We start from the raw sequence: 72,089 nt of genomic DNA, 5'->3' as shown, positions 1-72,089 counted from the left end.
TTTTTTTTTTTTTTTTTTTTTTTTTTTTAATAATCCAACATAAGAATTTTCATCGGAGTACTAAATCACTGCAAGTCCCGAATCTGGATCACTGCAGTATCTTGAAATGCTTTCTTCACGGGAATCAGAACACTCACGGGCTCGTGTATGACTGGGTAGTCGCTTTTCTGCCTATCCTTCGAAAAGATATGTATGAAGACATACAAAACTCTTAAGGAGTTTCCACGTAAATTCGAGTAAATTTAAGTTAGTATCACATCTACTTTTACGCACCATTAAAATTACCATGACATACAATGACTGTTCTAAAGCCTTTTAAGCTTAATAACTTCACTAGTTAGGCACACATAGTCAGTATATATATCATTTTCCAAGATTGGATCAATTTTCTTTTAAACACAGCAAAGAACTTCTTACGAAGTAATAGACTTGAAAAGTAATTTCATTTCCCTAAAAAAATTTTGAATTCAATCACCCCAATCATGTCAAAGTCATCAGGTAAACGGCTATCCTGAAGATCCATTGGATCAGCTGGACCGACCACATACAAGTATGTGTCCTTCTTACTAAGAATGACCGACTAATTTTCAGCAACTGAAAGAAAAAACATGTCAACACTGCCCCAGTTACTTTCAGTCTTCCGGTTAATGGCTATCCTCATTTCCTAAGTCGAAAACAAGGACCAAAACATATCCGAGGAGATGTCCATCAAACTGAGGTAACCGACTAATTTTAAGCAATAAAGACACCTTTTTTTTTTTTTTTTTTTTGAATCAAAAACAAAGACATGGTTACTCGGGATTGATCATCCCATTTAGCTCAATTAGGTTTTGAAATCTGGATTTATCAAACGCTTTTGTAAACAAGTCAGCAAAATTTTCAAGTGTATCAACTTTTTCGATCTTGATCAGTTTCTTCTCAGCACAATCCCGTATGAAGTGATGACGAATGTCAATATGCTTAGTTTTACTGTGCTTCACGGGATTGTTAATTACTGAGATGGCGGCAGTGTTATCAATTAAAATAGGAGTGAGTAAGAAATTCAGACCATAGTCGCGCAATTGTTGCTGAATCCATAAAACCTGAGAGCAGCAGTTGGATGCTGCCATGTATTCAGCTTCGCAAGTTGAAATTGCAACTGATGTCTGTTTCTTGCACTGCCAGGAAACTAATCTTCCTCCAAGAAACTGACAGCCTCCTGTTGTTGACTTCCGACTCTGATTACAACCTCCATAATCAGAATCAGTATATGCCACCAGTTCAACGTCTCCTCCCTTTGGGTACCACAATCCTAGTTTTGGCTTGCCCTTGAGATACCGCAAAATCCTCTTCACACCTTTCATGTGAGATTCCTTTGGGTTTGCCTGAAAGCGAGCACAAAGACAAACAGAAAACATTATATCAGGCCTAGAAGCAGTTAAATACATTAAAGAACCTATTATCGCCCGATACAGAGTAGGGTCCACATCTGCGTCACCATCTGATTCAGTTCCCAATTTGTGATTGACGCAGATTGGAGTGTCATATGGAGAACTGTCCTCCATCTTGAATCTTTTCAGCACATCATGAACATACTTTGTTTGATGAATGAACATCCCATCTTTCTTCTGATCAACCTGCAATCCTAGAAAGAAAGTTAGTTCACCCATAGCACTCATCTCGAATCGTTTCTTCATGACAGCCTCAAAATCTTGACACATGGATACTCTTGATGCAGCAAAAATGATGTCATCCACGTAGACTTGAACCAGTAAGAAGTCACATCCTTCTCTCTTCACAAACAGCGTACTGTCGATCAAACCCCTTTCAAAACCATTTTCCAGCAAGTAGTCCGATAACGTTGAATACCAGGCACGAGGTGCCTGATGTAAACCATATAACGCCTTGCTCAACCTGTATACATGATCAGGAAAGTCTGGGTCAGGAAAACCCGGTGGTTGCTCAACATACACAACCTCGTCAACTTTCCCGTTAAGAAACGCACTCTTTACATCCAACTGAAACACCTTCATCTTTTTGAAAGCAGCAAACGCCAAAAACAATCGAATCGCTTCTAACCGGGCAACAGGAGCGAAAACCTCATTGTAGTCAATACCCTCTTGCTGATTAAAACCTTTAACAACCAGCCTCGCCTTATTTCTCACAATAATTCCCTTATCATCTCTCTTGCACTTGAACACCCATTTCGTGCCTATAGCATGCACATTCTTTGGTTTTTCAACCAAAGACCAAACTTCCATTTTCTCGAACTGAGCCAACTCTTCTTGCATAGCTTCGACCCACGAGCTGTCCTTCAAAGCCATTTGATAATTCTTCGGTTCAATTTGGCTTATGAAGCAAGAGTACAAACATTCATTCATAATACCTGTATCTTTAATGCTTGAATAAACACAGGTGTGCTCATTCAGGCTACTTCTGGTTTGTACACCCGAGGACACGTCACCTATAACATTCTCCAAAGGGTGATCTTTGTGAATTCTCGTGGTCGGAACAGCACCGACATGTAAATTTTCTTCCAAGTTTGAAGAGATCTCATCTATGGTAGTTTCAGGCTGAGAGTGAAAAGGATTAATAAACTCATCTTCAGTTGAGGCCGCAGGGGTATCAATAGAGTTTGATGTGGAAGGCTGAGATTTTTCTGTCATCTGATGTTGCACTAGCTCCTCTTCCTCATCAAATATCATCTTCGTCACAACTCTTTCGTCTTCTTCAGCAATTTCCAAATTAGGTACGTTAAACGACTTAAACAGTTTAACATAGTCAAAAAGCTCAGCAGGTCCATTGCTTGGTTTTGGCGGTTGATAACTAGTAATGTCGGTGTTACAAACCACCTCCACCTTGCAAGTTGTCGTATTGAAGACCCGTCTGTTGGGAGTCCCAACAACATAACCGACTAGGATTCCCTCATCGGCTACTTCACCGAATTTCGAGTTAGTCTTCAAAATCGAACAAGGAGAACCAAATGGTTCAAGACCGCACAAGTTGGGCTTCCTACCGTGCATAAGCTCGTAACAAGTTTTTCCAAGTCTCTTAACTGTTAACACCCGATTCAGAACATAGCAGGCTGTAGCCACTGCTTCAGCCCAGAACATCACAGGAAGCTTTGAGTCTGCCAGCATAGTTCTGGCTCCTTCAATCAACGTTCGGTTCTTCCTTTCAGCTACTCCGTTCTGTTGTGGCGTATACGGAGCGCTGTATTGATGCTCAATACCCTTCTGTAGACAAAAGATTTCCATCTCAAAGTTATTGAACTCTGTCCCATTGTCGCTTCTGATGAATTTAACTGATTTACTCATGACATTCTCGACTTTTGTAATGAGATTCTTTACCATCTGAGTCGTCTCGTCTTTCGTTTTCAGAAAATATACCCACGAGTATCGCGAGTAATCATCAGTTATCACCAAGCAGTAAGAAGTACCGCCTAGACTTTGTACATTCACCGGACCGAATAGATCCATATGAAGTAGTTCTAGAGTACCAGCAATTGAGTTGATCGTCTTGGTGAGATGGCTTTTCTTGTGTTGTTTTCCCTTCTTGCACGCTACGCATTTATCTTCAAAGTTAAAACTCTTTAAGGGAACACCCATCACAAGCCCATTTTTGACAATGAAGTTCATCTTACGAAGATGAATATGTCCCATTCTCCTGTGCCATAAATCTGATTCTGATTCGCTTGCCTTTGTCATTAAACAGGATTCTCTGGTGGCCATTTCAGTAGACCTCATATCCATCACGTATGTATTCGTTTCACGTGGAGCTTTCATTACTATCCATTCTTCTGGTATATGAAAACCAGGCTTCAATACAATCGCTTCATTCTTAGTGAAATGGACAGTGTATTCTTTATCACAGATCTGCGACACACTCAGCAGATTGTGCTTTAATTCCTCCACAAAGTTTACATTTTCAAGTGTCATTCTCCCATTCGACACAGTTCCTCTTCCGGTAATCCTTCCACCGCTTTCACCAGCAAAACTAACTCTAGCTCCCTGAACAGGTTTTAAGTCTTGCAACAAGTGTTTGTTGCCTGTCATGTGCCTGGAACAGCCGCTATCTACAATCCAAAGATTGTTTGCAGCCCTGTTCAACTGTTCCTGCACCATAAAACAAAGAGTTAGAATCTTGGGACCCAAGACCAATTGGTCTTGGATCGATACATCCCGTATCCTGGCTTTCTCAAGTTAGCATCAGGATAATTTCTGTACGTCCTGTTAGGGAATCTCCCTGCAGATTGAGTGTAATGCCTTCCAAACCTATGAGAATTGAAAGAGTTATATCTTGTGGTTTGGTTGAAAAACTGAGGTTTGTATTTATGAAAACTTGAATTAGGTACATTTTTGACATTTGAAAAGTTTCCAATTTTAACATTTACAAAATTACGCTTATTCTCAGTTTTGTTAGGCCTCACACCTCTGAATCTCGGCTTCAGAGGGCAGTCTGCAACTAAATGCCCTAATTTGTTACATCTAAAGCAACATCGTCTCTCCACTTTCTTGTCAAATGTTGATTTGGATGTAGAGGCAGTTTTACTATCCGTTTGTCTCACATAAGGTGGGACGTACGGATTGAGTGGAGTATTCTTTTTAGCTACTTCATTTTTATCTCCATCGGTGGGTAAACCTACCTTCTCTTTTGTCTGACCAGATTCGGACAACATATCCGAATCTGATGAGACTGGACTTGATACAGAAATATTCACACTAGAAACATTCGAGCTTGTTTCTCCACAGCTAACACTTGGTTTTGTAATCTTGATTGGAGTTGTCTGAGGAACTTCGAAATCGACAGATTTCTGAACACTTGGATTATAAGTATAATTTTGGTTAAAGGGTGGTGGAACTTCGTGATATCCGATTCCTCCCCTCTTTGCAGAGGTACCTGGATCACTCACGAGGTGATCAAGGATGGCCGAGGAATTCCTGAACTGCTCAAGTTTGCGGTTCAGTTCCACCACCTTTACCTGGTGGTCAGCAATCTGTTTATCCCGATCAGCAATCACTTTAGTTTTTTCTTCCAAAACTTCATAACTAAGATCAATAATTTCTACTTTCTCAGCAAGTTTGGTTTTTAAACTTTGAATGTCTTTTTCACAAGCCTTAATTTTAATTTTATAACTGTTTTCTCTGGCTTTAGTAAAATGGTGATCTTCTTTAATCGTTTTAAATTCAGCATCCAATTTGACATACTGATCAGTTATCGTTGTGAGTTGCTCAGACAAATTCTCACAACTAGTACAAACAGTCTTAAGACTTACCTCGGAGCGATTATCCTTGTCATTTGCCATGAAAGCGGTTTCTTCTTCATTCGCTTTCTCTGTTTCTTCAACCTTCTCACATTCTTCAGCTTCAGTCTCAGCCATGTTAGCCTGTTCACCAGAACCACTTGGGCGTTGATTCCAGTTGTACTCTCCTGCCTCTCTGGTCAACATGGCATTTATCTCTCTGTTAACTCCTGAGTGTTGTGTAGGTCGACCTTGTCCACGTTCAACCCTCTCATTTCTGCATTCCTTGGCAAAGTGCCCGTACTGTTGACAATTGTAGCACCTTACCTTGGACTTGTCGAACCCGGGCCGACCACCAACGAACTTTCTCCCCGTTTTATTCATGAAACGCTTGACTCGCCTCACTATCATGGCCATTTGCCATTGCAAGTCCATCTCCTCCAGATCATCAGCATCGATCTGGTCATAATCCTCATCCAGAACAGCAGGGTCCACAATCTTCCCCTGGATGTAGTTTTCGTAGGAAGCAATAAATGAAGCATAGACTGCAAACTGCTCTTCAGCAGATTTTACACTCATAGGCATCTTGGTATAATTATTGCTTGATGCATTTACAGAAAAACTACTTGTGGATGCTTGAGGCTTTGAAGTACTAGATCCTCCAGCAACGAAACATACATCACCATTCGTGTTTACAGAAACGTTTCCATCATGAGGAGAGTCGGGACCTGACTCCCCTTTTGAGTAAAAAGCTGCAGATTCAGGTCTCGAGCTTGAGCCTGAGTTAATCTTTGCACCATACATACCAGGGTCTTGTATCTGGTCTGTTGGTGTTTCTTTTCGAACCATATTGAGCTCATAAGTTCTGAGCTTGTTTACTGCAGTTTCCAAATCACAGTTAGGAAAGTCTCTGTCTTCCCTCATAAGGACGGTGTACATTTCCCACTTCGGTGGGAGAGCATCGAGAAGCTTTTCGACGATCTCTTCTTCTCGGTAGGCAATCGAATAATTGCTAAGCTCTGTCATTAGATGATAGTATCTGGTGATAATATCATCCAAAGATTCATTCTTCAAATATTTGAAGACGGAGAACTGGGTCTTCAAGAGTTTAATCTTTGAGGCACGGATACCTACGTTCCCCTCGAATCTGTTTTCCAGAGCATCCCAAAGCTATCTTGCAGAAGTGTACTTTCGAAACGTATGGAGAACTTCTTGAGGAAGTGCCATTGTTATCGCTGCATGGGCCTTGCTCTCGGCCTCATACATTTTCTTTTCTTCGTCCTCCATTTTACTGTACTTCTTCACCACGTCACGTCCTTCGTATTGCATGGTTGGAGGAACGTATCCATCTTGAATGCACACCCACATTTTGGCATCCTGATATTTAATGTACTGGATGAATCTATCCTTCCATGCCACGAAGTCTGTTCCCTTCATCAACCTCGGGGCCTTAGTGGCTGACCCTGCCTCAACTTCCATCTTGACCAAATCGGAGATGTTGATAGACGACATCCTTGTAAAACCTGAAAAACCTGAGAAAAAAAAGAAAATATTAAAACAGCTCAGTAAGCGAAGTTAAGGATAACTTCGCTTGAAGGTCAACTTCGCTGAACAGAGAACTTCGCTGAGGTCTTTAATTCGCTTGAATTGGCGAAGTTAAAGTTAACTTCGCTTTGCTCAGGCGAACTTATGAGTTGAGCGAACTTGGGTAGTAAGCGAAGTTGTGGATAACTTCGCTAAGGCGAACTTATGAAATCTGCGAACTTAAGTGTGAAGCGAAGTTGCGGATAACTTCGCTAAGGCGAACTTATGAGTTGAGCGAAGTTGTGGTTAACTTCGCCAAACCTTATATCTTCGCCAAAAACCCTAATTCTAGTGACGGCAACTTCGCCTGAATTAGACAAGTTCGCCCGATGAACCTGGAAGTTTTTCCAGATCTGTTTTCTTCAAACCAGAAGCTCCCGATCAATGCTAAGGCTTGAAAATGACTGTCAAGCACTAGTAGAACACAATCCCAACAAAAATACGTCTCGCGAATAGGTCAAACGAGACGAAACTACACCCGCGTGAAATCCCGAACCTCACAATCGAGCCGATTAGCTCTGATACCAATTGTAGGTTCCTAGAACGGATCGTACACGGGATGTTCTCTAACAACGCAGGTGCGGAATCCCTGCGTAGGTAGGTTACGAGTGTAGATATAGAATAACACAAGCAATGAATCAAACACGTAATATTATTAACCAAACACGTGACTCGTAGTCACTATTACAGACACTGGAACTAGCAAACACGTCTGCTTAAACTCGAACACTTGACTGAAACCCTAAACTGCTTAACCTCTTCACGTTTCGGCTGAAACAGTGAATATATACACGACAACTTCGCCACAGGCGAAGTTGTCTGTAACTTCGCATATTCAACAAGTTCGCCTGAGCGAACTTGTTGACAACTTCGCTTGTTCAACAAGTTCGCCTGAGCAAACTTGTTGACAACTTTGCTAGTTACACAATCTAAAACATAATCAAATACACAATTACAATACAGACTCGATTACAATTACAAGACTATGAACTACTGACAAACATGTACCAACAACACAAGAAATGTTCTAAGTCATAAAACATACTTATATGGAGGTACGCGCAGCGGAGCAACAAATTAAAACATACCTGCGGGGATGAAGCAGAAAAGGCAGCGCCAGCCCCACCAGAAGTATGCGCTGCGAAGACTTGTGGCATCGCAGGGCTGGCGCGTTCTCCCAAGGAGCCCTCAGCTTGAGCCCCCTCATCCTCCTCATCTTCTTGAATAGGCCTCTTCTCCTGCGACCTGGGGGGCTCCAAACCAGCATCGCGGAGAGGGCTGCGCGTAGGAGGAGGCGAGGGAGGCCTCGACGCCGCCAGTTCGGCGCGCAATACGGCTTCCTGCTCTTTTGTAACCCCAATAAGGGGAGAATCAGCACTATCAGGAGCAGCACCAGAACCAGCGGCGCCGCCAACGGCGCCAGGAGTGTCGCCAGCAACGTGTACGCCAACTACAACTCCTATGAACAAATCAACAAGGAAAAATGGTTTATGACTGAATCCAAAAGAAAAATAAAGAAGACAAGTGTGCAAAACATACCTTGGCGCAATTCTGTTCGCGCGGCGAACATCGCCATAAAATTCATTCTACCCTTTTCAGAGGGTAGAACAGGGGACTCCGAAGCAGCCCCTGGCGCAGACTCAGCACCTTGTGGCGCCTGTGGCTCATCTCCTACCGTCGCCGGTTCTGCAAACATTCAAAGGAGAAAAGGTTTAATAACAATTCAGCCGGATGAAGATAAATAAAGTATACCTGTTGCAGGCGCGGCACTGCTTCTCTCTTCAGCCGCGCGAACGGAGGAGGCGACGCCCCCATACCTCAAGTGGACAGGAGGCCTGCCCACTCTCACAGGCAAGGAAGCTAAAGAAACCTTGGTGGTAAACACCTGGGTTTCCTTTGGTCCCTTCGTTTGAGCATGGGGATGAGCGACAGGGGTGTCATCTTTCCTCTGTTTCTTACTGGCCCCTGCGCCAGATTTCCCCTTAGCTCTGCGCTTTAGTAGGGGCGCCTCCTCTTCCTCCTCCTCCTCCTCTTCCGCGAGCTCTAGCTCGTAGTTTTCAAGCGCATCTACAAAAACAAACGACAAAACCCCCTTTAAAAGGACAATTCAGTGAGTCTAATATCTATCTTACCGCGGTCGCGCAAGATAAGACACACATTAGACTGGGGGGGCTTGAAGAGGTATGTACCCGCCTCAACACCAAGCAAGGCGGGTCAACCCACAAGATAAAGACATTATGAAGGCACAAAGCCAAAACCCAGGCGCATGGCGCATACAAAACATCCTCAGGCATCATATGCTCGCGCATCACATATGCGCGCGGTGCATCAACGCGCGGCGCATATCACATGCTCTTGCACATCACATATGCTCGCGCGTCACATATGCGCGTGGCGCACCAGCGCGCGGCGCATATCACACGCTCGTGCATATCACACCTGCGCATGAAATATCTGCGCGTGAGAATAAAAAGAAGACTTCGCGCATCCTCAGGATGGGCGCATATCACACGTGCACATAATCAACCTCGTCCTTATCCAAATCAGGATCAGGGCAACCTTGATTGTGCACGTCAGACAATCTTCCAGAAGGCATCTTTTTAAGGAGTAAGAATATGCTGATGTTGACAGCTGCCAAATGAAAGGTCGACAACTCAGCATGACACATGTGCTACCACATGATTACAACCAACGAGAAAGCGCCAGGTGTCCCAGAGGACACGTGGCGCAGTGCGATTGGAGGAGGCCAACGAGGCTGAGCCCAACCAGTGGAAACCCTAGCACTATAAATACAGCATCAACTCCACTTTGATGACACATTCACACTCAATCATTGACAGTTACAAGCAGTGATATCACATTCAATCATATTGAATTATATTCACTCACAGTCAGTTACAGAAAACACACAGTCACACAATCAAGAGTATTCAGCGATTCAGCAATACTCTTGAGATTCACTGACTCACACATTATTATCTTCTCCACAAAGATACTGATTCTCACGCCGGAGGGTTACCCCAAAGAGGACCCCTCTGTCCCTTTCTGAGGGGTAAGTAACGGCGTTGTTCATTTTGTAGGTGGAAGAACACGGATTCAGAAGGACCATCGGTGAAACAGTTTAATCATACCCGAGGAAAGTAGATCTGCTACCAGTGAGTAGATCCACGTTTCTTCAGAACCATTAAACATCCATAGTCGACGTATCCGAGATTTTTTCACCTTCACCTTAAATTAATTATGTGTGTAAAGTAAGTTTCTTGTATATAGCATTAACACGGTAAATCATATTAATATGTTTAATATACATTCATATGGCATAAAAACGTGTAGCATACGATCCCAAAAGTTGGAAGCTAGACTTTTGGTCCAATTTAGACAAATAACAATAGGGGTCAACTTGAAAGCTCGTGTACCTTTCTTCTACAATGTAGGCAGATATCAAAATATCACAATTAAAGCGTGTGGGTCCAAAAAGTTGATAATTAGTAATTTTTGGGTCTGATTTGGACAAAATTTAAACTATAAGGTTCAAATTTTGAGCAATGACAAAGATTGAAAATTTTATTTATATATTTTTTGTTATTTAGCAGCAACTTGTTTTGTTTGGTGACGTGTGGTGGAAAGACGCCAATTAAAATGGTCATTTTTTCTTTAATTGATGAAATTGTACACGCATTTTTTTTTCAAGCTAATATTATACTTTTATATCCATCTGACCCGTTTACTACTGGAATTTGAAGCTTGAACTCTCACTTATCAAAAAAAATATATATATAAAAAATGAAACACCTATTATATTATAAGATATCACTAGACCGAATGTCTTTTGATGATGAACGTATAAGTTTTTTTTAAAGGAACTCATGTAACACTAGTTTTTTTTTAATATTCTTTGTATTGTATCATTATAATTTATGGAATTCTGAATTGTGTAGAGTTGTCAAGAAATAATATAATGAGTTTTGCCTAACAAGAAGAATAAAAACACCCACGCAAATGAACAAGTCAACAAACATTCAAAAGGTTCGTATGTACATAAATAACTAGAAAACATAATACAAACTGTATATACAAGAATACAAAATAAATATACATAACTAATCAGCTTCTATTTCAAAAATTTATCCCCAAAAATTTGTTATCTGATAGAGATATCATATCATCACTAGGATGATAATAACAGTAACAATACATATTTAACACCCCCCTCCACCCCCACCCCCACGTGCGCGCGCATGCATGATGAGCGCATATAGGGCCTTTCCAAGATTTCGGGTGCGCTGAGGAACTACTAAAAGTGGGTGCAAACTATTTTTTTTCTTCTAAATATAAAATTGGGCCTTTTAATGGTTATAAAAAAAATTGTGGGTTCAATTGTAACTTGTTTAAAAATAATTGCTTTATAAAAAAAATCTATATAATAAGTTAATAACTACTAGTGTGGGACTGTGGGAGCATTGTTTGAAATGTAAAAGAGCTATGTATATAAATTTGATAACAAAACATGTACATATTGGTTTATAAACCCAAACCAATTCGGCTTATAAACCGATCCAGTTTGTGAACTTACTTTGGAGGGGCGAATGTTCAACCCTATCCGGACCGGTTTGGATCGAGTTGTAACCTATTTGGGACAAGAAAAATAAAACCAATTTTTTTGCCATGTTTTTCAAATCTGGTCAGATCCAACCCAATTTCAGGGAACGAGACTACGAACTGGGCATATGAACCGACGAGTTTGGTTGGGTTCAACTGTTTTTTTTTTTGTGAAGTGGGTCGGGTTTAGGGGTGCAAATGAGCCGAGCCCAAGCTCTTCTCGTTCAACTTATACAAAGTTTAAGCTCAGCTCGTTTGTTATTTATCTATTATTTTTATATAACTATAATTATTTTTATATATTTTTCCTATTATAATATATTATGTATGAAATAATAAAAAGTATTTTTATTTATTTTATCATAACATTATATATATATTAATTAATAATAATTTTAAATATATATTTTAAAAAATTATATAAATGACAGGCTCATTTAGGCTCGCGAGCCGGCTCGAGCTCGATAAGTGAAGTTTGGGCTCGGGCTCGTTTATTAAACGAGCTTACTTTTAGGCTCGAGCTCAGGCTCGGGCTCGATTAATCTCGGCTCGATCATGATTTTTAACGAGCCGATCTCGAGTAGCTCATAAGCAGCTCGGCTCGTTTGCACCCCTAGTCAGGTTATAACCCAGGTTGACGGGCCCAAACCCATGTGAAAAGTGATCTTTTATTCAACTCATCCTGGGCGTCTACAAATAACCAATGGGCTTTTTAACAAAGCCCACAACCACAGCCCAAGACACAATGTCTCGGTCGGTCATATTACCAATTACCATACGTGTGCGCTGTTACATTATCCCGTAAGAAACGAAAACACACCAAATCCAATACATATAATAAAATCACGATAAACTTATTATTATTATTTTATTATTAGTAAAACTTGGAGGAAAAGAATCAATCAATATCCAATATGAAGGGATCGACGACAGAGACGAAGTTCTTGCAAGAGCTTGTATTATACGCCGCCAGTGCAGCCCTCAGCTGCCTGGTACTCTTCGCCGGACTCAAACATCTTGACCCTAATCGAGAAGCTTCCAAGAAAGCCCTTGAACAGAAGAAGGAGATCTCTAAGCGGCTAGGTCGTCCTTTGGTTCAAACCAATCCTTATGAGGTATTATTATTATTATTATTTTGATTTTATGATTATTGAATTGAGTGTTTAGGATTTATGAATGAACATGCAAAGGTAAGGCTTTTGGTTGCAAACTTACAAACTTACAAACCATTAATTCTGTAATTTATAGAAGCTTGTCTGTGTTTGTTAAATGTAGCATTTGTATAAGTAAGTATTAGTAGTTTGTGTAAGTTTTTAAGATATTGGGCATTTCAAGGGCTGTATACGATAATCGTTAACAATTGCGGGGACGAAGGCGAGAAAAAAGTTTGAGCCTTTAGTAAAATGGGTTTTTTTATTGGGCTTAAACAGTTAAATTTTTAAATGAGCTTATCGGTTATGATTTGGGTTGTGTATTTTTTTTTTTGATAAAAATAGGTTTGAATAAATTGGGTTTAAGCACTAAAAAATATATATAATCCTTTTTTTTTAAATTTCGGGCCTACTTGGGTGATCGGGCCGGGGACAAGCCGACCTTGTTGGGCACGGAGATAAAGATTTAGGACATGGTAATAATGTGATGATGAGAGAGAGAGAATAAAGTGAGGAATATGAAGTACATGTGATACTCTAGAAAAATACAATCAGACGTGTTCTTTGATCCATATGTATGTGAATTTGTACATAAAACTGCATAAACACTTGTACCTGTTGCTTTAGCCGTTAAAGATGAGGCCGGTTTGGCCCAAGTCAAAGCATATTCGCCAGTTTGGCCGTTTTGGTATCCAAATGGTTTGGTTTGACGGTTTACAGTTCACTTTGAAAATTTGAACTGGACATGTAAACTTTTATTGAATATATATTTGTTTACATTCTTTAGTATGTGATTATGTATTATAATTGTGATTTGTGAACCATATCTATCAGTTTAAAGTTTTTAATACAAATTAATGATTTTGAAAAAAAAATGATTCTTACTACCAAACTGCCAAAAACAAGCCATCAAATCGCCAAACTGGTCGGTTTGACCCATTCCAATGTGGCTGGTTTGGCTTGTCATTTTTCGAAACCATAGCTAGCAGTTTTGATTTAAATTTTTTCTGTAATTGGCTGAATCGGATCTGAACATCCCTAAATTCTGAAGTGCAGTACATTCCTCTTCTAGTATTGTGGCACGTTTTTATCATTCAAGTGATACGATTAAAAAAGTTTGTTCACTCTCTAGATTAGTGACTACTGACTAGTTATCGACGCCTCTTAACCAACAAGTATTATCAGTTTTAACCTTTCAAGTTACACAGGCAATATATATACGTTGAAATAACACACAAAATGTAATTTGAATACTAAAATCAGTAATAAAATGTATGTTACTTTCCATTTTACACCTAATTGAAAGTTAGTTTGCTAAAAATGCAAAAACAAAAAAAATTGTTTCTGTTTCTTGCACTTTGCAGTTTGTTTTATTGTAGTTTGTTTATGTTTATATGCATAACAGGATGTGATTGCATGCAACGTGATAAACCCTGATCATATTGATGTGGAATTCAATTCCATTGGAGGCCTGGAATCTATCAAGCAATCACTTTATGAACTGGTCATATTACCTCTACGTAGGCCCGAGCTTTTTTCTTATGGAAAACTACTTGGGCCCCAAAAAGGCGTGTTGTTGTATGGCCCACCTGGTACAGGGAAAACTATGCTTGCAAAGGCTATTGCAAAAGAATCCGGGGCTGTTTTTATTAATGTGAGAATATCAGATTTGATGAGCAAATGGTTTGGAGATGCACAAAAACTCGGTTAGTGATTCATGTTTATAGTTTTCTTAATAAAATGTTTTGATCGTTTCTGCTTTAGTGAGCATAAATACCAATTATGTCTGGGCAACTTAGATTTCAAATGTGATGCTTTGCTATGTATGTATCTTGATTTGTCAGGCAGAGGTGGTAATTTTAATTAATTTGCTTATGGGTAGGTTGGTTTGTGTTATGTTTATATTAATGGTTTCTTTAAAAAAATAATTTAAAAAGGGGACAGGTCAATTTAGTCCAACAAGGTAAACATGGTCAAATTTATGTCTTTTAAGTTTTAATGCATCTTCTAAACCACTTTATTGAATAATTCAGATCATTTAACGCACCAATTATTCAAAGGAAAAGACATGAAAAATGGACGAATTTTGGTCAACCTAATGACCCTTACATTTTTGACCCAACTACAAAGCTACCTTGAATATGCAGCTTTTTGGCCAACCAATATGTTTAATACTGGTTTTGTGTTTTAACTCTGAGAAACATGGATAAGAGTTAACTTATTTGTAGTGCACAACTTATTTTTTTCATTATTTTAAGCTTTTAAAACTGTTCACTCGTGGTATTGATTTACTTTTGCAGTTGCTGCTGTATTTAGTTTGGCATACAAGCTCCAGCCTGCAATAATATTTATTGACGAAGTCGATAGTTTTCTCGGTCAAAGGCGGACTACAGACCATGAAGCATTGACCAATATGAAGACCGAGTTCATGCAGTTGTGGGATGGTTTTACCACAGATCGTAAGTTTTTATTTATTTTTAAATAGCAACTCAATGTCTGTATTTCTTAACTTTAATATTTTAGGCGTATGTATTTTGGTTAAAAGTGTGAATATGTGGTTTATGTAGAGAATGCTAGAGTGATGGTGCTTGCTGCAACTAACCGCCCTTCCGAGCTTGATGAAGCCATACTGAGACGACTTCCACAGGCATTTGAAATCGGGATACCTGATCGCAAAGAACGGGCCGAGATTTTGAAGGTGATTTTGAAAGGTGAGAGAGTAGAGGAAAACATTGATCTGGACACCATAGCTGCATTATGTGAAGGTTATACGGGCTCGGATCTTCTAGAACTTTGCAAGCAGGCTGCCTATTTTCCCATTAGGGATTTGTTAGATGATGAAAAGAAGGGGAATTCATCACTTGTAAGTTTCTCTACTTTGTTCATCTTAACTCGGTTATAACAGAAAACTGATAGTGATATGTTTGTTTTTGTTTAATCAGTTACCAAGGCCGTTATCGCAAGCAGATTTGGAGAGAGTGGTGTTGAAGTCCAAAAAGACAAGGGTTGCAGCAAGAGAGTATAGTGGTTTGAGCTCACAGTCAGAGGTGTGGTCGGTGCCAAGGGAAACACCATCGGATGATTATCAAGTTCAAGCTACTATTAACGAGCTTTCCAAGATTGTTCTTTCGCAGATTATGAACATTAGATCGGATAATCAAGAACGTGAAGATTAGGTCAGGTATCTAAGTTTTCGTCTACCGTTTTTGGATAATTTTTTTTGGTATGATGTACACAATAGTTTTATGTGAAACTGAAGGGTGTTTTGGTCATTTATTCCCAGTCTCTTTCGCTGTGGCATCCATTAGATTTTGTTACACTAAGTGGGTTTAATTATGTGATTCAATATGTTACAGGGGAATGTAATGTTATCTAATTATGTGATACCCAATAATCAGTACATGACAACTATTGGTTGTTAAAGTTATATGTTTTACTATTCAAATTAGTTTGATAATAGTCACACATAATCACATAATAATCTGTACATGAAGAGGCCCATTTGATAAATAATCAATTTTAAGTAAAGAACCGAGAAACTAAATAATCAATACCTAAACAATTGTGGTTGTAAAATTTAGTTATACCTTTTTTAAAAATAGGTAGGAGAAAACTCATTTGATACATAATCAGTTTAAAGTAAAGAACAACTGAAAACCAAATAAACAATTATTGTTAAGTGTGCATGAGAGAAATCTTTGACATGAGAGCATTAAACTAAGTATTATACCCAACACTGCTTATTTTACCATGATTATGTTGTCGTTTAAGAATTTTAGTTTTATTATTCTTTAATTTGTGCCCTCAAGGGCTTGTTTTAATGTAACATGCTATGTGGCCGAAGGTGCACTCAAAGGTGCAAAGAAGGCAAAAATAATTTAGTATGCAAAAGGTAGAAAATTTAATGGTATTTTTCTTTGAAAAGATTTAAGACAAATAGATGATAGATAAAGAGTATGAGGTAAACGTGTATTGTAGGCTGAGAGGGACTGTTCAAAGTGATAACATTCTTATTTCTTAAAACAATATAATAAGTTTAAAATATTAAGAAAATAAAAGTGTAAAAAAAGTTTACTATACAAATAAATAATCTGATTATAAACAATTTTAGAATTCTAGCTAATTTGAAGTGTCAAAGGCGATTTGTTTGCATACACCTGTTATTATAATGATCCCATACTGAGTTGGAGTACATACTTCAAGGCTTAAAACGTATTTCTTGGATATGGATTTATTTTAATTAAGTTTATACAAGTACGTACTTGTATTTGCAAGACCATAGTCAACTAGTTTATTATACTACAATCACCAACAATAGCCATTTTTAATGTCAAAAGACCTGGCATTGAGATCCATGGAGTTGATGTAAAAGTATATGGATCATTTATATGAATAGAAAGTTGATCCTGATTAACATGAGAAATGTTCTCACGCGAGTTAATATAGCTTAGGTTAAAAGGTAATACAACCCAAGAAATTCAGTCATACTATGTTCCTTGATTAACATGAGAAGTGTTCTCACGCGAGTTAATATATCTTAGGTTAAAAGGTAATAGAACCCAAAAAATTCAGTCATACTATGTTCCAGGGAGAGTGAGTAGTCGGCGTTACATAACACGATTTTACAACTAAATATGAATATCCAAAAAGTCTTGTTAAAATGTTAATTTATTTACTAATACTAGTTCATAAATTAAAATTTTTATCTTTTAAAATTGTGGCAAACTGTTTTTTCGTTTTAGCTATAATGTTGAAGACTTAAAAGTATATTATATGGTATAAGTGACATTTATAAACCTAATCAATTTCAAGCAAGTTGTCACGCGCTATTTATACAGCCGTAACTATAGTTGGCTATATAATTCAAAAATTTGACATCACATTACTATTCTAAAAAAGATGGATCCACACATCCCAATTGCCATGTCAAGGCCTCTCAAAAGGACTATATCCATTTTATCAAAAGATTTGTTAACAAATCATTCACTAGCTTTAATCATGAATTCACGTTTTTCATAATATAAAAGGAAAAAAAAAAATATTGAAAGAATACACAGTCAACACTAGACGTGCACAAAAAAACCGGTTCCGGAACCTAACCGGTGGAACCGAACCGGAACCGGTTCCAGTTCCAACCCGGTTGGAACAATACCCGGTTTGGGTATTTTTGTACCCGAAAATCGGGACCGGTTCTACTATATATATTTCAGTACCGGTTCCAACCCGGTTCCTACCCGGTTATTATTTGGAACCGGTTCGGGTCGTACCCGGAAAAACCGGTTCCGACGGGTTTTTTTTCAAGGGTCAAACAAAAAGTCAAACTAGCCGTTGGAACCGGTTCCAACGGTAATATAGCCGTTGGAACCGGTTTTTTAGACACCAAATAGCCGTTGGAACCGGTTCCAACGGTAATATAGCCGTTGGAACCGGTTTTTGAGGCAATATATCCGTTGGAACCGGTTCCAACGGTAATATAGCCGTTGGAACCGGTTTTTGGGCCAAACCTATATATAACTTGTTTCCATTACTTGTTTCACCATTACTTGTTTCCATTACTTGTAATTATTTGTTTTGGTAAAATTATTTGTAACTTGTTCGACTAATTATTTGTTTTGGTAAAATTATTTGTTTCGACGAAGAAGAATTGTACTATATGTTTTATTATAATTTGTTCGATTAATTTTTGTTACTTTTTTAATAACGACGAACATTTTATTTATTTAAAAACTAACTATTACAAACATTATTAACACATAAACGATACTAAACATAACAACTAAAACATAAAAAACAAAGTCCGTCGTTTTAATCCGGGAATACTTATTTTTGGGTTGTAGAGCCGGACGTCTCTCCCACTTCCTTTTTTTTATCTTCCAATCTTTTTTTCTCTCGACAATACTTATTCGTATGTTTTCGTAATGTCGAGTTGGACCCTGCTTTAAGAAACTTCGAGCAATATTTGCAACGTGCCAACTCATGTGAGTCGGTCATGAGACACAAATCGTAATGGACCCAAACATCGGGGCATCTTGTTGTTTCGATCACCATAACAACGTCATCATTGGATGCCATTTGTGGTCGGTTTAAGGTTAATTTTGGTTTGTAGTGTGTTTTATGGTTTTGGAATTGGAGTGTGTTTGATAGTTTTGAAACTTGCTATTATTAGTAAGAAAATACCCTATTTATAGTTAAAAAACCGGTTCCAACGGTCAAAAACGGCTATATAGCCGTTGGAACCGGTTCCTAACGGCTCTAATTTTTAAATTTCAAAAAAAACCGGTGGAACCGGTTTTTACGTAAAAACCGGTTCCGGTTCATACCCTACCGGTTCTTAAAAGTTCGCATATCTGGGCACCGGTTCGGGTCGGGAACCGAACCGGTTCCTGACTGGAACTGGTGTCATTCTCTACCCGGGTTGAAAAAAACCGGTTCCAAACCGGTTCGGGTTTTCAAGGTGTACCCGATTTGTGCAGCTCTAGTCAACACTGCTAGTGTATAGCAAGTCAAGCCACACGGAGCTCGCCTATATTTTAATTGAACTCAAATTTGAGAGCTCGTCTTAAATATTTTGAACCTCGAGTTGGTATAGTTATTAACTATCAACTCTTCTGTAGCAAGACAGGCCCCGTTTGTTTTTTTAGAGATTTAAGTCTGAATCTGAATACCACATATGAATGTTAAGAGGTGGTTCAAATGTCTGAAATCTGAATCATTAAGAGGTGGAGGCTAGAGACGAACCTCTAGTCGTCAGAGATGGAGCCTAGTCTCCGGGTTAGAAGTTAATGGAGGTCGGAGACAAACGTATGTTTTTTTTTGGGTTAAGAGGTTTTCAGACCACTAAAAGCTCTTACTGGTTCAGATGCTATTAAGACGCTGAACCTCTTAATGCCAGAAAAAAAAAAAAACAGCCCCATGTCTGATTACGTCTGATCGAATCAGACGTTTTCCTCTATTCAGAGAAAAGAGGCAAAAAGAAACAGGGCCTTAATGATATTACTACTTTGTTATGTTTGAGGAAATTAAATAAAAATTATTGGACCAATTTAGTGGTTTCAAATTATTAATCAGAATAAGTTGGTATTCGATGATTTTATTTAAATTGTGTTTGTTTGATTAGGACAATTTATCTTTTATTCAATTTGACATTTTTACAAGCTACATAATCCTTTAATTTATATGGACAATTTCATTATACAACTAATTTTATGGAAACGTCAGAACTGTATAGAAAATTTCAATATACCACTAGTCAAATTATTTTTAAAAGCCATATAGTGTTGTAATAAATCTAACCCGACTGGTTAGGCTTAGCTATCTCCTATTTGATATGTTATGCACTTATGCATAAATATTATATATGATTACCTACTTATTTGTTTGTATTTGGTTTAATAATACTTAACTGCTCCCTTATTTTATATAATTCACTTTTCACATGAAAGATGGCCACTTGTGCATCCCAATAGCTCCCAAGGCTAAGGACAACATCCTAGAAGTCCTCACATTATATATTTTTAACTATCAGGGTTTTTGACCCTTGTTTCCCTCGACTGGTTATAATTATACCTTTCCCATTGCTAAACTATAATAATAATATCATTATCATTATCATAAAATATTAATGTTAGACACGTATAGGCTAGTTATATTGAGTACAAACAAACTATTAATTAGTACAAACGTGACACAAGCACAACGTTTATAGACCAATCAAATATTCCACCAGATCTTCATTCTCTTCCTCACACCCTCCATTTTTGACTCCTCTAGCTCCTTCACATGTTTAACTAATTTTATAATCATGTCTTTTTCTTGACTCACTCAAACCTTCAAACCTACATCATAGAATTCATAATCCTATAAATTCAATCCTAAAAGCATCTCTCTCTTTCCATACTCAACCCTTCAAATCAATATTATTGTGTTCTTAAATCTTAATCATCACCGTGTTATTAATTAGAGCACCAACAACCTTGATCTTACTCAATCTTTCAAATCAATATCATCGTGTTCTTAATCATCACCGTGTTATCGATTATAGCACCAGCAACATAAGACGAGCCAGCTCAACACAACCCTCACCTCTCTCGTCATTTCCCACATTTTCTCTCTCCTTCCTCCACTCATAGCAGAACTCCACCTACATCCGCTCTACCATACCTCCCTCTCTCTCTCTTCCACCTGTGCTCCAGCTACTCAGCTAGGTTCTACACGAGTGGAAAAGTGCGCCATAGCGGTGCTATCTTATCGATATCATCGTGTTCTAAAATCTTAATCATCACTGTCTTATAGTTTTCTTGCGGGAAAGCAACAATACTCCTAATACTCAGAACAATCCAAACTATCACTGTGTTATCTATTGCTAACATGATTCTTACAACTTTAGTTGTGTTTGTGATGGTAATCATCAGTTTCTGGTTAATCTCTAGACTACTATCAACAACAGCAGTAGGACACATATTACAAAACAAGTGGAGAGAATTAGAAGAATGTTTTCACCGGCACCAGACTTACAAAATCCCTAAATTCAACCAGCGAATGCAGGAAAATCAAGTCTACCGGAAAGTTATAACCTATCTTAACTCAATACCGTCAGCTGAAGACTCCGATTTCGTTAATCTATTAGCCGGTAACAACAAACCTAACGAAATTAACCTAATAATCGACTCAGCTACAACCGCAAAGTTTACCGATACGTACCTCGGTTCACGAATCTTCTGGAAGTTCGATAATAACTGCTTAGTGTTGAAGATTCGACGTAAGGAGAAGCGTAGAATCATCTCTTCATATCTTCAACATATTCATAACGTTACGGACGAAATTGAACAGAAAACGAAGGAGATTAGGTTATATATCAACGCGGTGAGTGAACCGGTCAACGGCCGGTGGATATCCGTTCCGTTTAGTCATCCGGCAACGATTGACACGTCCGTACTGGATTCGGATCTGAAAAGTAAAATGAAATCGGATTTAGAATCGTTTTTGAAGTCCGAACAGTATTATCACCGGCTCGGACGTGTCTGGAAACGGAGTTACTTACTGTACGGTCCGTCCGGTACCGGTAAATCAAGCTTCATCGCCGGCATGGCGAAGTTTTTACGGTACGATATCTACGATATCGATTTATCAAAAGTCGTTAACGATTCAGATCTAAAGCTGTTTCTGTTGCAAACGACGAGAAGATCGGTTATCGTTATTGAGGATTTGGACCGGTATTTGACGGATGAGAAGTCAACCGCCGTGAGTTTGACCGGAATATTGAACTTTATGGACGGAATTGTAACTGCCTCCGGTGAAGAACGCGTGATGGTGTTTACGGTTAGTAATAAAGATCTAGTTGATCCGACGGTTCTAAGGCCTGGTAGAATTGACGTCCACGTGCAGTTTCCGTTATGTGATTTTCCCGCCTTCAAAACATTAGCGAATAGTCATTTAGGGGTAAAAGAACACAAGCTTTTCCCGCAAGTTGAAGAGGTTTTCCAATCGGGCGCGAGTTTGAGCCCCGCGGAAATTGGCGAGATCATGATGTTTAACCGCGGGTCCCCCACCCGAGCGATTAAAACGGTTATTACCGCTTTAAAGTCGAATACTGATGTAAAAACAGTGACAGTGGCTAATAATAGTAATAGTAATAATAATAGAAAGGAAAAGGAAGAGCCGTTTAGACTGACGCACAGTGTTTCGGTTGGTGGGGCGCTGGGAGTGCCGTCGGGGTTGTTGCTTGACCATGGTGGTCCGGTTGCCTTACCACCGCCGAGGTTGATGTATAGTGGTTCGGCTAGGACGGTTGACGAAACGAGTGGCTCGCGGTCGTTTCGTGGGGACAGTATTCCAACGGTTAAAGAATTTAAGAAGCTTTATGGGTTCCTGAAGCCAAAACATAATAAGAAGGAATTTCTAGATAAGGAGGAGTCTCGACAAGAGGTGTCAATGTTTTAGTTTGTGTGTTGCTTTATTTTTGTTTATTGGATGTAAATTTCACAGAGAAATTTAAATGTACACGATCTCATTTGTTACTTTTTACCAAAATGCTCATAGTTTGTGTAAATTTAATGCCATATTAGCATATAATATTTCAATTTTGATTTTGATCCTTAAAGATGCAGTAACAAACTTTGTGTATCTAAACTTCTCTTAATTTGAATACAATTATTTATTTGTTAAAATTTTGTATTAATAACGGAAAATTGTTTTATTATTTTGACCAATTATAAAACGAGTAAAAATTATCCCTCTTAACGACTATCGCTAACGCCTAGTTGCACGCTATCTCATATTTATAGCTTTATATCATCCAATGTCTTAAAAACCAAACTGATGGGTAATTTTGACGATGAAAGGTATAATATGGTGTTTTGATATTAGATTATAGTTGAACCACGGCTCCAACAGTTCAGTTCAATATCAAAAGTCAGTTCGTAGACAAAAAATGAAACGCATGATCATGGTTTTTTTACTAATTTACCGGGTTCACTCAAAACTGACTGATTTATTTGTACTTGATCCATTACCGTTAATGAAGAGGTAGGTCCCAGCAGAGACCAGTTGGTCCCGCAAGACTCACCTTGAACAGGGTTGTCTGCGCAAAGGCCATCTGCTCCCGCAGGACCCACCATGCTCATAGAATCTTACGCGCAGTACGCAAGCTGTACACGCAGGGAAAGCCTCCCAATGGTGAAGTACCCCGCCTGTTCCCGCAGTTGCGGATACAAGCCATCAGGGAAGGCTACCCGCAGACAGCAAGGCTACACGTACAAGACTAGCTACTTCAGCAGTCACGTGAAGGCATGAGCAAGGCGGGAACAATCCCGCCCAAATGAGCCAGTCTGATTCTGAAAGATCTTTTGTACCATACCTACCAAGGTATGGATAGGACAGACGATCTGACCAGAACAGCCCATGAGCCAATCACAGGGTGACAGCTCACCGACAACAGTGCGAGGAGGAGCACCCTCTAGTACTGTTTGTCACTATTAGCCGCTGCCTACTCACCAACTCTCACTGTGGAGCAGGCGCAGCCTACAGTTGGTGGAATAGTATTACTGTTGGCCGTAACCTATTCACCAACCAGCATGGCCTGCGTACAATCCACAGTCAGTGGGACGTGCATGGTCTACAGTTGGTGGAATAGTGCAGCCGACTTTATTACTGTTGGCTGTAACCTACCCACCAACCAGTATGGCCTGTGCGTAATCCACTGTTGGTTGAACAGGAATACTATTCAGCCGGCTGTACCTTCTAGAAAACCTACCTTCGGCTATAAATACTCCAATATCTTGGAATGGTAAGATCATCTACTATCTCGTATAACTTACTTGATAACTGCTCTAATAGTATTCACATACTTTTATATTCAAAGAGCAATATAGACTGATTCTCACGCCGGAGGGTGGTCACAAGGAGGAACCCCCCCCTTCTCAGTGACGAGCTTACGGTGTCTGTTTTGCAGGTTCCCGGAAGTACAACTTACTCTGCTGGACCTAACCTTCGTGGGAAACATTATCTATTTAACCCCCAGATTATCCGTAATCTGCCCGGGGTCGATTAGTGTTTCTTCAGTTAAGTGTATAACTAAATTGTTGATAACATATATTTCATGTTTTCTCAGTTGGACCGACCAGTACATAGCTCACTAGTAGAGGAAAATGGTGCAGGGTTAGTCCAACTAGTAAAGGTCTCCCTATGAATCAAGTTCTCCCTAGTTTTATGTTTTTAATCTCTTAGGAATCACTTATCTAACAAGCTGCATTTACCTAATTTCGCCGGTTAATAATATGATAAGTCTTGTGAGTTTTCTAACAAAAAAATATATTTTTTAACGGAAAAGAAACAAAAAAAAAGTACTAGTAAAAGGTTAAAAGGTTGAACAAAGAAAACATAGTTTTTGAATGCCAATGAGATTGTGATGTGGGTCAAAAGTATGGACTTTAAAAACTAGCCTAAATTTGAAATTTTTGGTTAAAGTTCAACATTAAACCAGTCAACAAAATATGCGAGTCGTTTAATTTCATTTTCATGCCTAGTAACTTTCAATAAACTACAAGCTTACCAGACAATTTTTTTATTAATTGTATTGACTGATTGACTCTTCCTAATCTTTCTTGGATGTTTCATTTGATTTATTTTAGTTAAAAGGTACAAATTAAACATATACCAACAAAAATTTGTATGTTTATCTTGTGAATTTGTTACAGGAAATTATTAAATCAGTCCTTGGATTATATGTGAATAGTCAATATTGCCGGTTACATAAGATTAATAGATTATTCAGAAAATGTTTCGAGACACCAACCCTTTTTTTTAACAACCAACTAAGTAACGTCGGGTACTCCGTACGCAGCTCCTATTGGCTAAAGGTAGCCCGAGCCGGCCACTAGTCCGGACGGACGGAGCCCCTAGAGGTCCACCTATTGAGGGATTCACCGGATAAAACCCGACCCCCACGCCCGCCAAATGGCACGACAGCGAGGAGCCGGTAAAACCGGGTGAGATCAGGACTCGAACCCAGGCAAGCCAGGGTCATCCCTCATATCTCCCATATTAGATTTTACTAAATATGTTTATTTATTATTTTTTTTCATATGTTAATTTGACAATTATTTTATGTGTTTAGTTTCGAAACAATAACAAATCTAGCCGCTGGATCGAGTTTCATTGACGGAATTCATGTTGACTTACCACCGTTTTTTTTCTAAATAAGTTTTCCTTTTTTGTTTTGAATGTGTTAACTAAACGGATTTTTTTGGTTTAGTTCCGAAACAGTAACTAACCTAACTGATACTAACCGATTTTATGTTGAATCATTGCTGCAACGTCCGTGTTTTACCGACCAAATAAACGTCGTTTTAAATCTGTTATATTTTTGTATTATAGTTTATGCAAGTGTGTTACTATTCTGGTGTTTACAAATTTGTTTTTTTTTGTTTTAACACATGTATGGTAACGGACCCATAAGTTGTACATATGTACTATTTCGGCGCTTACTAATTTCTTTTAATGTTACCATATTTTCAAAAATAATAAATTCTCATGTATGAATGGCATAAGGTAAAAGATTAAATCATGGTCTTACGCTTTTTTATGTGCGGTTTGTTGTCTCATGATATTCGTGAGGTCGGTTAGTAATAAAAAAAAATAACAAACGGAACTAGTGATAACAATATCAGGTTCATGTCGAGGGGCAAAGCTTTGAACAGACCCAGAGTTCCCCTTCCCCTGTTTTTTTGCACATGTAATGTCAATTTATGCGTTTCGTCCAAAAGAATTTAACATATTAAGTTCGACCTACCGATATAAGGTTCGTGACTTTCGGCCCTCTATGTTTATCATTGTATTCGTTTATGTATATCTACTTTCTAATTCTTTAATAGTAGTTAATACGTTACTGCTATAGTTCTATTATTTTTTATATATTGTTATTTGAAATAATATAGATAGAAAAATGACAAATATATGACTATATTCATCCATAAAAGAAAACTTTATTTTATATGACACCCTAGTATGTGACAGATTTTAGATTTAGTATATACGTATTTAGTCAAAACCGTGACTTATTTATTATACATATTAAAAACGGTCGTCATTAGACATGAACTATTTGTCTAGTCAAAATCGTTTTCTATATACAAATGAATTTGTAATATAAAAAGTTTAATACTCGTATAGTCTACACATATATTATTAATTTATATTTATATTAATGCTTTTTAATCAACAATTTCCACCAAGTCAAAGTCTAACTTGTAATAGTTATGAGTAGAAGTTGAGGCATTTACATGTAACGACCTTTATTTGATACTCTATAATATATTAAAGCTACTCTTTCAGATTAAGATTTAGTCGTTCTTACTTTATAAAAGCCACCTTTTCAAAGTAATAATTTAGCTTTTTACCAAGTCTCACGTTGGGGCAACTTTTCTACTAATAGCGTTTCCAAATGTGTTTGTTTGTTGCTTACTAATTCTCACGTGACGAACATGAAAAAAAAACATCAGATCCACAGTTAAATTAATTTTGATATTACGTGATATCTGAATAAGAACCAAGTTAAACTAAATAACAATGAAAATATATGAATGTGACGTGTAACATGACTGTATAACCATCCACTTTTCTTTTTTACAAATGCTATGTATAATGATTTTATACTAAAAACACCTAGAGGGCTAGAGGTGTAAAAGAGCTAAGCGCTTATAAGTTACTCGAGATCATCTAGCTAAAAGTTCAAATTGAGCCAATCAACGAACTCGAACCTCCACTAGAGCTCATACTATAAACAAAACCGAGTCCGAGCTTTATTTATTGAGTCTTATTTATATAGTTTGTTTAATATATTAATTATATAATTACATAATCGCAATTATTATACATAAATTTATGACAAAAATAACTAAATAAAACACACAACCATGTTATATATATATGATAAGAAGAAGTGTGTTGTGGCAAAGGGGGTCGTGCCCCCTTTGGCTCCCCTTCAGCCATCACTCTGACGGCGCAAAGAGGAATTCCCCTTGGTACCAACTACCAAAAGATTAGTGACACGGTGGTATAAGTGTCTCCTCCCAAATCAACCACAACTCGTAGTCTAATAATGAATTTATACATTTAGAAATATAAAAAAATAAAATAACTATAAGACCATCTTATGAAGCGTTTTCCATCTCAAAACTCTCCCAAAACTCTATGAACGCCGCTCCACAAAGTTTTGAACCAAGTTTTGGCCTAAAGCGTTTTGTAGGAAATGCTACCCACTAAATCCTCAACCAATTAGGATTCTTCTCACAAATTCCAACCAATCAAATATTTAAGTTATTTATATTTTATTTAAATTATAACAATTGAGTAATTATTTTAGGAGAGTTTCTCAACACACCACTTTTTACAAAGATCTCAATTATTGGTTGAGACGTCATATGTCACAAAACGCCCATATATAAAGAGTTTTAAATACACGTAGCCTAAAAGTGTGTGCAGTGGACGGCAAATTGAAAGATTTTTTGGTGATAATGGGCTACAACACCGCCCCTGGCTTACAAAATGGGCGATGACGTCACATGTCACCAACACTGGGTTAAAACAATCTTATTTTATAAATGGATTAACGGAAAGCCCTAAGAAAAGTATTTTTGAACTACAACCTTACTAAACCATTAAAATAAAAATAATTCATATGCTGATGTGACACCACGTGTTGAAAATTTCCCTTATTTCAACAACTAATAAAAGTTAATAAACTAACAGAATCCGAGATCTAATCACAAGCCAATCTCAAATTCAAAAACCAAATACAAAATAATAATAATCCATAAAACTGATTCCACATATTATTGGGCCTCCAAATAAAACCAGTCCAATAGCACCATTATTATTATTATTATTATTATAAACCACACCGGACTCAAGTTACGTTGCGAGTGCGTGACCAACTGACCACAGTGCATCTGTCACAATCAACTCTCGTAGATCAATTCATCGGAACACAGATCCGGCCACCGGTTTCTCCGGCGAACGTTCCGGTGAGCTTAATCTACATATTCCTGTTACATGATTCAGCTCAATTGCATCGTAGACTAATTAATTTAGGTTTTCGATAGGAAATTAGAAGTCATTTTGTAATAATATTAGTTAGGTTTTTGATTTGTGTTACTGGCGTGTAATGTGTTAATCAACGGCCTGTTAGTAGTTAATGATCTTGTATCTTAGGTTTTTGAACGGAAATTAGAGGAGATTTTGTAGTATTATACGTGTTTAGGTTTTTGATTTGTTCTACTGGCATGTAGTGTGTTAATCTAACAGCTGTTAGTAGTTAATGACTTTTTATTTATCGATTTACTACTCGAATTTGTTATGATATACCGATTCTATTGAGGTTTTCGAATGGAAATTGGAGGACATTTTGTAATATAGTTTGTTAGGTTTTTGATTTATTCTACTTGCATGTGATGTTTTAACTGACGGCTTGTTAGTAGTTAATGATCTTGTATTTTTAGGTTTTCGAACGGAATTTGGAGGAAGTTTTGTTGTATAATTGGTTAGGTTTTTGATTCATTCTACTGGCATGTGATGTGTTGATCGATGGCATGTTAGTAGTTAATGATCTTTAATTTTTAGGTTTTTAAGCGGCAAGTGGAGGAATTTTTTGTAATAATGTATGTTAGGTTTTTATTTTTATTTTTATTCTAATTTAATGTGTTAATTGAAGGCCTGTTAGTAGTTAATGATCTTGTATTTTTAGGTTTTTGAACGGAATTTGGAGGAAGTTTTGTTGTATAGCATAACTAGTTAGGTTTTTGATTTATTTTTACTTGCATGTGATGTGTTAATCGACAGCCTGTTAGTATTAATGATCTTGTAATTTTAGGTTTGTGAACGGAAATCGGAGGAAATTTTTGTAGTGTATTTGGTTAGGTTTTTGATCTATTCAACTTGCATGTAATGTGTTAATCAACGGCCTTTTTAGGTTTTTGAACGGAAATTCGGGGAAATTGGAGGAAGTTTTGTAGTATAATTGGTTAGGTTATTGATTTGTTGTACTGACATGTAATGTGTTACTTGACAGCCTGTTAGTAGTTAATGACCTTTAAACTTTTAGGTTTTCGAACAGAAATTGGAGGAAATTTTGTAATATAGTCAGGTTTTTGATTTATTCTACTGGCATGTACATGTAATGTGTTAATCGACTGCGTTTAGTTGTTGATGATCTTGTGTTTTTCAATTTGCAACTGGAATTTTTTATGACACACTCTGATTCTACTTAGGTTTTGAAATAAAGTTTAAGAGAAAGAACCGGTCGTATTCGGAATGGTAAGATCTGACCTAAAACCTTGGTTGTTTTCTTTCTGCAAAACTAAATTTGTTGTTTCAATGGAATGTGACTTGCTCTCCTTGATTTTTTGTTAATCAGAATTATATATTAGGGGCTTTCAAGCCAACTTGTAACATCTCAATCACACTTAATGATGGAAAAACTCGCAAGCAGGTACACACTTCTTGTAATTTATATTCAAGATTAGATGATCTGCATACAATCTTAAATTGTTATATGTATTGGTTCTTCTGTTTGAGACTTTGATCACTATGTTTTGCACTGAATATTATAATGCAACAGACAGATTTCTGTATCTTATTGAACGCTGGATCGAATTGCAAATAATGAAGCTTTGGATGTATATTTAATAAGACAAACGAGAATAGCCAGTAAATCCCACAAATAGCCAAAGCTATCATGAGGGTCTGGGGAGGGTGGGATGTATGCAAACCTTACCTCTATTCCTAAGGATAGAGAGGTGGCTTTCAGCGAGACCCCCAACTCCAGAAAAAACAACTTAAGGGTAAAACAAATAAAAATAAAATAATATATTAGATTAGTGTATTATGAATTACAAACAAAAGAATTTGAATGAAAATAAAAATAAATAATAATTAAATATTAATACTAATATTAATAAAAATAGTAGAGAATACTGAGCAAGTAAAGTTATGAACATAAGACATATTTTAACCAAAACTATATCTTTCCCCTAGAAGTCCTTAACTTTAATTTTACGTCTCCAAGAAGTCCTATCATCAACCATATCCTCATAGAGGTGCAGGTCTATCAAATCATGCCTCATTCTCTCATCGCAAGTCAAAGAGCCTAACTTAAAGTTCATGTCAGAGAGCCTAACTTTATTTCTTGTATTTTAAGCATGGCTTATTCTGGAATTTTCTCCTGTAAACTTTTAGTTTACCAGTATACCTGGTTTTACTTGTATAATGATGTTTCTTTACTACTTATATTTATTAGGTTCCGTTGAAGAAGGAAAATGGTCAAATGTCAATGGTCCCACTTTTCCAGAGCCAAGAAACCATTGCTGGAAAGGTATATAATTATCTTTTTTTTTCTTGAAGTTTGACTTCTTAACTCTAGTGGCATTGCTGCAAGGTGTGCTACATTGCAGTTTTTTTATATCTGTAAATAGCACATAGGCTAGTGATTGTAACATGTCACATTTACTTATGTATCATCTTTTTTTCAGATTTCTGTAGAACCAGTGCAGGGGAAGAAAGTTGAGCATAATGGTATTAAGATAGAACTTCTTGGACAGATTGGTAAGTTTTTTACTTAAAAAATATAGTTGGCATTAAGAGGGTTAGTAGCACAACTTGGAATGCTTGTAATATCCAACTTGACGTTTATTATGTAGCAGTTGGTGGCAATTTTTTTAACACAAATGACATTGAATATCTACTAGATATAAATAAATGATTATGATGCCAAAAAGGTTATTACTAAATACTGTTGGACTGCTAGTCTGTATAGGCTATATCTTCAAATTCGTGACTCTCTCTGTTTATCTCATATTTACTTGTGAAATTTATAACTATTTGTAAAAGCAGTTACTTGGAACAGTTTTACATACTGATCACTGTTGATGTATTGACATTTTTTTCATTTGCAGAAATCTATTTTGACAGAGGCAACTTTTATGACTTCACATCTCTTGGTAAGTTTGCCTGACTTTAATTTAACTTCATTTTTACTCGTCTATGATTAAAATGAAACCTTTTCTCTTTGATATGAATACCATTATGTTTCATGATATTTACTCTCCTACCATTTTGTTATGCAGTTCGCGAACTGGATGTTCCTGGTGAATTATATGAAAAGAAAACATTTCCTTTTGAGTTTTCTACAGTTGAAATGCCTTATGAGACATACAATGGTGTGAATGTGCGACTTAGGTAACTGTTCTCTTCTATTGTATAATATATTTATATGATCAAATAATATTTTACGCCTCACAGATGCATCTTTGTTTTGTGGCTGATTAATAATTTATTTTTATAATATAATCAAGTTTCTTTCAATTTGCTCTCAGGTATGTTCTGAAGGTAACAATCAGTCGCGGTTATGCTGGCAGCATAACTCAGTACCAAGATTTTGTGGTGAGAATCTCTATTAGACTCCACCTCCCAAATCCAAAAGGAAAAAAATATTGTCACTGCTACATTATGAACGGTATTCTTTTTATTCAATAAAGTATATTCTTATGTGTTTGTTTATGCAGATTCGCAACTATTGCCCACCTCCATCAATCAACAATAGCATTAAGGTCATTATATTGTAATACTATTATTTTTCAAATCATAAATGTCACTAATATTTTTCGTATTTTGTAAAAAAGAAAAGAAAAGATGGACATACTAAAGTATTCATCTCTGACATGTAAACCTGACAGATGGAAGTTGGAATAGAAGACTGCCTTCATATTGAGTTCGAGTATAACAAAAGCAAGTAAGTCAAAACATTGTTAAACTTAAAACATTTGTATTCTTCCAATCTTCCTTTGGAAAACATATAAAGAAGCCTGATAACTAACTTACGGCGCTGGTTAATATTCAGGTATCATTTGAAAGATGTGATCATCGGGAAGATATATTTTCTTCTTGTTAGAATCAAGTTAAAGAATATGGATCTTGAGATTAGGCGACGTGAATCCACTGGTTCTGGGGCCAACACTCATGTTGAGACAGAAACCCTCGCAAAGTTTGAGTTAATGGATGGTGCTCCTGTTAGAGGTATGTCTTAAACTGTAGACAATTTCGACCCATTTACCTGTAAACAGATCAATTTGGATTGGGTTATATCCCTAATGGGTCGAACAGTTACAGTTATTCCACGTTTATTGAAATGCATAACAGGTGTCTGAATCGTTTTGATCTAAAATTCGAGTTCTCCTGGTAAAAATAGAGTTCTATAATTATATTCACGGCAAATGTTATAAATCATAAGAAATACAACCATTCCCAGTAAAATCCCACGCATAGCAAGGCTATTAGTAGGGTCTCGGGAATAAAGTATAAAAAATAAGCAATATATTTTTGGCTGTTTGTCTTGTTAATTACAAGTTTTAGAAAGGCCCACTTTGGTAATTATAGCAAAAAAACATTAAAAAAAAAGGTCAGGTGCAAAATAAAATTATTCAATTACCAAAGTATACTGACTGCCGTTTAAAAACGTATATCTACCAAAAACGGATTGAAAAAGGTTATTATTACCAAAATCGACCGCAGCCAAAAGTATGCTACTATTTTATGACATTTACAATTGTATTAGAAAATTAGCACGCAAGTTATTAACTTTTTCAAGAAATGATAAATTACTTTTTTAAACTGTTTTTGATCGATTATTCAACCCGTCTTGACATTAAAGTCTAAACAATTTCTTGTAAGTTGTAACATTAGAGCAACTGTGTTGTAGGTGAATCAATACCAATCAGGCTGTTCTTGAGCCCGTACGAACTGACACCAACACATCATAATATCAACAACAAATTCAGTGTGAAGTATTACTTGAATCTGGTACTTGTGGATGAAGAAGATCGAAGGTACTTCAAGCAGCAGGAGATCACTATTTATCGAACCGCTGAAACTTCTTCTTGAGTTTAGGGTTTAGGTCCGATTCAGTCCGGTCTGCCTGAATATGTTTTGAGTTATATAGGCCAGCAACGTTATGTAACATAATTGCAGGTAAATGAGGTGTTTGTTTACTGTTCTTGTTTTCAATACTTTCTATGTAATTGAAGTCAGATCCATCCAAGCCATGGGATTGTTTATGGAGTTTTTTTATTTAATAATTTTGATTTGTTTGGGTTATTAGGATTTAAGAATTGTATTTATACAACATATCGAAACGATGAGTGGGTTTGTTATCTCAGATTCACGATTCATGAATATGAGTGTAAACGAGTCAACTTTTGTGGAAAATTTGAGTCCGGGTTGCTAAAAACTTGGATGTCAAGCTTTCACATGACATCTAGCTGCGAGCCTAAAAATTAGTTTATTTAATAAACGAGCTCAAGAACAAACTTCACTTATCGTGCTCAAGTAAACTCCAAAGACTAAACTTCATTTGTTTACATATAGACTTATAACAATGAGTTAATTGCAGTTTGCATCCTTGCGGTTTACGGATGGGAACGACTTGCGTTTATCTTTTTATATTGAGCATGTTGTGCCCCTATGGTTATTGAACTAGATAAGTTTGCGTCCTTCAGTTTTTTATTTAAAAAAAACTGAAAATGACTTTTATGTCCTGTTTTGATTTTCTAATCGCGTCCTGTGCGTTGCATCCCCACAATTCGCATTCTTTCGTCTAACCCAGAGGTGCAAAAATCGGGTTTTTCAAATACCCAGGTTCGGGTATGACCGGGTATTGACAATAACCGGGTCGGGTTCCTGTCCGGGTATTGTCTCTAAAAATCATACCCTATGCATCGGGTTCGGGTCGGGTATATGATCGAGTATTCTAAAACCGGGTATTTGAATACCCTTTTTTCGTGTATTGAAAAAACCCTATTTTAAGGTTTTTTTCGGGCTTTTTTCCGGGTATAGATTGAGGTTTTTTATAAGGGTTGCAATTTTTAGAGGTATTTATGGGTCTTTTTAAGGTATTTTTTTGGTATAAATCGGGTATTTGATAAACCCGGTTTCGGGTATGGAATCGAATTCCGGTTTTCGTGTAGTACCGGGTACACATCGGGTCCGGTTCCGGGTACAGGTTTTGGTACTGAAATACATACTCTATTTGTACCCTACGGGTGGAATCCGGTACGGGTTCAAGTATTAAAAACCCGGGTATAAAAAAACCGGTTCTGGGTTTTTTTCGGGTCCGGTTCCGGGTTAGAGTTTTTTGTGCACCTCTAGTCTAACCCACTCACCCCTTTCTCCAAGTTCTCCAGATTGGGTTTGTTTGATTGGAAAGGGAAGGGCCGAGTGTGACGGGGTTAGACAGAGGAATGCAAACTGCATGGATGCAAAGCTCATAGGCACTATCAGGAAATGATAAATGTGCATAAAATTAATTTCAGCTGTTTTTTTTAGACAAAAAAGATGCCGGAAGGGCCGAAACTGATCACGCTCGACAACCACGTGGACACAAACCGCTCATTTTTTAAAGAAAGGCACAAGTAGTTCCCGTTCGTAAACCACATAGACGCAAATTGCATTTAACTCTAAAAATATCTAAATAATATTTATCGTGTTTTATATAAATATATGTAAACTAATTAACATACAAGTAATAAACAAGCCAAACTCAAACTTGAAAAAATACTAACGATCTGTTCGACGTGGTGGCTCATTCACAAACTACTTAGTCTCTAGATCCAAACTCCAAACTACTAACGAGATGGATTAGCGTGTTTGCATTCTTACAATAATGACATATCTTCACACCATAACATGTATTAACTATTAAGAAAACAAAAGAGAGCAGTAACATGTATTGTATATGAATCCTCCAAAGTCCAAACAAATGTCTTTTTCTACAAGCAAAAGGATGACATCTAATTCTCAAATCATTCTACCTTTTACCATCATTCGACGACAGTATCACTAGAGCCGAGTTGATCAAACTCTCCACCCGGTCACTCAACCCGACAACCGTATTCACAAGCGGCTCACAAAACCTCATTTCCTCTACCTTAAAACTGTTTCCTCGTATAACCTCAATCTGATTTTCTAAGTACTTCCTAAGACTAGCTTCTGCTACATTAACCAAACCCAGAGAAACACTCGTGTGCATCATCTTTGTAACAACTAATCCCGCTAACACCACTTGATCCGCCTTTACAAGCTCACATATATAACACGGTAATAGAATCATTTTGAAAACATACCACACGTCCTTCTCGCGGTCCTCGCTTTTATTCTCTGCTTCTTGACTGTTACGAGAGAAACACCCGATCATATAACTTATATATGAAAAAATGGTTCCGTATAAAGGTTTGGTCACGATGGTTGATATCAAGCCCGATGATAATAAAGTAATAAACAGTCCATGATCGGTTAAAACCGGGCTCGGCATGTTTCCTTGCTTTAATTTATCCTCCACAAACTCCAAACACTCCAATTGTATGTTTTCATAAGGAAGTAAACCCGCAAGTTTTACAGCTGTAAAATAATCTACCTCGAGTAATAATTTGGTCACATGTCGGGCAGAATCCTCGGTCAACAAGACCCCGTTTCCTTTTAATTTCGATTGGTCGATGATCTTCAATATGTCATTGAATTCAGATAATGATGCGAGTTTCTTGAAGATTAATGACCAACACTCATGTAAAGAATGAACCGAAAGGGTCTTTTCGTCATTTGTGGCTTCTTTTTCTCCCAATTCTTCTTCTTCTTGGAAGTCTTCCCAACCTTCTTCCCAATCATCGTTGCCCCAATCATTCCCGACAGGCGTCGGTTTCAAGCTTATTACCTCCTCTTTTACACTTAAACTACCAAAAAGCCCTTCCCACTCTCCTAACATGGCTATCAAAATATCAACATCGGATCGTGAAACAACATTATCAGATATCTTTACAAAAGAAGAAACTGCAGAATCAAGGGTAGAAACGTCATTTGGAGATATCTCGAGGTTCGGGGAGATATTTGATAGTAGTTGTGACGATTTTAAAGCAACCAAAGTATGCGTGAAACTTTTCGGTGCATCTTCATTATCGGGTGCGGTTTCACGGTTTGAGTTTAAAGATCCCATGCTATCCCACCCAACCCACGGGTCAACATTGGCTCGAAGCTCACTAGAAAAGGAAGTCAAATTCGTGGTCATCGCCGTTACAAACTGCATAAGTTCCAGCATATGAACATGAGCATGACTCGGGATTTCCATGTCATCAGAAAACCGAACCAATCGATTCCAAACAGTACTTCTAACATTCCTTAACTCCTCCAAATCGCCATCTAATTCACTCAAACTTGATATAACCCGATATAAAGACAAATGTTCACGGGACCCACGAGCTAAATCCTTCAACACGGGTTCCAGGATTCTTATGTAAAGATGAGGCAGATCCGCGATACATTCATAATGCCTTTGAACATCAGGTGACAAATTTGTGTCGGGGAAACGCGAAATCGAAGCATGATAAACACGCGATATCGTGCTAAACCAACACCCGGAAAACACCATCGATTTACAGAAATTAAGAATTTCGGTGTACAAGTCACCTACAAGACCCGAATCTATATAAGCAAAAACTGAAGCCCATCCTTCAGTTACAGAAATCTTTCCCTCATTGACCATGCCAACAAAAGCTTCAAGACAGATCATCACACACCCGGGAGAGAATAGATCCACATCATCAGAAGATACAAATTTCTGTAAATCGTTTATTAATCGAAGCCAGAAATTAACCAGATCATCCTTCCACTTTGGATCCGATGAAAAACTTCTTCATGATACCCGTTACTGATTTTGCTTTATTTTCTAACGAGGTTAATGAGCTCGATACATAATACCCGTACACGAATTGCCATTGTACAAGACCCTCAGATCTTTATACATCCCGGTTAGGGTTTTCATACCTTGTGTTGTGAGTGTTTGCATACCTTGGTTTGATCTAAGCCATAGTCTGAAGCTAAAGTCAACACATCTTTTAGGATTTTCTTTCTCTCTGTTTTGACCGAGCCAATGAAGTCGAATATTACACTCTCCATATAGTCGATGTCTCCAGATAAAAAGCGTGTTGTTCCTCTAACTTTGACTTCCATTCTCTCCAAAATGATGACTGGGCTTCGTCAATTTTGTTGTGTTCATCTATTATAGAGATGCAAAAAATAGAAATCATAAATGGTTATATCACAGCACATATATGCAGATTAATTTGCTCCCAAAACTTTAGAATAGAACTATTAAGAGCATAAAAAAGAATGTGTGCAGCAAATTGCAATTAAAGCTAAGAAGTTGGCTATCATCAAACAGTTTATTATCACTGAAAGTGTACCTTTGATGCATAAAAGATCCTTAACTATTTTATATAAATAATAAGATTATGATTGAGACAACATATATCTTGTTAACATATTTCAAAAACTAATTAGTCATACAAAAACCAGGCCCACAAATTTTGCCACCTATTTTGCCCACAAAACCGTCGACGTTGCTTGTGTACCAAAAAACTTGTTACCCTTTTCCGCTTCCTTACCAAGTTCAAGTAACCATGGAAGACGTAAAGCCACAAAAGTCAACACTTTACTGTTTTCTTTCAACAAAGAGTCAAAATCAGAATCGTTAATGGTTGCTGATAACAAGTTAGCTATATCATCAGAGAGTGTCGATTTTGAAATATGGGTCTTGTTCAATATTTGCGTTGACCTGCCCGGATGAATCTATTAGTCCAACAAGTTTGGCGATTTCAATAAGCTCATCAACGTTAGCGTAGGCCCCACTTTGAGTGGTGATTGCTAATCTGATGATTTCCATTGGGTCTTTGATTTGCCTGAATTGCATTGGAAGAATGTTTACACCTAATCTTGGGCATCGATCATATCCAACTCTTTCATCACGTTTCGACTGCTTGGAAGAATATTCAGACATTCCTTTGCCTTCCAGATCTGAAACAAGTTCCAAACTTGTGGTTTAAGTAAACTTTGAGCTATGCAGTCGATATCGCCGATATATCAGTGATATATCGGTTATCGGTCCCTTGGAGATATATAAATCAGAATATCGGTACCGATAATATCGACGATATGACCGATATTTGGCCGATATTGGACTAATATTTGACCGATATATCATCAATATTCCCGATATCAGTGTTTTAAGTCTTAATTATCAACTTTCAGTGTTCAATGTTAGTGTTTTAAGTCTTAATCAATTCTTACTTGCTACGATTGTTAGTGTTTTTCAATTTGTAAAAGGTTAATTTGTTAACGGTAGTAGACTAGACTGAATTATTAGTGTTAGATTGCTATATATATGAATTTTACATGATATTAAAATTTACCGATATCTCACTGCGATAATCGATATCTCAAATATCAGTCCTTGACCGATAACCGATATTTTTCCGCATTAACTGGTTAGACTTTTCACCATTAATTTATATAAATTTGATTCATGTTTTCATCTCTAATGAATCAAAATGGGGTAATAAGAAACTAACTTAAAAGTCAACAGGCCAAGAGTTGCCAAAGTGTAATTAACTCAAAAAACCCTCCAAAATCTATTCAAAAGATTAAATTCTCATTGAAATCATATACTATGTTAGTGCACTTTTGGTTTTTATGTCCTAGATAGTTTTCTTATTTGTTTTTGTTTTTAATTCCTATTTGATTTTAATTTTTTTAGTTATGTTGTTTTATTAGTATACTAATTAATTAAATTTTAAATAATAATTTTAAAACATGTTTCGATATCCTTTTGGGCATATTACTAAATGACTTTATTAATTTTGTACGGATACCATAACTAACCGAACCAATACGACCAAATTCATGTTGCGTCTCCACCGCAGCCCACTGGTTGAATACCGCTAGTTTTAGACAATAATTATTTATAAAAAAATCGGATTTTTTGTAAAAATATGATACAAAAAGTGTTCAGTAAAAAATACAGATTTACAAATCAACTAAATGATGAAGAATATGCGCACATCATGAATGATAAAACTAGAGGTGGAAAGTTTACCCGTTTACTTGCAAATTGGCCAGCTTGCCATTTTTTTTATCACAAACGAATAAAAAAATAAAAATAAAAACTAACTAAAAAGGGAATGGTTGAAAGGGTTGGAAGTCATCAGACATGTATTTTAATGCATACAACCATCCAAAATCGGTTATTTCAATGGTTAAGACTGTAGTAACAAAACTGTAACTGTAATCCAATTTAGTTCGATAAATATTAACTTTACACTTATCAAAACATAAAAGACAAAATGTTCCAAGTTAACAGAACCTCACATGACCTGTACCAAAAATGATATGTTTCGACCCATTACCCAACCACCCTGATAACAAAACAACATGAAAAATGTTAGGCTAGAAGCTGAGAAAAAATATTCTCGTGCTGCCAGAATGATGATATTTTCAGCTTTTTCTGTTGGCAGCACCACTGAACCTGGCCTTTTAGATAGTTTCTAGCAAGTGAGAATTTCCCAGCTTTTAATAATCCCCTACAGAACTCGATCAACATGTATTCTAAATCAACAAAAGGAAATGCCTTTTCTTGCAGGGACTGGAAATCTCGCCACATATTTGCCCAGTCAGCATCTGTTCTTCCAGGCTGGCGACGGATAAACTTTGACAGGATAAGACGGAGAATTTGTTTCACACTTTTGCTATCTGATTGTGCCTCCAGGAAGAAAGCAATCGGCTTTGGAACCTGAATGTATAAAAGTAGCCTCACATATGAAATTTGATATGTATAAATTGTCATATAAAACTAAAATTGTTTTGACTGTTTATTAAAATATCAACATAAAGTTCAAAGTAGCAAAGGTATGAGAGATAGCATTAGCAAGTGTCGCGTGTCAGGCCATCATTAGTAGAGTACAATAAACAATATGATCTATCTAACCTGAAAACCAGCAGTCACTAACGAGTACAAATGCATACCTGATACAAAGCCAACAGTCTTCCAGCCTCAACATGCCCTTCCGCAACTTTAAGTTGCTTTTGAAGACCCTCTACTTCATAACCTGCTCAAATGTAACATTGTTAAGTAGTTAACAAAACGCGGCCCAAAACAAACAATCTTGCTATAACTCTATGCCCACTCGTATTCTTGAAAACATGCACACATGAAGTCATATATTCAGAAAAACGGTTGACCTTTTAAACCTTAAGTATTCTTGATTGTTAGAACTCAACAGCAGACAGTTACAAGATTGTGACCCTAAATAAGACTAATAATTTGTAACCAAGAACCTATGATTGGGTTTCATATGAACAATCATACAGTTACATCTGTAAGTACTTCAACAAATTTAAGAACTGTTAAGGAATGATGTATACATAGCTCGCCTAAGTAATCAGAAGTTTCCAGTTCTAGAGTTATAAAATGACAAAAATAAACTGAATCTACTCATTTACGCTTTGAAAATCCATTTGAGTTTATTTCTTCTAAGAAGATTCAGTGGCACTTTTGTCATTTTGACAACTCCAAATGAGACATAAGTTTTAAAATGCTTACCGTGCAAAAGTGGAAGTTTAAACAATATCGAGGCCAAGGTACTCCACTTATCAGTAGCAGTACATAAATACAAACACTGAATAGCACAGTCTACTGCTTCAGCTTCATTTCTGAAAAACATGCTTCCAGAAAACTCATTGCATCCTTCTTCAATAACTGCCAAACAGACCTCAATCTTATTCTCCATAGCAATTTCTTTCATCCATCTGACTAAAAACCAATCACCAGTATCAACCACTTCATCCCCAAATTTTGTATGCATAAATGGTAGTGCTCTATCTCTTAATTTTTTTATTACATTTTCCTCATTGAACCCTTTAAGCATCATCTTGAACTTTTCATAATCAGACAACTGTTCCCATGTGGCTAAACTCAAGCTGAAATTCACATCATGATCATGATCATCATCGTCATCAGAGTAAATTAGCTAGTGCAAATAAGATATAAGCGTGTGAAACTCTTGCAATTCGTTAAAACCCTTTCGACAAGCAAAATCAACCAATGATAAACTGTTGTCCAGTTGTCCACTTAGGGTGTCCATTTCTATAGCTCTATGTTTGTACCAGATACATAGTTCACTAACTGATGGCCATTTGTATCCCATTAACTGCTTCACAATCGGTTCAGTTTTTATCTGAATGGCAGTTTCGTGATTTTCTGGGAGGGTATTAATGTAATTCACCATTTTTTCATGTTCAACCCAGTCTTCTTCTCTTAGATAAGTAACTTGATGAGAACTACCAGGAAGCAGCTGTGCATATGTCTGAACCGGGACAGTTTCAGGGATGGATGCTAGAACTTCGAGCATGTATGGAGATATTGAATAAGGATGGCGTTTGAAAAGAAGATTTAAAGCTCCAATTTTCCCACTTTCTGAAAGTGCAGTAGCAGCTTTGTTAATGGGCAATGAGCGGAATTTGCTGTAATCCTGTGCAGAAAACCTGAAAGAAGCTAAGTCAATGTGTCCTAGTAAGTAAAAATTGGTGGGATTATTAAACATATCCATAGTGTCCATTTGATGTGACAATTTCGCCTCGTTTACTTAAGAATAAGTCGACTACTCAATTTGGGTTATGTTTTATCTCTAACGGGTTAAACGGGTCACATAAATATATCGCCTTATAGACAGTTAACACAGTCGGGTGGTTTCTTCATATAGGCTGGAAGGAATAACAGAAGAAATTAAATGGAATGTTCTTGGGTCAGGCCGGGCCATGTGTCAGCTATACGAACAAAAATTATAATAATTATGTTTTGAGCTTGGTAGTTTTAGTCCTTAGTTTTAAAAAGTTTATTATAAAAAATTTGAACTTCTCTGAATGTTTTATAATATTGTAAACTAAAAAACCCCCCTGCAATTTTAAGGTATTATAGATTATAAGTAAGCATTTTTCTAAAAAGATTTAAATTTCCCCTGTTTACATAAAAATATACTTTTACTCCATGAAATGAAATTTATTGATTCCGGTAATGCTTTTAAGAGGAATTTGATACATTATTTATTTATATATGTGTATTCTATATTACACGCCTGCTTGCGGTGCGCACATATAATGTATATATGTGTGAACCCTTGGGTGGGCAAAAGTAAAATTGCACTAATTTTGACGTTATTTTACTAATCACGTGAAAATAACGTTAAAAGTGGCGGAAGGTTAATCAGGTATCATGTGGTGGCGTTGATAGCCGAAAGACAAGGGCACATGCACCAATCAGCCGGTGTCCCGATGATTGAGTGTTATGTGTCTTATGTCCAAGGCTTGATTCAAAACTACTATCGAGCCGGGGGTCTCACCGGAAGCAGCCTCTCTATCCCTATGGGATAGAGGTAAGGCTGTCTACATCTTACCCTCCTCAGACCCTACCATAGCATTGCTATTGGTGGGATATACTGAGTACGATGATGATGATGATGATGATGTATTTTATATTAATTGGTTGAAATTATTAAAGCTTATAAAACCATCAACAATAAATTATCTGTTTAGCGTGTTTAGAAAAATTTCCTTATGTTTGAGTATTTATAACTAAAGTGTACGAAACATTATTGTATTTTAATCAAACTAAAATGCAAGGATGTTATGTGTTAAGTTGAGGGTTCATACATAGTTAAGACAAGACAAGCTCCTTATGTAGAGAACACCAGTACCTTGTATAAGGTAAGATTATGATAGGCTACAGGTATTCAAGGTCTCAGTGATGGATAGACATTTCTGTCTCCAAGTGCATGCAATTAAGTGTTTTTTAGGTATGCGTGCCTATTAATTGTTTTACGTGTTTAAAGTGAACTGTTATGTAGCTTAACTGCTTATGAAAAAGAAATGAGAGAGCATGTCAAAAAGTTGTAGCAAACCACCATAATTGACGCGAATCAGACTGCTCAGCCGATTTGAGATTTATATGGTTCGATCCACAGTTAAAAACCGGGTTTGTCGGTTTGGCTCATGTAAGTATGTCAGTTAGCACATCAAAGTTCAATATACGAAGGTTTATGTAAACTCACTACTTTCTTAAAAAATAAAGTTCATTATATGTGATTATGCACCAAGTATAAATAAGATGCAATTATAAATGGCCTCATTACCTGCCCATATTTATTCCAAGAAATGTCTCCAGCCTGTCTTTAAATTGTAACATCTTGAGTCTTGCTAAACGAAAATCCCATTTTGGGCTACCGTTTTCATCCTCAACCTCAGAAAACATATAACTGTTTGTTAATTGGAGACCATAAGCAAGTAAAGCCCTAACTGCATCTTCTGTTGGTCCAACTCTATCCACACACTCTGACAGTACAAAATCTTGATCTTTAATAAGTGAAAGAAACATATTAATTTCACGTTTTCCTTGTGAAGAATGCAGCCACTGTGCTTTCAACACTTCATCTTTATCCAGCCCATGATGATCAGCTAGTTTAACTGCATCCTCAAACTGCTGCCTGGTAATTAAAATATCATAAAGTTCCTGAGCAGATCTTTTTGAAAATGACATCAAGCTCCATTGCAATTTACCACTGTCAAATTGCTTATACTTTTCAAATGTAACTGGCTCATAGAGAACTAAATCAGAAGGTTCAAAACTCTTTTCAGGTGATTTACTTTCTAAAATAAATATACATCCTGGTGATGATGGCACTCGCTCTAAAATAGGCAAAGAGTATTGATAACCATTTTCTAAAACCTTAACACCAGTATTGACGTCATACATAGTAATTTTGCCACTTCTATTAGCGACGACAATAATATGATCCATCCACCATGTAAAATCTGTTATATTGTTTATCTCGTTCTTTTCTTTGAAATAAACTTCTGAAAGTGAATCTTCTTCATTTAGCTTATAGATTATCAAGCATCCTCTCAAATCCAATGTAGCAACAAATTGTTTTAGTGGTGAAAATTGAACCTTCGGGGATGATATTTGATCTGTATACCCTTTTGTTTTAGTGTAGAGACCTTCAAACTCAGCAGAAGACACTTGTTGTAAGCCTGTTTGTCGACTCCATTTCCAAAGAGAAATATTGTAAGGTCCTACAATGGGTAGAAAAGAAATAAACAATTTAGCAATCTGATCTTATGGGAAGAAAATATAACAAAAACATCCTTGGCATCATATGTATATTACCAATGATGGCGGTGGAGGTTGATGTGATTGCAGCAGGACTACCAACAATAGCAAGCAACGAGCTATCTAGATGATATCCACAACAACTAACATTCTGAGGAAACTGCTTATGTAACAATGAGCCGGAGCCCAAATTTGAATTGCTCAGAGTGGAAATAGAGGCCCTTGAGTCCTGACTAATCTCAATATCATGAACTGAACCATCCGATGCAAGTATGCTAAATGTACACCTGTAACATAATAATAACACTAACAATTTAACCGATATGAACTCGGCTATAATTAGGATAGAAATTGAGGAGATATACTACTTACAAACAAGACTTCTTCATATCCTTATTATCATGAATAACAAAACTGACAATTGGCAAAGGCATTTTTAAATGCTGCTTTGTAATTTGGGTTATTTCATCACCATTTGCCCTTATAAAATAAAGGGTGTCGGTATTATCAAAAACTCCTAAAATGTCATGATCCTCTGACCAGACTCCAAACATGAAAGTGACCAGGGAGTTACCTGACGTCGCATCACAAAAATTAGTCATTCGTGTTATAAACACAGAGTGCTAAAATAATGAACACGATAGCACCATAAGGTCCATAATTGTAAAATAAAAGACATTCAAACATGTTCAAGAATCTTACTAGTAAATATCCCACAAGGCTCTTGATAATTATCATCTATCTGTAAGAACGTTATCACATTTCCAACTGCTACAGCCACATGTTCGCCATTTGGAGAGACGAAAATTGATGTCCATTTGCTTAACTTCTGAGCATGCCGACTTGTAGTCCATTTTTCTCTAAACTCACTGAGACCTTCACAGTACAATATCCATTAACATTTTTCTCTAAGCACATATACATTGAAAAATTCACATTACATGTAAGAAAGCACATCAACATATATCTAAATCATATATGAAACAGATAACAAAAAATGAAAAGGTATACCTTTTGTTGAAAGCAGTCTAAGGAAGCTTCCTTTAGTGCTTTCATTTAGCTGGAATTTCAATCAAGACCTCCATTAAATTCATAAATTATAAGAAATCAAAGCAAATTCACGAGCTTAACAAATCTTGATCACAAATGAAATAAATTTAACCTCTTGGTTAATCGGGGGGTAATTGCAAGTGTAAGGTCTAGAAGCATGATGACGAGTCTCGTAGAGAACTTGAGTATCACTCCTTCCCCCCTCAATCTCCATATTTAACAAGTATGAACAACCTGCTATTGCAACTGCTGCTGCTGCTACACAGAATCAAAAAAGGGGGTCCCACCAGAGATCTCACAAAGAAAAACTGTACAGAAGACAAAAAGGATACTAGTGAAACAATGAAAGTACTTGTCATATCCAAGTTTAACTGTGTTTTTCTCTTTTTTGCTTATTATATGCACAGATGATCCACTACAATGTACCTTAAGGTATAATCAGTTTCTTCACTATAATCAGAAAATCTACTAAGAAAATGAGACATTGATAAATCAACAAGAATAGCCCTATGTTGTAAAAAGCCCTTCGGGCGTGCACCTACGCCCTTGGGCAAGGCAAGACACAGGAAAAGCACCTTGCTTCCAATCAGGCGATCTGGCAACCTTCAGGCAAGATTCCCGCCAAATTTTTGTCAGATTCCGGCCAAATGCTGAAAACCTTAGCAAAATTCTACAAATTCTAAGCAAATTGGAAACATCCAAAAATGGCACAGAACCATCCTAAACTATCCCTAAACAAATCTAAAACCCCCAAAAATCGTATGTGTATGCTATGCGCCTTGCTTATCACAGGCCCGCACTTTTTAAGCGCCTTGCACCTAGACCCAAGGCTCACCCTTTGTGCCTATGACCACTCTAGAAAAGCCCTAAAAACAGCAATATAAAACAAAAAAATGAGGCATTCAAGAGCTTAACTTCCGCCTCAATTCCAATGTAAACAAATTTGTTCTTCCTGTTTAGAAACTTAACTTCCTATCAGATCCATAGTTATTAATAGCGTTAGGCGCACTCAAGGCGCATAAGTCTCTCCTAGGGCCTAGGTGCAAGGCGCAAAAAAGGCGAGGGCCTGAGAAAAAAAGGCGCACTTAAATGAAAAAAATTAAAAATATCTTATGTATTAGAAAAATAATGCTATTATTCAATTATAAAAAGCAAAAGCTATTATGTAATACGTGTAAAAATTAAAAATTAAACAATAAGTTTAAAATTTTAAAATATAGATATTAGAAAGCTAAAAAGATTCATTAAAACTTCAAATATCATTTTAATAGTCCAATAACAAATGGTTTTAAAATAAAAGAAAATTATTTGATATAACCTATCATTTATAAAAAAGAAATCTTAACATATGGTTACTGTAGCAAGCAAGCTAGCAGCAGAGCTGCAAAAAGTGCCCAGCTACAATATACTTTACTTTAAAATATAAAACATAATAAACTTGTTGCCTTTACTTTAAATCCATGCACACCAAACGATAACACAAAAAAGGGTCTCCTCTGCTTCCTTCCAGGTAATTCTCTTTCATTTCAGGCCAGAATGTCCAGGTTTTGGCCGGAATCTGGCCGGAATTTTTTATTTTAGCCGGAATCTTGCCAAAAGCGTGCCCCAACCGCCATCAGGCGCTTTACCTGCGCTGGGCCTTGAATTTGCGCCTAGGCGCGCACCTAGTGCGCTTTTAATAACTATGATCAGATCATTAAGCTTCTTCAATTAACATGACAGGTTAAATAACTAACAAAAGGTCATCAAGTGTCATCAATTCCATGACAATATCATTACATTTAGGGTTTTTATAGTAATTGAACTACATGCAGCATAAATGAAGCGATTAATCGAATGTATATAAAACTAGAATCATTACATTTAGGATGTTGCATTGGAATTCAACTACATACAGCTTAAACTAAACAATCGATACATTGTATATAAAACTAGAATCATTACATTTTGACGTTGTATTGGAATTGAACTGCATGCAACATAAATTAAACGATTAATCGAACATATATGAAGCTAGAATCATTACATTTAGGATGTTGCATTGGAATTCAACTACATACAGCTTAAATTAAACAATTAATCCATTGTATATAAAACTATAATCATTACATCTAAGATGTTGCATTGGAATTGAACTACATACAGCTTAAATTAAACAATTAATCCTTCGTATATACAACTAGAAATCATTACATTTTGGATGCCGTATCGTGATTGAACTACATACAGCTTAAATCAAACAATTAATCCTTTGTACATAAAACTAGAATCATTACATTTCGGATGTCGTAGTGAAATTGTACTACATACAGCATAAATTAAACAATCAACCAGATGTACATGTAACTAGAATCATTGCACCTATGGTTTCGTATATGCAACTTTAATTAAACAATCAACCAAATGTACATGTAACTAGAATCACTACACCTAGGGTTTTATCTCGTAATTGAACTAAACACAGCTAAAATTAACTAATTAACCAATTAACCAAACGCATATGGTCATAAGGACTTAAAATCACATTAACTAAGATATAAACATCAAATTACCTCATCGATGTATCCAATACTGCAATAACTGAGAAATGAAGCCCTAGATCCACAATTAGGTTAAAATTGATAGCAATTAGGATCCGAGATCCGAATTAGGTTGATCCGGTGAGCCTGCAACACACCGATTGACTGCCAACGGTACCGATTCGTGTATCTGTAACTTTTTCGTGCTGTTGTTCTTCTAGTGGTTCAATAATAATAATAATAGTCTGTAATTGTGTAAACTGGTGTGGTGTGACTTTTGGGCGACTGTGTATAATAAAGAAGAAGAACGTAACAAAACGGTTTTATATAACTAGTTATTATAGGTAGAGGTGTGCATGGGTCACGGTAGGTTTGGGGCGGTTTTTGTCAAACTCATAACCATAATTAATATATCGTTTAATATAAAGTAATAACCATAACCGATCCGTTATTGCGGTTTCGGTTAATCGGTTTTGATGGTTGTTGCAGGTTGGGTATGGGTCGGATAACCGTGACCGAGAAAAATATAATTAGACCTAAAATTCGTACCAAATTTAAAAAAAAAATACACAATCAAATAAAATATATAATCCATAATGAACAAGAACAAAAGAACGATGAACAACAACGAAATCATGGTGATATCAAGTGAACATACCGTAGACGTTTCGTTCAACTAAATGGGTTGCCCATTGTGAAAAGGTAGCTACCTCAAACGTATGGTTGTGACAACTGAATAATCGTTGAACTTAATTGGGAATTCGTATATGTCTATTTATTTTTTCTTTTAACTTCAGTTATGGAATATATGTATCTTAATATCTAATTGATATATTGAACAACTGAAAGGTACTTTGAATGGAAATTTGAAACGAAGATTATGGAAGATTTGGAATTAATTCGGTAAACACTAACAACCAATATTATTAATATTATTGGCCTAAATCTAAAAAAGGTATAGAGTTAGCTATTTTATTTTAGTTTATTTTTTGAACGACAATAGATATAAAAATATAGGTTAAGATTTATATAACTAAAGAGTTAATCCCACTTGCACTAATTCCAATTACCAAATCCCTGTTTCTCGATTAACAGTCGTATAAATGGAGCGGTTCGGTTATGGCGGGTTTGAAATGATCTTTAACCAAAACCGACCAAAATTTGGCGGTTTTCGAAAACTCATTAAACCGACCCACTGGATATGTCGGTTATCGGTTAAAATCGGTTCGGTTATGACGGTTATGGTTCGGTTAACCGTTATGATGGTTAATTTGCTCACCCCTAATTGTAGGTACGCAATATCGAGACATGAACCGGGTGGTTAGATCGCTCGGGCGGCTCGTCGGTTTGGTTTCGGTCGAAGAAAGTCAAGATCGGGTTTCTGTTAGGATCGGTACGGTTTGATTCGGTTTCAGTGAAAGAGTTCTTAAACGGGCGGTTTGTTCAGTTTCAAATCACGTTCTTGTAAATTGGTTTCTTGAACGATCCGGTCACGGGCCTTTCGGCTTGTGAGTTGGATTTTTTTGCGCTTATAATGTTGTGGTTCAAACGAGTGGTTAACGTGAATGTGAATGGCAGTATGACACCAATCAATGAAGCAAACCCTAAACATGACCAATTCATATCAAATTTTCAGGGTGCTACACATTATTTCACACATTTCTAATTAGAGTTGCCTAATTTATGTTCCCATAACTCATCTTTAAGACGTTATTAACCATAACCTAAAGTAAAATCTCCTTAACAGGCCAAAGCAATAACATCACTTAATTTATGTTCCCGTAACTCATCGTTAAGACATTATTAACCATAACCTCGATTAACATCCCCTTAACAGGTCAAGGCAATGTATTTTATGACAAGATGCATCTTCCATGTAAATCATTTGTTATGAATATATTCAATCATATAACATGACCGTCGCTTAATTTTATATCAACGAATCTGATTAAACTACCTTAACTTATCACAACGGGTCAAGTATCACACATACTAGTATTACTACCATGAGACTATGAGATACACACTACCACAAACATGCAAACACAACACATGATTATTAATCTACCATTAATCACCTATGTAACCACATACAATTCAAGTATCACCATATTCGTATAACAACTTTATATTACCACACTACCATAAATCAGTCACACAACACATATAGTGTTAATACATTCTAAGTCCCCATAATACGACAAGCCGATCAAAATAAGTTACATAACAATTGTTGTATATTAATTACACGTATATTAACAAGAAAATTTGTTGTATTATGTTTATGTATTAGTTACACGTATAATCATAAAAATTTTAAACTTTTTTTATCAAATTACTTCTCGCCTGTAGGTTTTGATCACTCATAATTAAAAATAAAAAGTAAAACCTTATCCAAAACCTTGATACCATAGTCAAAAAGCTTTTAGTACATATAATCAATCATATGTTATCATTGTTGCTTATCTAAATTTACTCACGTAAGATACATGAATCCCACTAACATGAATGGTGGGAATTGTATCTTATACCCTATACACGAATGAATTCAGTTGTATCAACTTTCGATGACGTAACGTGTCACGGGTTTCATCTCTTAACAAAAAAATAACTGTCGGTTAATGCTTTGGTTCGGTTTTTCTGTTAATTCGGTTTCAGTTCGGTTAATTGGGTTTTCATATACGTAATATTTGTATTTAAAATCAATCCACGAGTAACGATTTATTTATGATTTTTTTTTGTAACATACATTTTCCTCACAATGAAGCGTAGGTAAAACCCGCCAATTGTAGTTATAAATCCTTAGTGTACATACTAGGGTATAGCCCGTGTTACACACGGGTGAAAAAACATGTCAACAAACATAATAAATTTAAACAACAAATTCAAGCAACACAAAACTTTTTCAAACTTTCGGACCAAAACGTTAACCATTTACATTGTTTAGATATTAAAAGTTACAATAAGTTAATGTACTTCGAACAACCAAAAAACATCAACAAAAGTCATAAACATGCTCACCACCATCAACTCCTTCAAATATTCTATCAAAATAAACTCATTTTGCTTCACCACCTGAAAATATAATAAAACAATAGTATCCAAATTAAATATACAATTAACAGAATAACATGTTTAATGAGTAATATTTCAACATTAATAATGTTGTTAAATACAAGTAACAAATCTAAAAGTTCCAAAATAAACTAATTAGAAATTCTAAACGGTTTTACCATGTACTACTTGTGTTAACCTTAACAAAATAATCAAAAGTCATTTATATAAAAGATTTTTTATATAAGATAGACTATAGACTATATTAAGTTTGAACATGTATTACTAAATTAACTTTAAAAATTACTTTGTTGAATGTTTAACATAGGTTAGTGAATGTTTAACATGTATTACAAAAACTAAATTTACAAATACTAAGGTTTGGTTGTAAAATAAAATAAATAAAAACAAATTAACTTTTAAAATTACTTTGTTGAATGTTTAACATAGGTTAGTGAATTGGAGAACCGTTTACCACACAGAAAAAAATTACAGAAAAATGCAAATACTAAATGAAAATTTTTACGTGATATCAAAATATCATTTTGTAAAAATCTTATGTTTTGTAATGAAATTTGATTATGATTATTTAATATTTCATATTCACTTTCAGATCACGAATAAACACCTTAACAATCTTTTCTCATATAATGATATCTAGATAATTAGAGACTGTTAATAATATAATCGTAAGAAATTCATAATTTGTTTAATTGAGATAAATAATAAAATATGTTGATTTTGAAAACGAAAAGGTGGCCCGATACGTTTACCAGTTATGGGCAAAATAGTCGGTTTTAAATAATTGGAAATCCAAGGCTACCTTTCTAGATTTACCAATGTCAGACTTTAAAAACTTTGAAATCAAAAGGCTTATGTATCATTCAAAGCAGTACCATTTAAGCCACACAAAGTTGCCCATATTTCTAAAATAATAAATATAAGAAAAACATGTAATAAAAAACCATGTTTCTTAATAATTAGTACCTGCAGTTGACATTGAATTGTTGCACATATTTTAAGTTTGAAGTTGCCCATTGCCTAGTAATAGAAAACTGTAAATGAGTTCAACCAAATTCTCAAAATTAATGATATCATCATATAACATATCCAAAGATGTGAGCAAAGATTTTGGTCAATGGGAAAACTTTTCTTTAGGAGACTTGCTAAACAAATATAAGAATAAACCAAATAAAGTGTAAATAATATAGTGTAAGAATATACAGACTTACTTGAAGATTATTCATAAAGAATTCAATTGCAGCATTTGTTTCACAAGGTCCATTCTACACGAGAAACCAAAAAGAACATAAAGATAATAAAATTTTGAAAAGCAATTAAGTTCCAAACAAAAAATATAAATCAAGATGAAATTGTTTTTGTTATTATAATCGAATTATATAGCACATGACTAATAGATATAGAGGGTTATGCGCACCATAACCTTTGCTATGAACTAATGGAGATATTTGTGGCATCCCATCCAAATGGGTCATCTTCACCAACTCCGTGTGCCTACTACATAACAAAAAAGAAAATGGGTCATTTGGTTATTTACATTACATACATATGTAGAGGGTAGGTTATGGGGTCGATGATGGAAATGGTGTGAATAATTGCCTACTCATCATGTATGTTATATATTGATCGGACAATATTTTATTTTTGTAAAAGTTCGTAAAATAGAAATTGTTATAAATGAAATTTAATATTAGACGTAACAACATGCATAAATCAAGGCAATACATTTATAGATAATAACTGAATATAGATTAGAAATAATTTAGGTATAATTGTAAATTTGAAATAATATCAATTAGCACATAGTAGGTAACTGAATATTTGACTAAACAATATTTTTGGTAAAGAATTAAAAACGAATGTTTAGTTTTGGTATTAATTATATAACTTTTGAATTTCTATGCATTCAATTTCTGAATAAGCTTAACATAAAACTGACCAGCAATTAAAATTTTGGCATACCTGTCAATCTTCAAAATTACCCTTTCAAATTACATTATTTTATTTTTTTACTACATGTTATGCCACACGTTGCACCGGAGAGACCTACAGTATTAAAAGCAATAAAAAGAGCATGAAAAAAATAACATAACATACATAATCACACTTTCATTATAATCTATAATTCAAAATACTCCATCTTTGACTTTTGTTATCACAACAAAATCACAAAGTCACTCCCTGTGACTTGATTCCTATATAATTTTAGTTTGTTTAATCACAAAATGTTCGTCGCAACCAATTGAACTAAATTAACATTGTATTTAACTTGTACAAAAACCCAAAACTACCCTTGCTGTTGATTATTATTTGCAGGTTGTGCTGAGAGATTATTAAGACAAAATTGAAATATACAAAATCATAATCTTGCAGCAATAAAAATTCAGTAAATAAACCTTTTCTATTCAGTTTCTAACTAATTCAAAAATATAAACTCTTTGAATTCATTTTTTCACTAATCTGGTTTTCTTGATATACATGATTGTCCATGTTTGCTATATATGACTATCTCAAAATTATCATATACTTTATGTTTTATAGATAATTGAGTATATCGATTGAATAATTTATTGATTGAAAACTAAATAATTCAAACTATTTAATCCGCAACAACGAATTTCGGATTAACAATATGTCCTTCGAGTAACAACCTCTAATTGCTATACTAACTTTCGTACATAAACATAATCGATTAAAACTGAATAATTACTTATTCAATCGATTGATTCATTTATAGATTGAAAAATGAATTATACTTACCAGGAAAAGGAAAATGGTGCGATTATAAACTTGAATCCGACAGTGCGATTGAAAACAAAGGCAGATGGTGAGATTGAGAACATGAAGCAGATGATGAGCCAATGAATCATTTACATATTAGATGAAGAGAGTGGGTGAATCATGGTGAAAGAGTGATGATGAGCCGATATAGATATTGGAGATTTAGGGTTAGTGGAATGGTTTATGGGACGGGTCAGACTAGTTATTTCTAACCAAAACGGGTTATAAAAATTCAACCAGGTCCGTGTGGTTTTGCGAGGGTTGGTGAAAAGGACACGTGTCAGCATAATAGAAAATCTGAGAATGAAAAGTTGCTGACTGGATTGCATATGTGAACAGCCTAGAAGAAGGTCATGTAGACAAATTGTATTGCTTTAATAGTATTTAAAGATACTTTGTAAATATTTCAGTTAGTGTTATTTAAGCTTTAACAATATGGGAGGCTCTTCTTGCTTTTTGGAAAGAAGACCACGATTCAAATCCTGACATAGATGTACTTATAAGTTGAAAGTAGATGAGTGTATGAGCCGTTGTTTGAAAAGAAAAAATCTTTAATGACATGTGACAAATCTAGAGAACCATCATTAAACAATAATTATTTTGCTAACTAAACTCGAGAGGACAATAGTAGATATAAATTACCAATAGTAAGAAAAGTATTGATATTATATAAAACTTTGTCATACATTCAAATTCCAAGAATATGTTATAACTTAGACCGTGTGTTGTGAAACCATGGATTCATTTGATTGGGTTGCAGGCGATGACGTTCCCCCACTGTTGTTACTATGGTGACGCTTAAAGGGGTTTTGCCCTATTTTGGAGATGATGTGGAAGATGGCGTCCGTTTGGACACTACAACACTCCACCTTATACCAATACTTTTCTTTAAACAATATCTATTTTGCTAAGTAAACTCGAGAATCCAATACTAAAGATAAATTAGTAATTTGTAAGGAAAAAAAGAAAAGCATTGATTTGCGTTCTAGTTTTTTGCTTGTTTTATTTTGCTAGTTCGTCTTGTGAATATAATACAGACACTAAAAAAATTTGTAAGGAAAAACGAAAAGCACTAATTATAATTATATATAATTTACAAGTTTGGTGCCGCAAGTGGTTTATTGGCCCAATTGGTGGCACCGTATTGGTCGGCGAATTTTGATTTTTTTTAGTTTAGTTGCCACAATAAGCGTATGAAAATTGATCAAACGTCAATTTTTTTAGTTCTGGTACCATAACGAATCTGAAAGAAATCGGCCGAGTTCGAGCAAACTCGCGGCTTTATTTAAAGCCCATGATCGACAACGCTACCGACCAACCCCCCCCCCCCCCCACCAAATTGGCCGTTGGTCCACCTCAAGTTTTTATTTTTTTCGTTTTTTTAATTCCGGTACCGTGAGGTACGTAATCAAAACTGACCAAATTCGTGTCAAGTTACCGCCTCAATGCTCGGGACCGACAATGCTTTGGTTTTACCATCGCCTGGGTTTGCCAACCAACTAAACATCATCTTCAATATTTTGTTTTTTATATGTTAATGTGATGAATTAATATTTTGGGTTTTAACCCTCAAATTTTACCAATGGTGTCTATATTGTTATGAACGCAGTCGGTACTGACCGAATTCGTGTCGACTCATCATCGTAACGTTCGGGGTTTACCAACGCCCGGGTTCAACTTATGGGTTTTGCCAGCTGCCCCGACGCAACGCGCCGGGATGAAAATCTAGTTTTATATAAAACTCTTTAATACATTCAAAATTCGGAAACGTGTTATAAGCCAGACCATGTGTTGTTGAACCCCTTCTGGACGCCCTCACCCTCCTCTCTAAATCGATTTGACTAGGTTGTAGCCTTGCAGGCGATGACACCCCTCATGTAGTTACTATCGTGGTGTTCAAAAGGCTCTACCTTATTTAGAGATAATGTGGAAGATGTCATTCCTCTATGTCTAACGCCTATTTAGACTACTCTCATTCATAACCTAACCAACCCCAATTTTTATTAAAAAATTAATTTTTCTCTCTTTTACCTACACAATTCAACCAAACTTAAATTTTCTCTCCCATTCACAATCAAACCAAACTAATTTTTTTTATTGAATAAATATATATTATGATAAGTTTTTTGTATTATAAAATAATAGAAAAACTAAAATAACTTAGTTTTTTAATAAAAACTAATTACTTTAAATATAAAAGAATAAATTAATTAAAAAAGGTGTTTCACATTCAACAAACATATCTAACATAAATAACTAAACGTACAATTGCAACATGAGATAGAAAATTACAATTCCAGAATGTTAAAACTACATGATCATTCATCAATGCTAAATTTTTGCCATATATACTCAATCAAATCGTTTTTAGAGCGTTATGTGCTTCTCTATTGCGAAGTTGTGCCATGTTCGTCATATAGTTGGATAGGCTTGCAATTCGTGTTCATCGTCTTCATTAGAGCGATATCTTCAGCAACGTCCCGCTTCTTGTTTATAGATCTTTTTTTTTGTAGTGTTTTGTGAGGTTTGCAAGTTTTCTGTGACTGAAACTTGAGTTGGACTTGGAAAGAAAGAATAGTTTTCATCACATTAAGCATTTGAATAGTCTTTCGAATCATTAATGTCAAAATAAAATTTTGGATACATAACCGAAAATATGAAATCAAAAGAGATTAGAAGTAGATAACTGAAAGTAGTGGAGATGGTATGAAAATATGTCTAATACTCTATAAATAGAGAATTTGTTTTTTATAACTTTTGTCTTTTTTTATTTAATCAGATAAATCTTTAAAAAAAATTGGATGATAAATGCAAATGGTGTGAATTAATTCACTTTTCTCCACTTTTCAACAACCGACTTAAAATTGGTAAACCAACTAAGTTGTTGAATAAAAAGTAATTTTCAATATTTGTTTTAGTTCGTACAACAACCGATCGAATATAAACTATCGAATGAGAGTAGCCTTAATTACAACAACACGCATCAACTTGTAACCATATATTATAATCTACCGTCCATATCGTATTTAATAATATCAACCCGTTAAGAGGGAATATGAGAATATTATTTTAGTAGTTATTAGATATTGATATTGATTAGATGCTAATCAGTTACTTAGTCAAAAGTCAAAATAATTGACTAACCGGTCAATTCACAAGAAACAAAAGTCAACAGGAGGGAATAGTCTTAGAGCTGATTTCGCGGTAAATTAAATGATGAGAAAATCGCGTCAAACATGAACTGTATGCATTAATTAATTAAATTAATTAATTGAAAGACTTTGAAGTCTCGGTTCACTTCATTTGTGATCACAATTAAACCACACATCATCTTCTCCGGCACACACACACACACTCTGCTTGCCGGATGATCACATTATTATCAGGTAATAATAATAATAATAATAATAACAACAACAACAACGAAGTTAACCTGTGATCAGAGTGTTGAGTTTTGTGTTTGTTTTTGTTGATATGTGTGGTTAGTGATGGAGAATTGATTAACGAGAGCTTGAGCTCGGCTCGTTTTGAGTTTTTTTTTCTTAAGCTCGAGTTCGGCTCGTGAGTTGTTTTATCTAAATCGAGCTTGACTCGGATCGGCTCGGTTATTTTATGTTAATTAGTTTATACGCATTATTAATTTTTTTATATATTGTCTGAGATAAAGCTTACAAGCCTAAGCTTGGTTCGAGCACGGGTTCAACTCGTTTATATTTTATTAATTCATTTTCTACACATTATAATTATAAATTGTTTTTATATAATTTGAGAAAAAAACCTTTTATTAATTAATTTATACACATTATTAATTGTTTTGTTATAACTTGAGAAAACACTTAACGGGCATAAGCTTGGCTCGAGCTCGTGTTTAGTACCTTAAACGAGCCAAAGCTCGGTTGTACAAAGTGAAATTGATATATAGAAGTCTAAATGAGTTAAAACTTAAAAATACACAGGCTTGTTAAACAATCTTCCCATACAAGGCTTGAGTTCGTGCTTGAAAACTAAACGAGTTTTATTTGAGGTTTAGGCTTGGTAACTTAAAAAACCATGAACCAAGAACCATGTACCGAAAAAAAAAGCAGTCGGATATGATGTCTGACTTTTTTATGTCATATCAACATCCTAGACAAAGATACGATATAAAAGATGAGACAGCATATCTGAAGAAACACTAACCGGACCCCGGGCAGATTACGGGTAACCTGGGGGTTAGATAGATGTTTCCCACGAGGGGTTAGACCCGGCAAAGATGGTTCTTCTGATAACCTGCAAAACAGACACCGTGAGCTTGTCACTGAGAAGGGGGGGGGGTTCCTCCTTGTGACCACCCTCCGGCGTGAGAATCAGACTAGATTGCTCTTTAAATATAAATGTATATTAAGAGATTGCTAGAGCAGATATCAGGTATATATGATGATAATATGATAAGATATGATCAGATGAGATGATCATACCATTTGGGGTATTTATAGCCGAAGGTAGGTTTCCAAGGAGGTGTGGCCGGCTGAATAGTATTCCTGTTCCACCAACTGTGGCCTACGCACGTGCCCTGCTGGTAGTTGGTGGGTAGGCAGCGGCTGACAGTGACCAGGCCTGCTGTGTACTATTCCTTTTCCACCAACTGCCGGCTATGCACGTGGTATGACAGGAGTTGGTGAGTAGGCAGCGGCTAATAGTGACATACAGTACAGGAGCATGCTGCTCGCCATACTGTTGTCAATAAGCTGTCGTATCTTTAGTCAGATCTTTTGCCCATACCTCGTCAGGTACAGTACAGAAGATCTTCCCGTATCGTACGGACTGGCTTATTTGGGCGGGAGTATTCCCCCTCCCGCCCTTGTGCGGGATTGTTCCCGGCTTTGCTCATTCCTTCAGGTGACACTGAGTGAATGAGAGCTAAGTGCCTTGTGCGTGTAGCCTTGCTGCGCGGGTGGCCTTCCCTGATGGCTTGTATCCGCAGCTGCGGGAACAGGCAGAGTCCTTCACCATTGGGAGGCATTTCCTGCGGGAACAGCTTGCGTACTGCGCGTAAGGACGTCACGTCTCTGAGAATGGTGGGTCCTGCGGATCCAGTTGGTTTCTGCGCAGACGTCTCTCTTCAAGGTGAGTCTTGCGGGTCCAACTGGGCTCTGCTGGGACCTACCTCTTCAAGTCCCCCCAGTCCAATGTTCTTCTCATGAGTGTTTAATAAAGTGAGGTGAACTTTTGGACTTAAGCAAAGGGTTTTGAAAAGGGTTTTTTAAGGTTTTCCATGGGGATTCTTCCCGCGGAAGTCCTTGTCACTTGCAGAAATTCCCGACTTTCCTGCTTGATCTTTGGGTATGATGCGGGTAGGTCTGTAACCTCCTCGCAAGTCAGGAGCGTTGAGTCCCACTTGTGTGGATTCTCCATGGGGTTTTGGTAGTTTTGAACCTAGTGATCAATTATGTTAAAACCACCAATTCCATCCTGGAGCTTCAAACAATGTAGTTCTCGACGTTCCCGCTATGCGGGGATGTTATTCCCCTTTTTCCGCAAGCATTGCCCAGAAGATCCTTCTTGGTTTCAATTCCCAGCGGAGCGCTAGGTATGTGAAGGGTTTTGCCTTGACACTCTACCCGCGCTCGTCTTACGGTTACTTTACTTCCAAGGTATTCCTGGCGTCAATTCCCTGCGGGTGCTAGGTATGTGAAGGGTTTTGCCTTAACACTGTACCCGCACCCGTCTTATAGTTACTTGGTTGCCGAGGTATTCTTGGCTTCAATTCCCTGCGGGTGCTAGGTATGTGAAGGGTTTTGCCTTTACACTGTACCCGCACCCGTCTTATGGTTACTTGGTTGCCAAGGTATTCTTGACTTCAATTCCCTGCGGGTGCTAGGTATGTGAAGGGTTTTGCCTTAACACTGTACCCGCATCCGTCTTACGGTTACTTGGTTGCCAAGGTAAGGGGTATTTTCCCGCTTACTTTTGAATCTTTTTGAATTTTGAAATTCGAAGAGTTGGTGAAAGTATAAGAACAGTCCAAACGTCTGAAACGTCGTGCGACAGTTTCTTCTGACTGTGTCAGGACGTGCAGGAAGTTATGGTGACGTGACAGTACATGGTCATTCCAGACGCTTTTTCAGGCGCGTGGGCGCGATTTTTCGGGCGCGTGGCCGCGAAATTAATGGTATGCGTTCTGTCAACAGCTGTTGCCAGCTTGCTTTTTGCCACGTGTCATAGTTTCATTGCACCTTCGATTTCTCTCTCTTCCGCATTAAATGCATCGCATTAATTGCGATTAGTATATAAAGGGGGAGAGGGTTCTTTGTAATCCACACTTTCACTCTTCTCTTCATCTTCAGAACGATTTCCGGCGAATACTCATCTTTCAGTCGAGCATTCTCTTGAAATCGTTTTCTTCTCTTTTGCAAGATGTCGTCTCGTGATTTCGAAGCTACAGCCGATGACAAGAGTACTGCTGGCGAGTGCCAGTGTGCTCTGCATGTCGATCTGTATCAGTACGTCGTCAGGAAGTTCATGCTCGAGTCTCTCGAGCCTGAGTTTCCTGAACCCCATCAGACGGTGTACGATGCCCCCAGAGGCAAGATCGGGGTATATGCCGCATTCTTTGTTTATGGGAATCTTAGGTTCCCATTGACAAAGTTTGTTTACCGTGTCCTTGAGAGGCACGGTGTGCACCTGACCGAGGTGCACCCGATGGCGATTGCCAAGATTCGCCACTTCGAGTGGGTGTGCCGGATACTGGGCATTGAGCCCTTCGTCGACCGCCTGATGACCTTCTACTCCTGGAGGTGCATCCAGGGGTGGTACACGTTGATAACCCGGATTAAGGGTTTGAAGATTTGCGCAACCGAGCGCAGTCTTCGCTCGTGGAAGCGGGAGTTCTTCTACATCTCCGCTCGCGCCATCCCCCTTGCCATGAAATTCAAGAATGGGCAAGCACTTCCCAGCCTTCACGCCTCCAACTACCAGGAGGCGGAATGGTTTGCGAAGATATCCCGAGTCCAATCTCCGGTTTACCGGTTTGCGGAGTCCGGGATGGTGATGCTGGGGATGAGCCGGGTGTGGAAGGATGCGGATGCGCAAAAGATCCCAATCGTCCTTGAATACGGTTCGAACTCTGTTCCTTACGGTATGCTCTGTTTCTTTTTGTTGATTTAGAATTTCTTCTAACTTCTTTCCTGTTTATTTCAGAGGGGAACGACTTGCAGTCGCTCATGTACCCGCGGGAGGCTGACGGTCCCGCTCGGATGGGTACTCGCGCTCTAGACGAGAACGAGTTGCCCATCCTAGAACAAACGGCGGATCGGTTCGTGGAGGTCTATCCGCTAGGCCACGAGATCCTTAGCGCCAGGCGGCCAGGTAAGGCGCTATTCGACCCTCGACCCCTCAATGTTGAAACCTCTGCTGGAATTCCTCTAATCGTATGTTCTGATGAGGAATCCGCAGATGGTCCTCCGTTGGTGCGGAAGAAGAAGGCTGCCGGCGGGAAGGGTAAGGAGAAGGTGGCCTCCACTGCCGATCCAGTGCCTCGGTCTGACTCAGAGGCCGAGAGCGAAGAGGTGGCGGGGAATCCCGGTGGTGATAAGACCGCCGCTCCGGAGGCTGCGACGATTGTCACCTCCGGAGAGCCAAGGATGACAACGGTGACCGGCGTGAAGAGGCCGGCTCCATCGGGTTCATCCCCTCCCGTCCGCACTTTCAGGCTCAAGAAAACCCGTAAGTACAAACTTCCTTTATCTTGTTCATAGTTTTCCATCATTAATGCTTATCTTCTTTGTGCAGGCGTGGATGTTGACGCATTCCAGGGTGGAGCGCAGAGTATCCCTCCGCCCATGACGGTAGGCTTGGTCAGCCTACCTGAGGCGACGACCCAGGCGCCTGCGCCTGCTTCCGCTGGTTCAGTTGCTCACTCCTTTGAGCCGACTGTTCCAGCTGTGATGACGTCACCGCCGGCTGTGAGTGCTGTTTTTACCGCATCTTTCACCGAGCCGGCGGTTACTTTTGCTGCGGATTCCGCGGCGGCGACCGCGGCGGCTTCTACCATGCCTCCGTCATCGGCAACGACGGCCGATCCTTCAGGTATGCATGGGGCTTCTCGCCAATCTCTGCCTCCTTCCCATCTGCCTGACCTTTTGGATGGATTTCCCTTGGGTTCAGGTGATGGGTTTGGCGGCTATCGGCCTGTTATTGACCCTACAGGTGCGTAGGGTTCTTTTGGCCCATTTTATATATATATTTTTTTATCATCTTTTCCTAACTGCTTTATGTTTTTTGCAGTGTCGGATTCCAATGAAGTGTATGTTCCACGATGGAACATCCGCCGAGGAACAACCCTTCGCACCCCTGTGGAGTGCGTGGAATGGGCTCGTCACGCTGCTCCCAGTGGTGCGTTGGGGGAAGCCATGGCTAGCTACCAGGAGGGTAGGCTAACCAATGAGCTTCGGGTTCTCCTGGCCCGGATGCAGCCGCGCGTCGAGCTGCTTTGTCGTGAAAACGACAAGTTAAAAGCAGCTCGCATTAAAGAAGTAGCTCAGGCGCGGGCTGTCCGGGAGGAGAACCAAAGGCTTACCGCAGTGGCTGCGGAAAAGGAGAAGGCCTTCAAGGCCCTCGAGGTTGAAGTTCAGGCCCGGCTCGAGGCCCGTTCCAAGGCTGCCCAAGCTGTTAATGAACAGCTTCGGCTGGTTAAGGAAACTGCAAGGAACGCAACCGAGAGGGCCACCAAGGCTGAAGCTGTTGCTGAGCCTCTACGCGTGGAGAATGAAGAGCTTAAAGCCAAATTAGAGGCTCTCCAGCAGGCTCATGATGCCTTGGCGATGGAAGACGCCAAAAAGCTCCAGGAGATCTTGGACCAGAGGGGGGTGCTTGACCATACTGAGCGGAAGCTAAAGGGCGTCGAAGAGGCTGCGGCTAAAGAAGTGTTGCTTGCCAACCTCAACAAGAGTGAAGCCGAACGCGCCCGTAACGAAGCTCAAGCTGCCCTCCAAGAAGCTCTGGTTGCTAAGGAATGGCTTCTTCGAGAAGCGTTGTCTCAGGTATGCTTTTTATTTCTTTACGCTTTTCTTTGTAAATAGAAAAGGTTCTGATACTTGTATATTTTCTTGTAGGTTGTGCATCGGGTCTTCTCAGAGACGTCTTATGATGATGCTATGAGCGCAGCCCTCAACGCTTCTCATGAGGATGGGGAAAAGGCCGGCTTCCTGCTTGGTCTAGGGTTCGTTGAGAAAGGCATCCCGCCTTCCAACTTCCCTTTGTATAATGTTGATACTGAAGCTGTTTACGACCAAGCAGTGAATCAGTACGCCGCCTTCCCGCATCCGGTGGTGGAGAAGGTGAATCAAGTTGCTGCTGCTGATGATGGGTTAGCTATCCTTAAAGCTTTCCTTGAACTGCCACGATCTACTGATGGTGCTGGTCCAAGTGGAAGTGGCCCTGAAGCTTGATCCTGAAGATCCCTTCCCACTGCTAGGATAGATTTATCTTGTATAGATTTATTTTCTTGTAGGCGGGTAGTTACCCGGCCATTCTTGTAATGAATCATTGTGAAATATAAATCTTTGTGCGGGTAAGACCGCTACTTTCTCTGGATTCCTTGCTTTATAAACGTTATATGACTTGCATACTTTAGTTTAAATTAGCAATTTTCCAAGTGTTTAGAATAAGTTAACCTTTGAACGTGGTAGATAATAGGTTGAAGTTTTGCTTCCTCTTTCGTGATTGTGCGGGTAGGACCGTCACTTGCACTTAGTAGGATGGCTAAACTTTACCATCTGACCTGCGTGGAGGTTTTCCTCATCTTTTTTGAAATTTCTAAGTATTTAGGATAAGTTAACCTTTGAACGTGGTAGATAATAGGTTGAAGTTTTGCTTCCTCTTTCGTGATTGTGCGGGTAGGACCGTCACTTGCACGTAGGATGGCTAAACTTTACCTATATCTGACCTGCGTGTAGGTTTTCCTCATCCTTTTGTTAGAAATTCTCTTGAATAAGTTAACCGTTCGACGCGCGGTTGTCAATAGGTTTGGTTTCCTCTCATGATTTGTGCGGTTAGGACCGGCACTTTCATTTAGTTGACCAAAGTTTACCTATGACTGACCTGCGTGAAGGTTTGCCGTTTTTTGGGTTTATGCGGGTTTTGCCGCCTTCCCCACGCAACGACTTTCCACGTAATTATGCGGTGAAAACCGACATATCCGTGTTGAATAAATTAACCGTTCGACGCGCGGTTGTTAATAGGTTAGTGTTCAGTTTCCTCTATCATGATTCATGCGGATAGACCGGCACTTTCATTTAGTGGGATGACTGAACTTTTCCCCTTCAACTGACCTGCGTGAAGGTTTGCCGTTTTTTGGGTTTATGCGGGTTTTGCCGCCTTCCCCACGCAACGACTTTCCACGTAATTATGCGGTGAAGACCGGCGTATCCGTGTTGAATAAATTAACCGTTCGACGCGCGGTTGTTAATAGGTTAGTGTTCAGTTTTCTCTATCATGATTCATGCGGATAGACCGGCACTTTCATTTAGTGGGATGACTGAACTTTTCCCCTTCAACTGACCTGCGTGAAGGTTTGCCGTTTTTTGAGTTTATGCGGGTTTTGCCGCCTTCTCCATGCAACGACTTTCACACTTATGTATGCGATGAAAACCGGCATCAGTGTTGATAGTTCATAAAGTATAAATGTAAAATCATCAGCGTCGATGTTCTAAGGAGAATCATTTCCATTAGAAGTGGCTCTGGGCCTTTACAAATTTTGGAATTGATCTACATGCAAACTGTGTAATTGAGCTCCCTTCCATGTTGTTGGGATGGGAGTGCCATCGAGCCGATACGCACCTGGTTCGGGATCTCGTTCTTTACGCAGCATGTAGTCTCCACATTGAAGCTGGAATTTTGATTCGTGTTTTCCCCAGCTGGGGTTCTACACGCATCAGCCTGCTCAGCGTTCATTGCGCCACGAGGTGCGCGAGCGTCCCATCTCTGACAAATGCTTCGACCATGTCTTTTACGTCTATGCATTCTTCAGTGTTGTGGCCTTTTGTCCTGTGAAAGTCACAGTATTTGCTCCGATCGGCATTGTGACGATGTCGGATTATTGGAGCCTTTGGCCATGGGAGCTCCTCAGTGGCGAATATCTCGGTGACGCTTTTGGTGAGCGGCGTCCATCTGGAGTTCTGGTTTGACTGTACGTTATCTCTTCCGCCTAACCGATGTTGCAAGCCGGATGAGGTGTCAAAGTTTACCCTTGACTGCCAAATGCCTAGCTTCCGCTTTTTGTTTAATCGGGTGGTAAGGACGTTGTCTTCTCTTGTTTTTTGGGTGTAGAGGTTTGTGCTCTGTGGGAGATCTCTACCCAGTTGCTTCTCCGTTTCCGCAAAGCGTTTAGCTGCTGTCATGATGGCATCCCATGTGGATGGCATGCCATCTTTACCCGTTAAGGTGCGGATGAGCTCTGGGTCGTTCGCGCCCTGGATAAAGGCAGCGCGAACAAGATCTTCGCTGATATTACCCAGACTTAGCTTCTTTGAGTTGAAGCGAGTGATGAAGTCTGGCAAAGATTCATCTTCCTCTCGAATGCATTTGAGGATTGTCCATTGCTCCTCGGTATACTTTCTTTGCTGGCTGAAGTGTTGGCTAAACTTCTGTTGGAAGTCTGCCCAGTCGTAGATGTGGTTGATCGGTAGACGATCGAACCACGCTCTAGCAGCCCCAACAAGCGTCATTTGGAACATGTAACACCACGTAGGTTCCGTCCAACTACTGACGGTTGCCCCCGCTATGAATCTGTTCAAATGATCATCTGGGTCAGATATACCATCATATGTGCCTATGCTGGACATTTGTTTGGCACTTTTTGGGGCAATTGCTTCCGCAATGTCCCTTGCAAATTTGGACGTTCCCGCATTTGCAACAGTTGGTCTAAATGTTTTGGAGAAGTCCCGTGGGCTTCCACCTGTGTTTTTTGGTTTGAAGGCTTCTCCAAAACGCCTTCTCGGTTGGGAGTCCGTTTCCTTACGCTTCCCTTTTGCCCTATGGCGAGGGTTCGCGTCGGTGTCGGATTCCTCCGAGTCATCGTCCAAGTATTCTTCGAATTCGTCAGCCTGTTGGACGGAACGCAAGCGTTCGTCCAACTCAGCTTGGAATTCCCTCTGACGTGCCTCCGCCCATGCCTTGACTTCATCGAGTGTTTGGCGGGGGAGTCTTGTTCGTTTCTCTAACTGGGTATCGGTGAATCCCAGTGAGCGATCATTTACTGCACTTGCCCCAGCTTGGGTAACTGGGGTAGTGTTCGCAAAATTTGTATAACCGCCGGTGTTCCCCCCAGTTGCTGGGGTTGTGGTTACCGGGGTTTCTTGGTCGATTACTGGCCTTTGGACCGGAGTAACGTTAACCATTTCTTCAGAAATTTTGAAAAAACTAAGAATTAGTTCTAGCTTTTATGCACGGATGGCGCCAATGAAGAAACACTAACCGGACCCCGGGCAGATTACGGGTAACCTGGGGGTTAGATAGATGTTTCCCACGAGGGGTTAGACCCGGCAAAGATGGTTCTTCTGATAACCTGCAAAACAGACACCGTGAGCTTGTCACTGAGAAGGGGGGGTTCCTCCTTGTGACCACCCTCCGGCGTGAGAATCAGACTAGATTGCTCTTTAAATATAAATGTATATTAAGAGATTGCTAGAGCAGATATCAGGTATATATGATGATAATATGATAAGATATGATCAGATGAGATGATCATACCATTTGGGGTATTTATAGCCGAATGTAGGTTTCCAAGGAGGTGTGGCCGGCTGAATAGTATTCCTGTTCCACCAACTGTGGCCTACGCACGTGCCCTGCTGGTAGTTGGTGGGTAGGCAGCGGCTGACTATCCGACTATCTTTGTCTCATTAAACTCATTATGTTGCTGCATTTTTGTGTTTCAATACTAATTTGAAATGACTTAGTTTCGCTATTTAAAACGTAGTTTGTTGCCTGTCTGCCTTCTATTTTGACAATACGGTTTGTTTATTGTCAGCAACCTTTGAACATTTTGCTTGTTGAAGATCATGAGTTCAGACACTTTTTCCGCAGCTATTTCGATCACACTCGACACCATTACCGCCACAAAATCCGTCCATTACCAACAAGAAAACTTCAACAAACTCTCATCCTACTTGGAGAAAACAGCATCCGTATTACAACAACTAAACAAACCCGACTTCAATGACTCCACAACCTTTAAAACCGCTATCAACGAGCTCACCAAACATGTTTCACAAGCGAAAACACTCGCTCTCGAATGCACTACCAGAAACAAGATCTACTTGTTACTCAATTCCAAAAAGATTGTCACATTGTTGGAAAAGAACACGAAAGATATCGGTGGTGCACTAAATCTGTTACCTTCTCAAGAAATAAAGAAACTTTCTAACGAAATGTTGGATTCGAAGTATCGAACAACGCCTATAGAAGATGACATCAAAGAGAAAGTTGAATTGGGGATCCGAGAGCGATACCCTGACCGATCTTTCACTAACAATCTGTTAATATTGATTGCGGAAGCGATTGGGGTATCGACCGAGCAGTCGGTTTTGAGAGCGGAGTATGAAGATTTTAAAAAAGAGTGGAGAAAACGGATATGACAGCTGACGTGGCGGAATGTTTACAAACTGAACAGGTTGTTAGTTTGTTGGGAAAGGCGGATATTATTGCCACGGTGGAGGAGAGAGAAAAGAAATATTTTAATAAACGGAATTCGTTGGGGAGACAACCGTTAGAACCGTTACAGTCGTTTTACTGTCCCATAACAGGTGACGTGATGGAGGATCCAGTGGAGACGCCAACGGGGCATAGTTTTGAGAGAGAGGCGATTGAGAAATGGTTAGCAGCCGAAAACAGTGTTTGTCCTGTGACGAAAACGCCTTTGAAGTCATCAGCGTTGAGGACGAACAAGACGCTTAAGCAGTCTATTGAAGAGTGGAGGGATAGGAATACAATGATTGTTATCGGGTCGATGAAGTCGAGGATTGTTTCGAACACGAGGAAGTGGTTAGTTGTTTAGGGAAGTTGGAGAGTTTGTTATTGGAAAGAGATGTTCATCAAGAGTGGGTGATGATGGAAGATTATTTACCGGTTCTTGTTTCGCTTCTTGCTACGAAGAATGTTCAAATTAGATCGCGTGTTCTTGTTGTTCTGCGTATCCTTGCAACCAACCATGATGACAGGAAGGTATATGTAAGACCTTTTTCTAACATGTTTAGCTGAATGTGTCATGTTCGTGTCAACTTGATGGGTTTACGGGTTGACCCTTTTAACCCATTTGTTTAAATTTTCTAGTTTTTTCAAAATGTGTTTTGTAAAGCAACTCATACTATTTGGGTACTTCTATATCAAATTTTAAAACTTTAAAAATAAATTGACATAGTTTAAACATAATTGCTTAAAAAAACAAAAAGTAAATTTAGATCTTTAAAATGAAAAAAAGAATTAAATACAAATTTTTCAAGTTAGACAGATCCTGTTTGTGTCAACCCACGAATACACGTTTTGTGTAAGGCTGGTGAAAATTTTCGGGTTCGTGTTGGCTTACTTGGCTCAACCAATCACTACACGAACACAACCTGTTTAGCAGTCCCACTTTCTTTCTTGTCTCTGTTCTTTTAACAAGTTTCATACACATGTATAGATGTTTAAGATACATGAATACACACGATTCACGCTAATATGCATACTGTAGAATTTAAGTATATGTTGTATTTTAATAGTCATGTTACAATCTTAGATACATACTCAAATAAATGAATGTTCCACATTTATGGTCATTGCAATATTTTAATAATACAATTCAGGAGTTTTATGAGTTTTATGCATTAAAATGTAGCTTTGAGTGACATTCTGGCGTGCTCTATTCTAGCTAAAATTTAACTCGTTAGAGATAAAACACGACCCATATCTAACGGTTCAAAGTTTAAACACACATTCAAACACCCTTGTTAACTTGCAGGAAAGCATAGCAAAAACAGGTGATGCAATTAAATTAATCGTGTGTTCCCTTGCACGAAAGATCGAAGAAAGTAAGTTGGCATTACAATTACTTATGGAGTTATCAGAAAATGATTCAGCAAGAGACATGATCGGTAATAGTCAAGGTTGCATACTTCTTCTTGTAACCATATCAGGCAGTGATGATCCTCAAGCTGCAAATGATGCAAAATGGCTTTTGGATAATCTTTCTTTCCTTAACCAGAATATTGTGCAGATGGCTAAGGCTAATTATTTTGGACCTTTACTTCACCTTCTTGCTTCAGGTAAATTATTATTAATAATGAAAAGTCAAAATAGAACAGTATATGGGGTCAAAATTGACTTTTGAGGTCAAACTTTACCTTTTTATAACTAAAATGAACATATTTTCAATTTTGATTTGGAAATGAACATGTGTAAGTGTCTAACCTCAAAAGTGTTGTTTACATCATTTCTTTTGGTTGGGTGAAATCAAGATTAAGCATGACATCTTGTTATTTGTAAGCGCGCCATAAGTTTTTTTTTAACTTTTATTATTTTTATTTTCTTTTCCCTACTTTCAAATATGTCGTTATGTATACGTATTATAATCATGAACCATCTTTATCATTCTAAAATATAAGTGTAAATGTAAATGTAAATGTAAATGTAAATGTAAATGTAAATGTAAATACAAATACAAATACAAATACAAATACAAAGTATAAACTAAAGTTTTTTTTTCAAAAAAAAATATACCAATCATTTCAAACCGCCAAACTTGTTAAAGATGGTTCTAACTTCTAATCAATGCAGGGTCCGAAAGTGTTCAACGTTTGATGGTTGAAACATTATCAGAACTTGAGATGACAGATCATGGAAAACTAATGGTTTGTGAGAACGATACAGTTTCATTACTCGCGACTATGCTCTCTCACAACGATATAAATACGAAAAAAGCCGCCATTTTAGCTCTCGAGAAGCTCTCTAGTGTCCCACAAAACGGGTTAAAAATCATCAAACAGAATGCAGCCGAGATCTTATTTGGAATACTCTTTCGCGAGAGCTTGTCAATCCCGAGCCTGGTTGAAAAGATTGTTGCCACAGTTATGAATTTAGCATTATCATTAACTTCCCAAGAATCTGATCAAATGGAGATTCTGTTTTTGGAATCTGAAGAAGATGTTTTCAAATTGTTTTCTTTGGTTTCATTAAATGGTCCGAATGTTCAACAAAATGTTCTCAGAACATTTCTTGCTGTTTGCCAATCTCCTTCGGGTTCGAACATCAGGAAAACGTTACGAAAGGTGCGTTCTTATATCTTACTCCGATTTCAACCCGTTTATCTACGCTAGGGTTGATTCGGATATTTATTATTTTAAATGGTTAAAAATAGCAAAAAAAATATTTTAAAGATTAATTTCATATATACCTTCCTAATTGCGTACAATTACGTATATACCCTCCAAACTCTTATATGTAAATAGTATGTGAGTTACTTATATCATGTTTTCACTATAAAAACAAGTAGAAATGCTCTCTTCATTTATTTAAAATTGTTTTGTATTCTTATTTAATGTAGAATTGGTAAATATAATAGTTTGAGTATTTTGGAAATGGTAAAGAAGATATTATGAAATCTGAAAATATATAACTTTTGAAGTTTTAGAAGGGTGTGTATAAAATTGTCACATTTTAATGCACACTGCCTCCTAAAATGTTTCAAAAACTTATTATTACCCATTTTGACGCGTTACCCGACGCGCTGACCCGCCAGTTCTGCCACCTCAAGTCAAACTGATACTTATTTATGTTCACTTTCATCAGATTTCTGCTGTACAAGTAGTAGTCCAGTTATGCGAACACGAAAACCAAACCGTTCGATCAAACTCTGTGAAACTGTTGTGCACTTTAACCAAAGACGAAGACGACGTAACTTTCATGGAACACGTGGGGCCCAGATGTATCGAAACATTGCTTAAAATCATAACCACTTCTGATAACATAGAAGAAAGTGTTGCTGCAATGGACATCATCTCAAACCTCCCCAAAAACCCTCAAATGACCCAATGGATCCTTGAAGCCGGTGCACTTCGTGTAATAATATCCATTCTTTCTAACCACTTTCATAAACCCGAGATCATGATAGAAAGTGCTTCGGGTGCACTTTGTCGGTTCACAGTTTCGTCCGATCAAGAACTGCAAAAAAAGGTGGCGGAAACTGGGATTATCCCAGTCATCATAAAGTTGCTAGACTCGGGCAGTGCCTTAACTAAAAAAAACATATCAGTTTCACTCGGGCAGTTTTCCGAAAGCTCCACGAGCCTAACCGGGCCTATGAAGCGTAAACCAACTTTTTTAACTTGCTGTTTGTCGTCACCCGACACGAGTTGTGTGGTCCACTCGGGTATTTGCACAACCGAGTCCTTGTTTTGCCTTATCGAAGCGAATGCAATAACTCCGCTTGTAAAAGTTCTTGACGAGCCCGATTTTGGGGCGTGTGAGGCTGCCTTGGATGCTTTGTTGACTTTGGTCAACGGGGAGTTGCTGTTGAAGGGTAGTAAGGTGTTGGAAGGCGGTGGGGCGATTGGTAAGATTGTGAAACTGTTGAGTTCGCCTAGTGTGCGGTTGCAGGAGAAGGCGTTGGTGGCGTTGGAGCGAATATTTCGGTCGCCCGAGTATAAACAGAAGTATAAGGTGTCAGCACAAATGCCATTAGTTGAGATAACACAAAGAGGAAGTAGTGGTATGAAGTCTGTTGCTGCAAAGATTTTGGCCCATTTGAATGTGCTTCATGAACAGTCATCTTTTTTCTGATTTTTGGTTATTATTCTTTTACTTGTTACTTGTTTGTATAAATTCAAAATATTCATTAAATTCTAGAGTCATTGTGATTTGTGAAGCAGTGGATTAATAAATAAAATTTATTTGAATAGCAAAATATATATGATTATGTTAAAGTGGGGCTGTTCACGAGCCGAGTTCAAGCCAAACACAAAGTCAGCTCAGTTCAGTTCGACTCGAAATACTCAGCCGAACTAAAACCTAGTCACATGTGCAGTTTAACTCGAGTTTATTTTTTATTTATTGATTATCGTATTATTTATTTTTCATATTACTACAATGCTACTTTAAAAGATTTAGAACTGTTAATGGTATTTTATGTATTAGGTTAAAAGCCCATTCATCATGTAACTAGCTAGAAAGCCCATGGGCCCAGTTTGGGTTACAATTAGGGTTTGTTACTTGTATATATAGGTGTACTATCTAGTTGTTTATCATCAATCAATATACACACCATTTCTTTACATGGTATTAGAGCTACGGCTCTCGATCCAAACCCTAGCCGCCACTTAATCTGAACCGAACCAGCCGGCCCTAGATCTGAAACAAACCCGTCTACCTCCTGTCCAGATCTCGTAATCCTTTTTCGAGATATATTCCGCCGTCACCGCCTCTTCCACTATCACCACCACCCTCCGATTAGCCGACCCTGAAAATCCGACGCCGATCCGCTGCCGCACGCGCCCCCACGCGCCACCTGAAGTCCGCCGCTGCCACCCACGCGCCGCCGCGTGACGGCGCGTGACACCACCTCCGGTCACCGT

At 37.7% G+C, this 72,089-nt stretch overlaps 2 protein-coding genes and 3 pseudogenes across 4 annotated transcripts; 4 read left to right on the top strand and 1 right to left on the bottom strand.

Annotated features, from left to right (window-relative positions):
* The first annotated feature begins 12,298 nt into the window (after positions 1–12,298).
* On the top strand, positions 12,299–15,963 carry LOC143628368 (uncharacterized). Its single transcript, XM_077097984.1, has 5 exons — positions 12,299–12,519; positions 13,961–14,261; positions 14,856–15,014; positions 15,123–15,418; positions 15,498–15,963. Exons 1-5 carry the CDS (start codon positions 12,319–12,321, stop codon positions 15,729–15,731), a joined length of 1,191 nt encoding a protein of 396 aa, XP_076954099.1. The 5' UTR covers positions 12,299–12,318; the 3' UTR covers positions 15,732–15,963.
* Positions 15,964–20,922: 4,959 nt separating this feature from the next.
* On the top strand, positions 20,923–22,601 carry LOC143628362 (AAA-ATPase At2g46620 pseudogene; annotated as a pseudogene).
* A 5,367-nt stretch (positions 22,602–27,968) lies between these two features.
* On the top strand, positions 27,969–33,178 carry LOC143626799 (vacuolar protein sorting-associated protein 26A). The gene is made up of 12 exons (XM_077096769.1): positions 27,969–28,076; positions 29,319–29,364; positions 29,465–29,539; positions 30,347–30,421; positions 30,579–30,651; positions 31,002–31,046; positions 31,173–31,284; positions 31,422–31,488; positions 31,611–31,655; positions 31,782–31,837; positions 31,946–32,121; positions 32,804–33,178. Exons 2-12 carry the CDS (start codon positions 29,362–29,364, stop codon positions 32,983–32,985), a joined length of 909 nt encoding a protein of 302 aa, XP_076952884.1. The 5' UTR covers positions 27,969–28,076; positions 29,319–29,361; the 3' UTR covers positions 32,986–33,178.
* Positions 33,179–34,802: 1,624 nt separating this feature from the next.
* On the bottom strand, positions 34,803–46,046 carry LOC143625624 (MAG2-interacting protein 2-like; annotated as a pseudogene). Its single transcript, XR_013152306.1, has 12 exons — positions 45,246–46,046; positions 45,095–45,143; positions 44,786–44,959; positions 44,456–44,657; positions 44,141–44,370; positions 43,107–44,046; positions 40,523–41,463; positions 39,946–40,028; positions 39,347–39,712; positions 37,730–37,958; positions 37,480–37,680; positions 34,803–36,757 (listed from the first exon to the last, which is right to left on the bottom strand). The product of XR_013152306.1 is annotated as an MAG2-interacting protein 2-like (transcript).
* Positions 46,047–56,862: 10,816 nt separating this feature from the next.
* LOC143628355 (U-box domain-containing protein 44-like) lies at positions 56,863–71,302 on the top strand (annotated as a pseudogene). The gene is made up of 5 exons (XR_013152734.1): positions 56,863–56,894; positions 66,515–67,707; positions 68,483–68,786; positions 69,298–69,788; positions 70,309–71,302. The product of XR_013152734.1 is annotated as a U-box domain-containing protein 44-like (transcript).
* Positions 71,303–72,089: the final 787 nt, after the last annotated feature.

Source organism: Bidens hawaiensis, unplaced genomic scaffold (genome assembly GCF_021521415.1).
Source record: "Bidens hawaiensis isolate Kalapana, Puna unplaced genomic scaffold, B.hawaiensis_p1.1 tig00000458_1, whole genome shotgun sequence".
Lineage (NCBI taxonomy): Eukaryota > Viridiplantae > Streptophyta > Magnoliopsida > Asterales > Asteraceae > Bidens > Bidens hawaiensis.
The sequence above is the reverse complement of the archived record's forward strand: the minus strand, read 5'-3'. Positions and strand labels throughout refer to the sequence as shown.

Bases quoted from the DNA above. Each gene is read 5' to 3' on its own strand.
- LOC143628368 (XM_077097984.1), top strand. From the start codon at position 12,319: ATGAAGGGATCGACGACAGAGACGAAGTTCTTGCAAGAGCTTGTATTA. The intron at 12,520-13,960 runs GTATTATTATTA...TATGCATAACAG, and splicing joins TTCAAACCAATCCTTATGAG to GATGTGATTGCATGCAACGT. The intron at 14,262-14,855 runs GTTAGTGATTCA...TTACTTTTGCAG, and splicing joins TGGAGATGCACAAAAACTCG to TTGCTGCTGTATTTAGTTTG.
- LOC143626799 (XM_077096769.1), top strand. The intron at 29,540-30,346 runs GTACACACTTCT...TATATTTATTAG, and splicing joins ATGGAAAAACTCGCAAGCAG to GTTCCGTTGAAGAAGGAAAA. The intron at 31,047-31,172 runs GTAAGTTTGCCT...TTTGTTATGCAG, and splicing joins TTATGACTTCACATCTCTTG to TTCGCGAACTGGATGTTCCT.